At 46.8% G+C, this 68,304-nt stretch overlaps 3 protein-coding genes and 3 non-coding genes across 6 annotated transcripts in view; 5 read left to right on the top strand and 1 right to left on the bottom strand.

Moving 5' to 3' along the window:
• The window catches only part of LOC116989951, a 4,995-nt gene extending 4,983 nt beyond the window's left edge, over positions 1-12 (top strand). Inside the window, exon 3 of the mRNA XM_033047506.1 lies at positions 6-12. Within this exon, the coding sequence (XP_032903397.1) occupies positions 6-12 (7 nt within the window). The remainder of the gene's footprint in view (positions 1-5) is intronic.
• Positions 13-19,341: 19,329 nt separating this feature from the next.
• Positions 19,342-45,375, bottom strand: LOC116989859 (nuclear factor 7, ovary-like). The gene is made up of 6 exons (XM_033047429.1): positions 45,184-45,375; positions 40,637-40,732; positions 39,619-39,852; positions 37,208-37,230; positions 36,994-37,112; positions 19,342-19,684 (listed from the first exon to the last, which is right to left on the bottom strand). Exons 1-6 carry the CDS (start codon positions 45,199-45,201, stop codon positions 19,431-19,433), a joined length of 744 nt encoding a protein of 247 aa, XP_032903320.1. The 5' UTR covers positions 45,202-45,375; the 3' UTR covers positions 19,342-19,430.
• A 2,153-nt stretch (positions 45,376-47,528) lies between these two features.
• Positions 47,529-47,724, top strand: LOC116990265. Its single transcript, XR_004416506.1, has one exon. It is a non-coding gene; the product is annotated as a U2 spliceosomal RNA (small nuclear RNA).
• A 10,618-nt stretch (positions 47,725-58,342) lies between these two features.
• Positions 58,343-58,538, top strand: LOC116990266. Its single transcript, XR_004416507.1, has one exon. It is a non-coding gene; the product is annotated as a U2 spliceosomal RNA (small nuclear RNA).
• A 5,593-nt stretch (positions 58,539-64,131) lies between these two features.
• LOC116990244 lies at positions 64,132-64,295 on the top strand. Its single transcript, XR_004416492.1, has one exon. It is a non-coding gene; the product is annotated as a U1 spliceosomal RNA (small nuclear RNA).
• A 403-nt stretch (positions 64,296-64,698) lies between these two features.
• Positions 64,699-68,304, top strand: part of LOC116989950 (E3 ubiquitin-protein ligase TRIM39-like) — a 5,675-nt gene continuing 2,069 nt past the window's right edge. Inside the window, exons 1-5 of the mRNA XM_033047505.1 lie at positions 64,699-65,107; positions 65,202-65,297; positions 65,936-66,169; positions 67,050-67,072; positions 67,170-67,288. Of these exons, the coding sequence (XP_032903396.1) occupies positions 65,075-65,107; positions 65,202-65,297; positions 65,936-66,169; positions 67,050-67,072; positions 67,170-67,288 (505 nt within the window). The 5' untranslated portion in view covers positions 64,699-65,074. The remainder of the gene's footprint in view (positions 65,108-65,201; positions 65,298-65,935; positions 66,170-67,049; positions 67,073-67,169; positions 67,289-68,304) is intronic.

Raw genomic sequence — 68,304 nt, 5'->3', positions numbered from 1 at the left:
GGCAGGCGGTAGTGCAACTCGTGTGCGTTGGAAATGCCGCACCAGGCCATGATGCGAACAGTCAGGATCCATTCTACAGCGCTGATGTGGAGGTTTCTTCAAGTGTCAGGTTATATCCCGGAATATCCACAATGCGAAGACACAATCCGTATGGAACAAAGAACAGTACGCATAGGAGCAGCCCTTCGGCCCACAGTGTCTGTGCTGAATATGATGCCAAGACCAACTCTTACCTGCTTGAACATAATCTATATCCTTCAATTACCTGCATACTCACGTGCCTATCCAAACATCTCTTCACCGCCTGTCTCGTATCAGCCTCCATCACCATCCCTGGCAGCGCGTTCCAGAAACTCACCATCATTGGGGTAGAAAACCTGCCTCACACATCCCCTTTAAACTTTGCCCCTCTCATCCTATCGCTATGCTCTCTACTATTAAATATTCCCCTCTCAGTAAAAGGTTCTGATTGTGTAACCTGCCCACCCCTCTCATAATTCGATAGACTTCCATCAAGTCTCCCCTCAACCTCCGGCGGTCCGGAGAAAACTTTCCATAGTCGGTCTGACCTCTCCATTCTCGTAATGAAATCCTAATTCTGGTAAACCTCCTCTGCATCGTTGCCTAGTACTTCATATCCACTTTCACATCCAGTGACTCTATCACCATCGACATTCCGGGTGCTCCGATATAGGTGCGGGTGATGAGGGTGGGAGGGGGTGATGTGGGAGTGGGTGCAGGGTAAGAGTGAGAGGATAAGGAACAGGGGAATTAGGGCGGCGGTGGGCAGAATTGGTATTCAATGAGAGACGGCTGCGAGTTGAGACACACGGGACTGCAGATGCAAACTGCTGGACGAACGTAGCGGGTCAGGGGCCTATCTGTGGCACCAACAGGTGCGGTGGCGAGGCAGAGATGACGTTACTGAACGAGGAATCCAGAGGCATATCCAGAGACGCAAATTCAAGTGTCTCCACTGCACCTTAAATGAATGATTGAAATTAAATCCTTTCTATCATGGAAATGCCTTAATTAATAATTAATAAATGGTGGTAGTTGCAGCTTTTATAAAGACCAGCGGTATACTTGCTGCCTTACGGTGCTTATAGCGCCAGAGAGCCGGGTGCTGTCTGTACGGAGTTTGTACGTTTAGTTCAGTTTGGAGATACAGCCCGGAAACAGGCCCTTCGGCCCAGCAGGACCAGCGATCCCCGCATATTAACACTATCCTACACCCACTAGGGACAATTTTTGCATTTACCAAAACTAATTAACCTGTACGTCTTTGGAGTGTGGGAGGAAACCGAAGATCTCGGCGAAAACCCACGCACGTTACGGGGAGAGCGTGCAAACCCCGTACAGACAGCACCCAAGCTAGAATGTAGGTGGAGACAGTAAGTCTAGTGGGAGAATGGGATGGAGAGAGAAAGCAAGGGCTATCAGAAGTTAGAGAATACAATGTTCATACCGCTGGGGTATAAACTACCCAAGCGAAACCTTGCTTTCTCTCTCCATCCCCTTCCTCTTCCCAGTTCTCCCACCAGTCTTACTGTCTCCGACGACATTCTATCTTTGTCTCGCCCCCTCCTCTGACATCAGTCTGAAGAAGGGTCTCAACGCGAAACATCGCCCATTCCTTCTCTCCAGAGATGCTGCCTCACCCGCTGAGTTACTCCAGCATTTAGTATCAACCTTCGATTTAAACCAGCATCTGCAGTTCTTTCTTGCACATTTGTACTTTAGCCCTGCTCCCTCCGTCGACTATAGTCAAGGCTCATATTTTATCTTTCAGTATTGCTGCTACTCGAGGTCACCTTGCAACATTATGGTTTCGTTGGGCCAACATTCTACTTAATGAATGGGTGAAAAGACTTAAAGGGAAGAGAAGAATCGGAATTGGATTTAGCAAATGACCATATCGACAAATGGACAAGTGCGTTATCTTGTTCAGTAATATTTACGATTACACCAAAAACAAAACCCTTCTCCAAAAAAGGGCTTCCTTTCCCTGTAAAATTATCTTTATTTTTCAACAGGCAACGTCTTTCTTTATAAGACACAAAATACTGAATTAACTCAATGGGTTTGGCAACATCTCTGGAGAACATGGGCATTTCTGGAGATCCATGTTCTCCAGTGAAGCTGCCGGACCCGCTGAATTACTACAGTGGGTTTTATTCAATCCTTTTGTGTATTAACCAGAGTCTGCAGTTCTTTGCTTCGACATGATGCCCTCCTCAGCCTGCACCCGACCCATATCCCTCTATTCCATGCACTTCAATGTGCTTATCTGAAAGCCAATTAAACGCAACCATCGTATCAGCCGCCACCACACCCCCGGCAATGTGTTCCTGGCCCCCGCTACTATGTGTAAATAACTTGCCCCCCAACACCTCTATTGAACTGTGCTTCTATCACCCTACAGTTCTGCCCTCTAGACTTGGACGTTTCCATCCCGGGCAAAGGGTTCTGGCTCACTTCCATTTTAACCCACTCCATCTCCCAAGCCACAGCGGGAACTGTACATCTCCACTGTCACCTCATCCAACCTCAACATTCTGTCGCCCAAATTCTCCTTCAAGACCATGTGGCGATCATCGTGTCCCTCGTTCAATTTATTGAATTGTCTTCAACGCCCATGTGTGTTCTTTTTGGATTAGTTTAGAGAAACAACGCGGGAACAGGCCATTCGGCCCAGATCAACCAACTTGAAATGTCCGCACCCACCAACGATCCCCACACAAAAATGATTTTCTCATCTCGGTCCTAAAATACTTCCCTCTTATCCTTAAACTGTGACCCCTAGTTCTGGACTTCCCCAACATCGGGGACAATCTTCCTGCATCTAGCCTGTCCAACCCCTTAAGAATTTTGTAAGTTTCTATAAGATCCCCCCCTCAATCTTCTAAATTCTAGCGAGTACAAGCCGAGTCAATCCAGTCTTTCTTCATATAAAAGTCCTGACATCCCAGGAATCAGTCTGGTGAACCTTCTCTGTACTCCCTCTATGGTAAGAATGTCTTTCCTCAGATTAGGAGACCAAAACTGTACGCAATACTCCAGGTGTGGTCTCACCAAGACCCTGTATATGAGCCAGGATTGAGTAGCGGAGTAAACATGATGCGCTTTGTTGCCTAATTCTGCTCCTATAACTTATGCACTAATGAGCTTACTGTATGAACACAAACGGGGGCAACAACACGTTATCGAATATGTCTCTCATTCTCAGGTTCCGCCCTCTTCTAATAATGTCTGATTCCACTCATACTAATAACCCGCGTTCCTTTTACCCGCATTCTTAAATATCCGTTACACCATTCTCAATCTGATGGTGGCTATAGGACCCAGGAGAGCCCGGAGCTCAGGACCCGCCGCCCGCGGCTGCTGTTGAACCCGCGGGAAGGGAGATTGTTTCAATCTTTTTAATTTCACAAAAGTAATTTCTGTTCCGTTGCCGGACGCGGTTAACGCATTAAAATGAACGGATCGACAGACAGCTCTGATTTCAGTTACTGTTTATTTCATTCTTCCCACATTTACATTCCCCCTGGTTTCATACCTGGATTGACACCTGGAAGTATGATGTTGTGGCGATCAGTGAAACATGGTTGCAGGAGGGCTGTGATTGGAAACTAAATATTCCAGGATTTCGTTGCTTCAGGTGTGATAGAATTGGAGGGGCAAGAGGTGGAGGTGTTGCATTGTTAGTCAGGGAAGATATTACAGCAGTGCTTTGGCAGGATAGATTGGAGGGCTCATCTAGGGAGGCTATTTGGGTGGAACTGAGGTGGGAAAGTTGTAGCAACACTTATAGGGGTGTATTATAGACCGCCAAGTGGGGATCGAGAATTGGAAGAGCAAATATGTAAGGAGATAGCAGATATTAGTAGTAAGCACAAGGTAGTGATTGTGGGAGATTTCAATTTTCCACACATAGACTGGGAAACACATTCTGTAAATGGGCTGGATGGTTTGGAGTTTGTAAAATGTGTGCAGGATAGTTTTTTGCAGCAATACATAGAGGTACCTACTAGAGGAGGGGCAGTGCTGGACCTCCTGTTACGAAATGAGACGGGACAGGTGGCGGAGGTATGCGTTGGCGAGCACTTCGGGTCCAGTGATCACAATACCATTAGTTTAAATATAATTATGGAGAGGGTCAGAACTGGACCTAGGGTTGAGATTTTTGATTGGAGAAAGGCTAACTTTGATGAGATGCGAAATGATTTAAAAGGAGTAAATTGGGACATTTTGTTTTATGGGAAAGATGTAGAAGAGAAATGGAGGACATTTAAAGGGGAAATTTTAAGAGTACAGAATCTTTATGTCCCTGTTCGGTTGAAAGGAAACAGTAAAAATTGGAAAGAGCCCTGGTTTTCAAGGGAAATTGGACCTTGTTCGGAAAAAGAGGGAGATCTACAATAATTATAGGCAGCATGAAGTAAATGAAGTGCTTGAGGAGTATAAGGAATGTAAAAAGAATCTTAAGAATGAAATTAGAAAAGCTAAAAGAAGATATGAGGTTGCTTTGGCAAGTAAGGTGAAAGTAAATCCAAAGGGTTTCTACAGCTATATTAATAGCAAAAGGATAACGAGGGATATAATTGGTCCATTGGAGAGACAGAGCGGACAGCTATCTGCAGAGCCGAAAGAGATGGGGGAGATATTGAACAATTTCTTTTCTTCAGTATTTACCAAGGAGAAGGATATTGAATTATGTGAGGTAAGGGAAACTAGTAGAGTAGCTATGGATACTATGAGTTTCAAAGTAAAAGAAGTACTGACACTTTTGAAAAATATAAAAGTGGATAAGTCTCCAGGTCCCGACAGGATATTCCCTAGGACATTGAGGGAAGTTAGTGTAGAAATAGCCGGGGCTATGACAGAAATATTTCAAATGTCATTAGAAACGGGAATAGTCCCCGAGGATTGGCGTACTGCGCATGTTGTTCCATTGTTTAAAAAGGGTTCTAAGAGTAAACCTAGCAATTATAGACCTGTTAGTTTGACTTCAGTGGTGGGCAAATTAATGGAAAAGATACTTAGAGATAATATATATAAGCATCTGGATAAACAGGGTCTGCTTAGGAACAGTCAACATGGATTTGTGCCTGGAAGGTCATGTTTGACTAATCTTCTTGAATTTTTTGAAGAGGTTACTAGGGAAATTGACGAGGGTAAAGCAGTGGATGTTGTCTATATGGACTTTAGTAATGCATTTGACAAGGTTCCTCATGGAAGGTTGGTTAAGAAGGTTCAACTGTTGGGTATTAATGGTGGAGTAGCAAGATGGATTCAACAGTGGCTGAATGGGAGATGCCAGAGAGTAATGATGGATGGTTGTTTGTCAGGTTGGAGGCCAGTGACTAGTGGGGTGCCACAGGGATCTGTGTTGGGTCCACTGTTGTTTGTCATGTACATCAATGATCTGGATGATGGTGTGATAAATTGGATTAGTAAGTATGCAGATGATACTAAGATAGGTGGGGTTGTGGATAATGAAGTAGATTTTCAAAGTCTACAGAGAGATTTATGCCAGTTGGAAGAGTGGACTGAAAGATGGCAGATGGAGTTTAATGCTGATAAGTGTGAGGTGCTACATCTTGGCAGGACAAATCAAAATAGGACGTACATGGTAAATGGTAGGGAATTGAAGAATGCAGGTGAACAGAGGGATCTGGGAATAACTGTGCACAGTTCCCTGAAAGTGGAATCTCATGTAGATAGGGTGGTAAAGAAAGCTTTTGGTGTGCTGGCCTTTATAAATCAGAGCATTGAGTATAGAAGTTGGGATGTAATGTTAAAATTGTACAAGGCATTGGTGAGGCCAATTCTGGAGTATGGGGTACAATTTTGGTCGCCTAATTATAGGAAGGATGTCAACAAAATAGAGAGAGTACAGAGGAGATTTACTAGAATGTTGACTGGGTTTCAGCAACTAAGTTACAGAGAAAGGTTGAACAAGTTAGGGCTTTATTCTTTGGAGCGCAGATGGTTAAGGGGGGACTTGATAGAGGTCTTTAAAATGATAAGAGGGATAGACAGAGTTGACGTCGATAAGCTTTTCCCACTGAGAGTAGGGAAGATTCAAACAAGGGGACATGACTTGAGAATTAAGGGACAGACGTTTAGGGGTAACATGAGGGGGAACTTCTTTACTCAGAGAGTGGTGGCTGTGTGGAATGAGCTTCCAGTGAAGGTGGTGGAGGCAGGTTCGTTTTTATCATTTAAAAATAAATTGGATAGTTATATGGACGGGAAAGGAATGGAGGGTTATGGTCTGAGCGCAGGTATATGGGACTAGGGGAGATTATGTGTTCGGCGCGGACTAGAAGGGTCGAGATGGCCTGTTTCCGTGCTGTAATTGTTATATGGTTATATGGTTATATCCGCGCTCACTGGGGTTTTACGACGCAGAATTTGGGGATTAAATGGGAGCCGTTCGTTCAGCGCCGGCCTGTTGTCCACCGGAGGTAGACACTAATGCTGGAGTAACTCAGCGGGAGAGGCAGCATCTTTGGTGAAAAGTAATGGGCGACGTTTCTCGTCGAGACCCTTCTTCAGACTGATGTCAGGGGAGTGGGCGGAACAAAGATAGAATGTAGTCGGAGACAGTAAGACTGTGGGGGAACTGGGAAGGGGAAGGGGATGGAGAGAGAGATAGCAAAGGCTATCTGAAGGCCACCGGGTTTCTGACCCACAGCCCGAGCCCCGTTCCTGACGCCGGACCATTTTACACACCCGGAGCGGAACCGGAGCAGATTCTCAGCCACTGGATAAAGTTTCTCCGTTAATTTATTCCCAGTGAAGGTGTGGAGATGGGACTTGGTGTCCGTGTCGTAAAATGAAACTATCCCGGACTTCTAACTGAGATAAACACCCACCCTCCCGGGGATGGGACGGGTGGGCAGACGGGATGGCGGGGAGGCGGATGCATCAAACTTGTCATCCCACCGCTCGATGCTCCAGACGCCAGTCTTAGGGATCAGTGTGACCTCTTCTTTCCTCTCCACAGACTCTGCGGCGACTCCCAGACTCCATCCCCGACTCCCCGCCACCTCACCCTCCCAGTAATGTCTCCCCGCTGTGAATCCTTCCGATCCCAGCACACACGCCGGGCTGTAAACCTCTTCCCAGTGTCAGGGAGCCTGTTCCAGGTCCCGGTCCGTCTCACCCCCTTCCGATCGTCAGACACTTTGAGCCCCGGACCCGCTGTTTCCACGTCCAGGGTGACGGAGACTGAGGGGGAGAAGCAGATAATTAGGGAGTTCTCTGGGGGTCGGGGAGAGACTCGGGCAGCGCAGCCCCCGGACGGGGGGGGGGGGGGGGGGGGGGGCATCGGCCTCAGGCACAAGCGGGCGGACAACAAGCACATTTCCCGCAGTTTCACCCAACCAGATCAGATGGGGAAAGGGGGTGGGGAATGAAGGGGGAGGTTGGTAAAAGGTAATATTGTCTTTAGCATAGTGGCACAGGGGCTGGCAACTGATTTAGAAAGGAACATGTTAATAGATACCACAATGCATAAAGCAGGAATCACAGGTTTCACGGGTTGCTTAGAACACATTAGTGTAATATTGGACCTGATTCAACAGCTAAGCTCGAGAGGGGAGATTTGCATGTAGTGTTTTTGGACCTGGCAAACACGCTTGGATCTGTACCATATGGTCTTATTTGGAGTGCTTTGGATTTCTGTAGAGTTCCAGGATTAATAGTAAATTTAGTGAAAGCATAGGTAAGCATGGACAGTGGATAAACTGGGGGAAATGTAGAAAAGAGGAGGTTTAGCTGGAGGTTTCAGTGGTGCATGGAGGCGGGTCGTGTAAGTTTCCTTGTCAGGGCTATTTATGATGTGCTGCCATCACCGCAGAATATCAAGCAATGGGTGGGTGGGGACCCGACATGTCCCTTGTGTTCAAAGGTGACAACATTGAGGCATATATTATCAGTAGACAAAAATGCAGGAGAAAGTCAGCGGGTGAAGCAGCATCTGTGGAGCGAAGGAAATAGGCAACGTTTTTGGCGGAAACCCTACTTCAGACTGTTATCAGTATGTGGGGTTAGTCTTTCTCAGGGTCTATATACCTGGCGGCATAACCAAGGAGGAGAGTACAGGTGAATTCAGTAGGCAACAGGATGGGAGTGTAGCTATTCATTGTGTTCCTGGGGTAGAGAAAGATCGAGGAGGGAAGTTTACAGGCAGGTATGAGTTAGGCCAGTTACGGGGAGCCAATGATCGGGAGATGTGGGTAGATTTAGGAGGAAATTCCTCCTAAACTTCCTTGTTCCACAGAGAATAATTACTAGTAGTTTGAAGCCTGATATAATGTTATATCAGTTAGTCAGTGGAGAGTGTATTTTATAGAACTGACGGTGCCTTGGGAGAACTTGCTGGGTGAGGCTTATAAAAGCAAAAGGCTTAGATATGTAGAATTGGCAGCAGAAGTTGAGCAGCAAGGATGGAGAGCAAGAGGCATCCGGTAAAGATGGGCTGTAGAGGATTCATAGCGAGATCAACCACGTCGCTATTTGGAGAGCTATGAATTTGCGGACAGAGTCTACATCAGGCTGCAGAGCAACTATCAGAGGCAGCGGAGCAAGGCAGTAGGTGGGTTTGGTGGAGAAGAAATAGTGTCAGATGGAGGCAGAAAGGAAACATACGACATGTTATAAAAATATATTGTCAAGCATATTGGTTGAGAAAAGACATACAAGAATGTTGCCAGGACTAGAGGGTGTGAGCGTTGAGTAGGCTGGGTCTCTTGCTCAGTGTATAGGAATCAAGGACCAGCGAACATTGGTTCAAGGTGAAGAATTAATAGGAATCCAAGGTATAACCCTTTCACACAAAGGGTGGTGGGTGTATGGGAGGTACAGTAGTTGAGGCTGGGATTATCCCATCATTTACGAAATAGTTACAAAGATACATGGATAGGACAGGTTTGGAGGGATATGGACCAAGCGCAGGCAAGTGGGACTAGGGTAGCTGGGATATTGTTGGCCGGTGTGGGCAAGTTGGGCTGAAGGGCCCGTTTCCACAATATTAATCTATGACTATGACATGTGTATATTTTTTGTAATTGTAGTCTTTGCAAGGGATATATTTGTGATGTTTCAAGTTTAATGATGGACTTGGATTAGTGGAAGAGAGGATGCAAGGCGACCGGGCTTGTATTCACTGGAATTTAGAAGGATGAGAGGTTATCAGGCAAAAAAGTTGGGGGTGTCCAGAACCAGGGGTCACAATTTAAGAATACGAGGAAGGCCATTTAGGACTGAGATGCGGAAAAACTTTTGCACCCGGAGAGTTGTGAACTCGTGGTATTCTCTGCCACAGAAGGCAGTGGAGGCCAATTCACGGGATGTATTCAAGAGAGAGTTAGATATTGATCTTAGGGTTAATAGGCAATAGACAATAGGTGCAAGAGTCGGCCATTTGGCCCTTCGAGCAAGCACCTTCTCCCCAAGCACCTTCTGCCTTCTCCCCATATCACCTGACTCCGCTATCTTTAAGAGCCCTCTCCAGTTCTCTCTTGAAAGTATCCAGAGAACCGACCTCCACTGCCCTCTGAGGCAGAGAATTCCATAGTCTCACAACTCTCTGTGAGAAAAAGTATTTCCTTGTCTCCGTTCTAAATGGCTTACCCCTTATTCTTAAACTGTGGCCCCTGGTTCTGGACTCCTCCGCCATCGGAAACATGTTTCCTGCCTCTAGCGTGTCCAAACCCTTAATAATCTTATAAATTTCAATAAGATATCCCCTCATCCTTCTTAATTCCAGTGAGTACAAGCCCAGCTGCTCCATTCTCTCAGCATATGACAGTCCCGCCATCCCGGGAATTAACCTTGTAAACCTACACTGCACTTCCTTAATAGCAAGAATGTCCTTCCTCAAATTAGGGGACCAAAACTGCACCCAATACTCCAGGTGTGGTCTCACTAGTGCTCTGTACATCTGCAGAAGGACCTCTTTGCTTCTATACTCAACTCCTCTTGTTATAAAGGCCACGGTCTACACTGCCTGCTGTACCTGCATGCTTACTTTCATAGACTAATGAACAAGGACCCCCATGTCCCGTTGTACTTCCCCTTTTCCCAACTTGGCGCCTTATAGATAGTAATCTGCCTTCCTTTTTTTGATACCACACATTTATCCGCATTAAACTTCATCTGCCATGCATCTGCTCACTCCCCCAACCTGCCCAAGTCACTCTGCATTCTCATAGCATCCTTCTCACAGTTCACACTGCCACCTAGTTTTGTGTCATCTGCAAATTTGCTAATGTTACTTTGAATCCCTTCATCCAATTCATTGATGTATATTGTAAATAGCTGCGGTCCCAGCACCGAGCCTTGCGGTACCCCACTGGTCACTGCCTGCCATTCTGAAAGGGACCCGTTAATCCCTACTCTTTGTTTCCTGTCAGCCAACCAATTTTCTATCCATGTCAGCACACTACCCCCAATACCCTGTGCCCTAATTTTGCCCACTAATCTCCTATGTGGGACCTTATCAAATGCAAAAGTTTAATGGAATCTAGGGATATGGGGAGAAAGCTGGATGATCCTATTGAATGGCGGTGATCGCTCAAAGGGCCGAATGGCCTTCTCCTGCACCTATTTCCTATGTTAATACATTTCTGTAGTGGCATTGTGGAGAGTGAATATATTTATCTGGGATGGAACAACATTTTCATGAACTGGACCAATAGGCAGATTAAAAGCTGATTTATATAACATATAACATATAACAATTACAGCACGGAAACAGGCCATCTCGACCCCTCTAGTCCGTGCCGAACACATAGTCTCCCCTAGTCCCATATACCTGCGCTCAGACCATAACCCTCCATTCCTTTCCCATCCATATAACTATCCAATTTATTTTTAAATGATAAAAACGAACCTGCCTCCACCACCTTCACTGGAAGCTCATTCCACACAGCTACCACTCTCTGCGTAAAGAAGTTCCCCCTCATGTTACCCCTAAACTTCAGTCCCTTAATTCTCAAGTCATGTCCCCTTTTTGAACTTATTGAACAGATAAAAGTGATGCAAGTTGATAAAACAGGCCAGGGCAGATTTTTCACACTAAATGGTATCGCCCTGTGTTATTTTTAGCAGATGAGAGAGGCATTGGAATGCAGACACACAGCTCCATGAACAATTGCACCAGGGATGGGCAGGGATGGGCAGGGCGGTGACGAATGTGTTTGGCATATTTGCTCGGGTCCGTGAATGTATGAAATACAGGATTTGATACAACTGTACAAGACTGTAGATTCAGGGACGGTTTCTTCCCATCTGTTATCAGGCAACTGAGTTCTGAATCTGCGGAATTCTCTGCCACAGAAGGCCACAGTGGAGGCCAATTCACTGGATGGTTTCAAGAGAGTTAGATTTTGATCTTAGGGCTAAAGGAATCAAGGGATATAGGGAAAGAAGCTGGAACGGGGAACTGATTTTACATGATCAGCCATGGTCATATTCATTGGCGGTGTTGGTTCGAAGGGCCGAATGGCCTACTCGTACATCTTTTTCTATGCTTCTATCTCTTATGACTGTACTGACTAAGGATAAATTGGAGTGGTTCTAAGATTTATCAACCACCAGTCACCTTGGAGATCGATGTTATTCAGCCTCGAGATCTGTGCCTCAATATGTCTCTGAATATGTTTTCTTGTGTTATTTGGTGTGTGTGTGTGCCTGCGTGTGTGTTCCATTCTGTCCACGTTGCATGGAATAATATCACAAGTATAATATTATCGTTGGTACAGGTGCACAACCTTTTATCCCAAGTTCCAAATAACGAAAAGCTCCGAATAGCGGACATTTTTTCGGTCCTTGAAGAAAGGTCCTTGAAGACGTTCACCGAGGGCGGCCCGCAGAGGTGGCAGCGGAACCTCCGGTCGGTCCGCGAAGAAAGGGGAACTAAATTCCCATTCATAAAAGAGAAGGTGAGGGTATATTGCGCGGGAGGGTTAATAATTGACAATCTGCTGCTGCCTGCCCGCTGAGTTAAAAAGTTCCCACGGTAGACTCACGATACACAGTGTATCGTGAGTCTTGCGTGGAAACTTTTTAACTCAGCGGGCAGGCAGCAGCAGATTGTCGCTCCCTTCAGTTTCACCCCACCTACACTACTCTGCTTCCCGGCCATGTGTGTGACCCCTTCCCTCCCCTCTCCAGCTCCCCGCCCATTGCACCGGTGCGGGGGCTTTGCACTGTCTTAACGTCGGCGATGCCAGCAGGTCAGTGGCAGTCACCGGAGACGTCAGGACCAACGGGACACCGACCCCCAGGCCCACTGCAAGCACGGAGATCCCAGAGACCCACAGCCCAGCCCCGTTCCAACTCCAGAGGAACACGCTCCCCGTAGGGACAGAAGCTGATGGTGTGCAAGGTGCGTCTTGTTCTTGGGGTTGCGGATGAGGGGGCGCAGCTCGGGCTGTGCCGTCTCCGGCCACCCCCCTGTACAGGAGCTGAGACTGGGAACTGTGGGGTTGTTTGCAGTTGCAGAGGGAGGGGGCAAGGGCGGTACAGTTCCCAGTCTCAGCTCCAGTCCAGGGGGGTGGCCGGAGACGTCAGGACCAACGGGACACCGACTGCAAGCACGGAGATCCCAGAGACTCACAGCCAGCAGCAACTCTAGCCCAGCCCCGCTCCAACTCCAGAGGAACCCGGGTTGCGGATGACGGGGCGCAGCTCGGGCTGTGGGCGAACTGCCAGTTGTCGCTGTAACGACCCATCGGGGAGCGGGTTCCTGTTGGTCCTGACGTCTCCGGCCACCCCCCTGGACAGGAGCTGAGAGATGTCAGGACCACCAGAAGCCGCTCCCCGATGGGCCGCTACAGCGACAAGTGGCAGTTTGCCCACAGCCCGAGCTGCGCCCCCTCATCGGGACACCGACCCCCAGGCCCACTGCAAGCACGGAGATTCCAGATCAGCAACTCCAGCCCAGCCCCGCTCCAACTCCAGAGGAACACGCTCCCCGTAGGGGCAGAAGCTGATGGTGTGCAAGGTACGTCTTGTTCTTGGGGTGGCGCAGCTTGGGCTGTAGGCGAACTGCCACTTGTCGCCGTAGCAGCCCATCGGGGAGCGGATTCCTCTGGAGTTGGAGGGGGAGGGGGGTATTGTGCTGTTTGATCGCCCCCTGCTATCCCAGGGACAGGGAGACACAGCGGCTTTTGAGAATGGTGGGCAATCACTTCCAAAGTTTTGCCCAGTCAGTACCCCTCTCCTACATTTGTCTCCCGCACTAAGATCATCTCGCAGAGAATGATCCCAGCCTAACCCTCCCTATTCTCTCCTATTCTGCAAGAAAAAACTACATTGAAGACTCAAACTCGCGATCGAGTAACTGCCGGGATCGAGGCGCAAACTCGCGACCTTGCGGATATGAGCCGAGCACTCTACCACTGAGCCAGCCGTTAAAATCTACGCTAAAAATCTTCAATTCCGAAAGCCGAAAAATTCCGAATTACGAAAAGTGTCTGGTCCCAAGGCTTTCGGATAAAAGGTTGTGCACCTGTACATAGAGATGAGAGGGTGTTTGTTGTTGTATATCTGTGTCGGTGGCTGCATGTTTTAATTAAAATGTCCATTATACATATCACTCTTTGTATCTAACTAACACCTAGCGATCTCTAATGTATCAGAACAAATAAATGATATCAACATTACCTTGCGGAAAACCACACGACATTTCACACAACGCTCTGTTCAATAAAAAGGGGTGATCGAATTTTGCAACTTCCGGTGCCCCATCTGCTACTGACAACGTGTTACTCTCATCACTAATCCTGTTAATATAAGCAACAGGATTACAAAATGAACTACAGTGATCTTCTGAGTTATTTTATAAAATTATGCATGGTTTAGTTAAGAACATTTCCCTACCTCCTCTTGCGACTAATTTCCTCCTGAAATCAAACACGTTTTTTATTTACTTATACTGACCATACACAAAGATTATTATTATTATTATGGATGGGATTTATATAGCGCCTTTCTAATACTCAAGGCGCTTTACATCGCATTATTCATTCACTCCTCAGTCACACTCGGTGGTGGTAAGCTACTTCTGTAGCCACAGCTGCCCTGGGGCAGACTGACGGAAGCGTGGCAGCCAACTGCGCCTACGGCCCCTCCGACCACCACCAATCACTCACACACATTCACACACAGGCAAAGGTGGGTGAAGTATCTTGCCCAAGGACACAACGACAGTATGCACTCCAAGCGGGATTCGAACCGGCTACCTTCCGGTCGCCAGCCGAACACTTAGCCCATTGTGCCATCTGTCGTCCCGATGATGATGGATGAAAACAGTGCTTTAGTAAAGGTACAGTGAGCCAAGGGTACAGTGGGCTAAAGGTACAGTGCTTTAGTAAAGGTACAGTGAGCCAAGGGTACAGTGGGCAGAGTGCAGAGAAGGTTCACCAGACTGATTCCTGGGATGTCAGGACTGTCTTATGAAGAAAGACTGGATAGACTTGGTTTATACTCTCTAGAATTTAGGAGATTGAGAGGGGATCTTATAGAAACTTACAAAATTCTTAAGGGGTTGGACAGGCTAGATGCAGGAAGATTGCTCCAGATGTTGGGGAAGTCCAGGACAAGGGGTCACAGCTTAAGGATAAGGGGGAAATCCTTTAAAACCGAGATGAGAAGAACTTTTTTCACACAGAGAGTGGTGAATCTCTGGAACTCCCTGCCACAGAGGGTAGTCGAGGCCAGTTCATTGGCTATATTTAAGAGGGAGTTAGATGTGGCCCTTGTGGCTAAGGGGATCAGAGGGTATGGAGAGAAGGCAGGTACGGGATACTGAGTTGGATGATCAGCCATGATCATATTGAATGGCGGTGCAGGCTCGAAGGGCCGAATGGCCTACTCCTGCACCTAATTTCTATGTTTCTATGGTGTCGGATGGCCCTCCAGACGTCCACATCTGCACCAGGTGCAGCGAGATGGGGCTCCTAAGGAACCGTATTAGGATCCTGGAGCAGCAGCTCGATGACCTCGGTCTGGTCAGGGAGAGTGAGGAGGTCATAGAGAGGAGTTATAGGGAGGTGGTCGCTCCAAAACCACGGGAGAGAGACATGTGGGTCACGCTAAGGAAGGGCAAGGGGCAGAGGCAGGGACGAGTGAGTACTCCAATGTCGGTACACCTTGCAAATACGTACTCCTGTTTGAGTACGGATGGGGGTGACAGCCTGCCCGGGGGTAGCAACAGCGGACGGGCCTCCAGCACAGAGACCGGCCCTGTTGCTCCGAAAGGTAGGGACAAAAAGAAGAGGGCAATAGTAATTGGGGACTCTATTGTTAGGGGGTCGGATAGGCGTTTCTGTGGACGCAGTCGGGAGACCAGGATGGTGGTCTGCCTCCCTGGTGCCAAGGTCTCGGACGTGTCTCAACGCGTCCAAGATATCCTGAAATCAGAGGGAGAGGAGCCTGAGGTTGTGGTACATATAGGTACCAATGACATAGGTACAAAAAGGGAAGAGGTCCTGAAGGGAGGATTTAGGGAGTTGGGAGGAGAGTTAAGGAAAAGGACCAAAAAGGTAACAATCTCAGGATTACTGCCTGTGCACGCTACAGTGAGAGTAGGAATGGAGCGAGGTGGAGGATAAATGCGTGGCTGAAAGACTGGTGCAGAGGGCAGGGATTCAAGTTTCTGGATCATTGGGACTTCTTTTGGGGAAGGTGGGACCTGTACAGAAAGGATGGGTTGCACTTGAACCCGAGGGGGACCAATATCCTGGCGGGGAAATTTGCAAAGGCTACTGGGGAGACTTTAAACTAGAATGGTTGGGGCGAGGGACTCAAATAGAGAAAGCTAGTAGACAGAATGGGAGGCAGGAAGCAGAAAAGGGAAGCACTCGGACACAAGAGCAGAAAGAAAAAAAAGGAAATAAACAGAGAATAAGAGGCGGGGGGTTTCTTAAATGTGTATATTTTAATGCTAGGAGCATTGTAAGAAAGGTGGATGAGCTTAGAGTCTGATAGACACCTGGAAGTATGATGTTGTGGCGATCAGTTAAACATGGTTGCAGGAGGGCTGTGATTGGAAACTAAATATTCCAGGATTTCGTTGCTTCAGGTGTGATAGAATTGGAGGGGCAAGAGGTGGAGGTGTTGCATTGCTAGTCAGGGAAGATATTACAGCAGTGCTTTGGCACGATAGATTGGAGGGCTCATCTAGGGAGGCTATTTGGATGGAAATGAGAAGTGGGAAAGGTGTAGCAACACTTATAGGGGTGTATTATAGACCGCCAAATGGGGATCGAGAATTGGAAGAGCAAATATGTAAGGAGATAGCAGATATTAGTAGTAAACACAAGGTAGTGATTGTGGGAGATTTCAATTTTCCACACATAGACTGGGAAACACATTCTGTAAATGGGCTGGATGGTTTGGAGTTTGTAAAATGTGTGCAGGATAGTTTTTTGCAGCAATACATAGAGGTACCTACTAGAGGAGGGGCAGTGCTGGACCTCCTGTTAGGAAATGAGACGGGTCAGGTGGCGGAGGTATGCGTTGGCGAGCACTTCGAGTCCAGTGATCACAATACCATTAGTTTAAATATAATTATGGAGAGGGTCAGAACTGGACCTAGGGTTGAGATTTTTGATTGGAGAAAGGCTAACTTTGATGAGATGCGAAATGATTTAAAAGGAGTGAACTGGGACATTTTGTTTTATGGGAAAGATGTAGAAGAGAAATGGAGGACATTTAAAGGGGAAATTTTAAGAGTACAGAATCTTTATGTCCCTGTTCGTTTGAAAGGAAACAGTAAAAATTGGAAAGAGCCCTGGTTTTCAAGGGAAATTGGACATCTTGTTCGAAAAAAGAGGGAGATCTACAATAATTATAGGCAGCATGAAGTAAATGAGGTGCTTGAGGAGTATAAGGAATGTAAAAAGAATCTTAAGAATGAAATTAGAAAAGCTAAAAGAAGATATGAGGTTGCTTTGTCAAGTAAGGTGAAAATAAATCCAAAGTGTTTCTACAGCTATATTAATAGCAAAAGGATAACGAGGGATATAATTGGTCCATTGGAGAGACAGAGCGGACAGCTGTCTGCAGAGCCAAAAGAGATGGGGGAGATATTGAACAATTTATTTTCTTCAGTATTCACCAAGGAGAAGGATATTGAATTATGTGAGGTAAGGGAAACGAGTAGAGTAGTTATGGATACTATGAGTTTCAAAGTAAAAGAAGTACTGACACTTTTGAAAAATATAAAAGTGGATAAGTCTCCAGGTCCTGACAGGATATTCCCTAGGACATTGAGGGAAGTTAGTGTAGAAATAGCCGGGGCTATGACAGAAATATTTCAAATGTCATTAGAAACGGGAATAGTCCCCGAGGATTGGCGTACTGCGCATGTTGTTCCATTGTTTAAAAAGGGTTCTAAGAGTAAACCTAGCAATTATAGACCTGTTAGTTTGACTTCAGTGGTGGGCAAATTAATGGTAAAGATACTTAGAGATAATATATATAAGAATCTGGATAAACAGGGTCTGATTAGGAACAGTCAACATGGATTTGTGCCTGGAAGGACATGTTTGACTAATCTTCTTGAATTTTTTGAAGAGGTTACTAGGGAAATTGACGAGGGTAAAGCAGTGGATGTTGTCTATATGGACTTTAGTAAGGCCTTTGACAAGGTTCCTCATGGAAGGTTGGTTAAGAAGGTTCAACTGTTGGGTATTAATGGTGGAGTAGCAAGATGGATTCAACAGTGGCTGAATGGGAGATGCCAGAGAGTAATGGTGGATGGTTGTTTGTCAGGTTGGAGGCCAGTGACTAGTGGGGTGCCACAGGGATCTGTGTTGGGTCCACTGTTGTTTGTCATGTACATCAATGATCTGGATGATGGTGTGGTAAATTGGATTAGTAAGTATGCAGATGATACTAAGATAGGTGGGGTTGTGGATAATGAAGTAGATTTTCAAAGTCTACAGAGAGATTTATGCCAGTTGGAAGAGTGGACTGAAAGATGGCAGATGGAGTTTAATGCTGATAGGTGTGAGGTGCTACATCTTGGCAGGACAAATCAAAATAGGACGTACATGGTAAATGGTAGGGAATTGAAGAATGCAGGTGAACAGAGGGATCTGGGAATAACTGTGCACAGTTCCCTGAAAGTGGAATCTCATGTAGATAGGGTGGTAAAGAAAGCTTTTGGTGTGCTGGCCTTTATAAATCAGAGCATTGAGTATAGAAGTTGGGATGTAATGTTAAAATTGTACAAGGCATTGGTGAGGCCAATTCTGGAGTATGGGGTACAATTTTGGTCGCCTAATTATAGGAAGGATGTCAACAAAATAGAGAGAGTACAGAGGAGATTTACTAGAATGTTGCCTGGGTTTCAGCAACTAAGTTACAGAGAAAGGTTGAACAAGTTAGGGCTTTATTCTTTGGAGCGCAGAAGGTTAAGGAGGGACTTGATAGAGGTCTTTAAAATGATGAAAGGGATAGACAGAGTTGACGTCGATAAGCTTTTCCCACTGAGAGTAGGGAAGGTTCAAACAAGGGGACATGACTTGAGAATTAAGGGACAGAAGTTTAGGGGTAACATGAGGGGGAACTTCTTTACTCAGAGAGTGGTGGCTGTGTGGAATGAGCTTCCAGTGAAGGTGGTGGATGCAGGTTCGTTTTTATCATTTAAAAATAAATTGGATAGTTATATGGACGGGAAAGGAATGGAGGGTTATGGTCTGAGCGCAGGTATATGGGACATGGGCAGAATACGTGTTCGGCACGGACTAGAAGGGTCGAGATGGCCTGTTTCCGTGCTGTAATTGTTATATGGTTATATGGTTATATCCGCGCTCACTGGGGTTTTACGACGCAGAATTTGGGGATTAAATGGGAGCCGTTCGTTCAGCGCCGACCTGTTGTCCACCGGAGGTAGACACTAATGCTGGAGTAACTCAGCGGGAGAGGCAGCATCTTTGGTGAAAAGTAATGGGCGACGTTTCTCGTCGAGACCCTTCTTCAGACTGATGTCAGGGGAGTGGGCGGAACAAAGATAGAATGTAGTCGGAGACAGTAAGACTGTGGGGGAACTGGGAAGAGGAAGGGGATGGAGAGAGATATCAAAGGCTATCTGAAGGCCACCGGGTTTCTGACCCACAGCCCCTGAGCCCCATTCCTGACGCCGGACCATTTTACACACCCGGAGCGGAACCGGAGCAGATTCTCAGCCCCTGGATAAAGTTTCTCCGTTAATTTATTCCCAGTGAAGGTGTGGAGATGGGACTTGGTGTCCGTGTCGTAAAATGAAACTATCCCGGACTTCTAACTGAGATAAACACCCACCCTCCCGGGGATGGGACGGGTGGGCAGACGGGATGGCGGGGAGGCGGATGCATCAAACTTGTCATCCCACCGGTCGATGCTCCAGACGCCAGTCTTAGGGATCAGTGTGACCTCTTCTTTCCTCTCCACAGACTCTGCGGCGACTCCCAGACTCCATCCCCGACTCCCCGCCACCTCACCCTCCCAGTAATGTCTCCCCGCTGTGAATCCTTCCGATCCCAGCACAAACGCCGGGCTGTAAACCTCTTCCCAGTGTCAGGGAGCCTGTTCCAGGTCCCGGTCCGTCTCACCCCCTTCCGATCGTCAGACACTTTGAGCCCCGGACCCGCTGTTTCCACGTCCAGGGTGACGGAGACTGAGGGGGAGAAGCAGATAATCAGGGAGTTCCCTGGGGGTCGGGGAGAGACTCGGGCAGCGCAGCCCCCGGACGGGGGGGGGGGGGGGGGGGGGGGGGGGGGGAAACGGCCTCAGGCACAAGCGGGCGGACAACAAACACATTTCCCGCAGTTTCACCCAACCAGATCAGATGGGGAAAGGGGGTGGGGAATGAAGGGGGAGGTTGGTAAAAGGTAATATTGTCTTTAGCATAGTGGCACAGGGGCTGGCAACTGATTTAGAAGGAACAGGTTAATAGATACCACAATGCATAAAGCAGGAATCACAGGTTTCACGGGTTGCTTAGAACACATTAGTGTAATATTGGACCTGATTCAACAGCTAAGCTCGAGAGGGGAGATTTGCATGTAGTGTTTTTGGACCTGGCAAACACGTGTGGATCTGTACCATATGGTCTTATTTGGAGTGCTTTGGATTTCTGTAGAGTTCCAGGATTAATAGTAAATTTAGTGAAAGCATAGGTAAGCATGGACAGTGGATAAACTGGGGGAAATGTAGAAAAGAGGAGGTTTAGCTGGAGGTTTCAGTGGTGCATGGAGGCGGGTCGTGTAAGTTTCCTTGTCAGGGCTATTTATGATGTGCTGCCATCACCGCAGAATATCAAGCAATGGGTGGGTGGGGACCCGACATGTCCCTTGTGTTCAAAGGTGACAACATTGAGGCATATATTATCAGTAGACAAAAATGCAGGAGAAAGTCAGCGGGTGAAGCAGCATCTGTGGAGCGAAGGAAATAGGCAACGTTTCTGGCGGAAACCCTACTTCAGACTGTTATCAGTATGTGGGGTTAGTCTTTCTCAGGGTCCATATACCTGGCGGCATAACCAAGGAGGAGAGTACAGGTGAATTCAGTAGGCAACAGGATGGGAATGTAGCTATTCATTGTGTTCCTGGGGTAGAGAAAGATCGAGGAGGGAAGTTTACAGGCAGGTATGAGTTAGGCCAGTTACGGGGAGCCAATGATCGGGAGATGTGGGTAGATTTAGGAGGAAATTCCTCCTAAACTTCCTTGTTCCACAGAGAATAATTACTAGTAGTTTGAAGCCTGATATAGTGTTATATCAGTTAGTCAGCGGAGAGTGTATTTTATAGAACTGACGGTGCCTTGGGAGAACTTGCTGGGTGAGGCTTATAAAAGCAAAAGGCTTAGATATGTAGAATTGGCAGCAGAAGTTGAGCAGCAAGGATGGAGAGCAAGAGGCATCCGGTAAAGATGGGCTGTAGAGGATTCATAGCGAGATCAACCACGTCGCTATTTGGAGAGCTAGGAATTTGCGGACAGAGTCTACATCAGGCTGCAGAGCAAATATCAGAGGCAGCGGAGCAAGGCAGTAGGTGGGTTTGGTGGAGAAGAAATAGTGTCAGTTGGAGGCAGAAAGGAAACATACGACATGTTATAAAAATATATTGTCAAGCATATTGGTTGAGAAAAGACATACAAGAATGTTGCCAGGACTAGAGGGTGTGAGCGTTGAGTAGGCTGGGTCTCTTGCTCAGTGTATAGGAATCAAGGACCAGCGAACATTGGTTCAAGGTGAAGAATTAATAGGAATCCAAGGTATAACCCTTTCACACAAAGGGTGGTGGGTGTATGGGAGGTACAGTAGTTGAGGCTGGGATTATCCCATCATTTACGAAATAGTTACAAAGATACATGGATAGGACAGGTTTGGAGGGATATGGACCAAGCGCAGGCAAGTGGGACTAGGGTAGCTGGGATATTGTTGGCCGGTGTGGGCAAGTTGGGCTGAAGGGCCCGTTTCCACAATATTAATCTATGACTATGACATGTGTATATTTTTTGTAATTGTAGTCTTTGCAAGGGATATATTTGTGATGTTTCAAGTTTAATGATGGACTTGGATTAGTGGAAGAGAGGATGCAAGGCGACCGGGCTTGTGTTCACTGGAATTTAGAAGGATGAGAGGTTATCAGGCAAAAATGTTGGGGGTGTCCAGAACCAGGGGTCACAATTTAAGAATACGAGGAAGGCCATTTAGGACTGAGATGCGGAAAAACTTTTGCACCCGGAGAGTTGTGAACTTGTGGTATTCTCTGCCACAGAAGGCAGTGGAGGCCAATTCACGGGATGTATTCAAGAGAGAGTTAGATATTGATCTTAGGGTTAATAGACAATAGACAATAGGTGCAAGAGTCGGCCATTTGGCCCTTCGAGCAAGCACCTTCTGCCTTCTCCCCATATCACCTGACTCCGCTATCTTTAAGAGCCCTATCCAGTTCTCTCTTGAAAGTATCCAGAGAACCGACCTCCACTGCCCTCTGAGGCAGAGAATTCCATAGTCTCACAACTCTCTGTGAGAAAAAGAATTTCCTTGTCTCCGTTCTAAATGGCTTACCCCTTATTCTTAAACTGTGGCCCCTGGTTCTGGACTCCTCCGCCATCGGAAACTTGTTTCCTGCCTCTAGCGTGTCCAAACACTTAATAATCTTATAAGTTTCAATAAGATATCCTCTCATCCTTCTTAATTCCAGTGAGTACAAGCCCAGCTGCTCCATTCTCTCAGCATATGACAGTCCCGCCATCCCGGGAATTAACCTTGTAAACCTACGCTGAACTCCCTTAATAGCAAGAATGTCCTTCCTCAAATTAGGGGACCAAAACTGCACCCAATACTCCAGGTGTGGTCTCACTAGTGCTCTGTACATCTGCAGAAGGACCTCTTTGCTTCTATACTCAACTCCTCTTGTTATAAAGGAAACGGTCTACACTGCCTGCTGTACCTGCATGCTTACTTTCATAGACTAATGAACAAGGACCCCCATGTCCCGTTGTACTTCCCCTTTTCCCAACTTGGCGCCTTATAGATAGTAATCTGCCTTCCTTTTTTTGATACAACACATTTATCCGCATTAAACTTCATCTGCCATGCATCTGCTCACTCCCCCAACCTGTCCAAGTCACTCTGCATTCTCATAGCATCCTTCTCACAGTTCACACTGCCACCTAGTTTTGTGTCATCTGCAAATTTGCTAATGTTACTTTGAATCCCTTCATCCAATTCATTGATGTATATTGTAAATAGCTGCGGTCCCAGCACCGAGCCTTGCGGTACCCCACTGGTCACTGCCTGCCATTCTGAAAGGGACCCGTTAAGCCCTACTCTTTGTTTCCTGTCAGCCAACCAATTTTCTATCCATGTCAGCACACTACCCCCAATACCCTGTGCCCTAATTTTGCCCACTAATCTCCTATGTGGGACCTTATCAAATGCAAAAGTTTAATGGAATCTAGGGATATGGGGAGAAAGCTGGATGATCCTATTGAATGGCGGTGATCGCTCAAAGGGCCGAATGGCCTTCTCCTGCACCTATTTCCTATGTTAATACATTTCTGTAGTGGCATTGTGGAGAGTGAATATATTTATCTGGGATGGAACAACATTTTCATGAACTGGACCAATAGGCAGATTAAAAGGTGATTTATTGAACAGATAAAAGTGATGCAAGTTGATAAAACAGGCCAGGGCAGATTTTTCACACTAAATGGTATCGCCCTGTGTTATTTTTAGCAGATGAGAGAGGCATTGGAATGCAGACACACAGCTCCATGACACTTGCACCAGGGATGGGCAGGGATGGGCAGGGTGGTGACGAACGCGTTTGGCATATTTGCTCGGGTCCGTGAATGTATGAAATACAGGATTTGATACAACTGTACAAGACTGTAGATTCAGGGACGGTTTCTTCCCATCTGTTATCAGGCAACTGAGTTCTGAATCTGCGGAATTCTCTGCCACAGAAGGCCACAGTGGAGGCCAATTCACTGGATGGTTTCAAGAGAGTTAGATTTTGATCTTAGGGCTAAAGGAATCAAGGGATATAGGGAAAAAAGCTGGAACGGGGAACTGATTTTACATGATCAGCCATGGTCATATTCATTGGCGGTGTTGGTTCGAAGGGCCGAATGGCCTACTCGTACATCTTTTTCTATGCTTCTATCTCTTATGACTGTACTGACTAAGGATAAATTGGAGTGGTTCTAAGATTTATCAACCACCAGTCACCTTGGAGATCGATGTTATTCAGCCTCGAGATCTGTGCCTCAATATGTCTCTGAATATGTTTTCTTGTGTTATTTGGTGTATGTGTGTGCCTGCGTGTGTTTTCCATTCTGTCCACATTGCATGGAATAATGATCACAAGTATAATATTATCGTTGGTACATAGAGATGAGAGGGTGTTTGTTGTTGTATATCTGTGTCGGTGGCTGCATGTTTTAATTAAAATGTCCATTATACATATCACTCTTTGTATCTAACTAACACCTAGCGATCTCTAATGTATCAGAACAAATAAATGATATCAACATTACCTTGCGGAAAACCACACGACATTTCACACAACGCTCTGTTCAATAAAAAGGGGTGATCGAATTTTGCAACTTCCGGTGCCCCATCTGCTACTGACAACGTGTTACTCTCATCACTAATCCTGTTAATATAAGCAACAGGGTTACAAAATGAACTACAGTGATCTTCTGAGTTATTTTATAAAAATTATGCATGGTTTAGTTAAGAACATTTCCTACCTCCTCTTGCGACTAATTTCCTCCTGAAATCAAACACGTTTTTTATTTACATTATTTACTTATACTGACCATACACAACCGAACAATAATATGTTCTCCTCATTGTTGCAAGTTGCTGGGAATTCTCCACTAACCCAGCTTCTGACACACGGGTAGCACAAGAGTGTCTCAGTAAGGATAAGGAACCACATCTGGGCACCATATCTGAGGAAGGATGTGCTGGCTCTGGAGAGGGTTCAGAGGAGGTACACAAAACATACCCAGGAATGAGTAGGGGAACATATATTGAGTGATTGTCGGCACTGGGACTATACTCGCTGTAGTTTAGAAGATGAGGGGGAGACCTCATTGAAACATACTCAACAGTGAAAAACTCGGATAGAGTGGATATTGAGAGAATGTTGCCACGAGTGCGAGAGTCTAGGACTAGAGGTCATAGCCTCAGAATTAAAGGACGTTCTTTTAGGAAGCAGATGATGAGAATTTTCTTCAGTCCGAAAGTGGTAAATCTGTGAAATTATTTGCCACAGAAGGCTGTAGAGTCCATCAGTGGATATTATTAAGGCAAAGATAGATAGATTATTGATTAGTACGTGTGTTATGGGGAGAAGGCAGGAGAATGGTGATAGGAGGGGGAGATAGGCCATCCATGATTAAATGGTGGCGTCGACTTGATTGGCCTAATTCTATTCCTATCTTTTTTGTCCTTATGATAAATACAAAGATGATGAAAACAGTGCTTTAGTAAAGGTACAGTGAGCCAAGGGTACAGTGGGCTAAAGGTACAGTGCTTTAGTAAAGGTACAGTGAGCCAAGGGTACAGTGGGCTAAAGGTACAGTGCTTTAGTAAAGGTACAGTGGGCTAAAGGTACAGTGGGCTAAAGGTACAGTGCTTTAGTAAAGGTACAGTGAGCTAAGGGCACAGTGGGCTAAAGGTACAGTGCTTTAGTAAAGGTACAGTGAGCTAAGGGTACTGTGGGCTAAAGGTACAGTGCTTTAGTAAAGGTACAGTGCTTTTTGTTTATATAATAAAGGTGCAGCTGTTGTGAGTCAGATACCTGCTGATTTCTCCCAGCAGTTTCTATTGTATTGTACTTGTATCGGATCCAGGGTAGCAACAGCGGACGGGCCTCCAGCACAGAGACCGGCCCTGTTGCTCCGAAAGGTAGGGACAAAAAGAAGAGGGCAATAGTAATTGGGGACTCTATTGTCAGGGGGTCGGATAGGCGATTCTGTGCACGCAGTCGGGAGACCAGGATGGTGGTCTGCCTCCCTGGTGCCAAGGTCTCGGACGTGTCTCAACGCGTCCAAGATATCCTGAAATCAGAGGGAGAGGAGCCTGAGGTTGTGGTACATATAGGTACCAATGACATAGGTAAAAAAAGGGAAGAGGTCCTGAAGGGAGCATTTAGGGAGTTGGGAGGAGAGTTAAGGAAAAGGACCAAAAAGGTAACAATCTCAGGATTACTGCCTGTGCACGCGACAGTGAGAGTAGGAATGGAGCGAGGTGGAGGATAAATGCGTGGCTGAAAGACTGGTGCAGAGGGCAGGGATTCAAGTTTCTGGATCATTGGGACTTCTTTTGGGGAAGGTGGGACCTGTACAGAAAGGATGGGTTGCACTTGAACCCGAGGGGGACCAATATCCTGGCGGGGAAATTTGCAAAGGCTACTGCGGAGACTTTAAACTAGAATGGTTGGGGCGAGGGACTCAAATAGAGAAAGCTAGTAGACAGAATGGGAGGCAGGAAGCAGAAAAGGGAAGCACTCGGACACAAGAGCAGAAAGAAAAAAAAGGAAATAAACAGAGAATAAGAGGCGGGGGGTTTCTTAAATGTGCATATTTTAATGCTAGGAGCATTGTAAGAAAGGTGGATGAGCTTAGAGTCTGGATAGACACCTGGAAGTATGATGTTGTGGCGATCAGTTAAACATGGTTGCAGGAGGGCTGTGATTGGAAACTAAATATTCCAGGATTTCGTTGCTTCAGGTGTGATAGAATTGGAGGGGCAAGAGGTGGAGGTGTTGCATTGCTAGTCAGGGAAGATATTACAGCAGTGCTTTGGCAGGATAGATTGGAGGGCTCATCTAGGGAGGCTATTTGGATGGAAATGAGAAGTGGGAAAGGGGTAGCAACACTTATAGGGGTGTATTATAGACCGCCAAATGGGGATCGATAATTGGAAGAGCAAATATGTAAGGAGATAGCAGATATTAGTAGTAAACACAAGGTAGTGATTGTGGGAGATTTCAATTTTCCACACATAGACTGGGAAACACATTCTGTAAATGGGCTGGATGGTTTGGAGTTTGTAAAATGTGTGCAGGATAGTTTTTTGCAGCAATACATAGAGGTACCTACTAGAGGAGGGGCAGTGCTGGACCTCCTGTTAGGAAATGAGACGGGACAGGTGGCGGAGGTATGCGTTGGCGAGCACTTCGGGTCCAGTGATCACAATACCATTAGTTTAAATATAATTATGGAGAGGGTCAGAACTGGACCTAGGGTTGAGATTTTTGATTGGAGAATGGCTAACTTTGATGAGATGCGAAATGTTTTAAAAGGAGTGAACTGGGACATTTTGTTTTATGGGAAAGATGTAGAAGAGAAATGGAGGACATTTAAAGGGGAAATTTTAAGAGTACAGAATCTTTATGTCCCTGTTCGTTTGAAAGGAAACAGTAAAAATTGGAAAGAGCCCTGGTTTTCAAGGGAAATTGGACATCTTGTTCGAAAAAAGAGGGAGATCTACAATAATTATAGGCAGCATGAAGTAAATGAGGTGCTTGAGGAGTATAAGGAATGTAAAAAGAATCTTAAGAATGAAATTAGAAAAGCTAAAAGAAGATATGAGGTTGCTTTGGCAAGTAAGGTGAAAATAAATCCAAAGTGTTTCTACAGCTATATTAATAGCAAAAGGATAACGAGGGATATAATTGGTCCATTGGAGAGACAGAGCGGACAGCTATCTGCAGAGCCGAAAGAGATGGGGGAGATATTGAACAATTTATTTTCTTCAGTATTCACCAAGGAGAAGGATATTGAATTATGTGAGGTAAGGGAAACGAGTAGAGTAGTTATGGATACTATGAGTTTCAAAGTAAAAGAAGTACTGACACTTTTGAAAAATATAAAAGTGGATAAGTCTCCAGGTCCTGACAGGATATTCCCTAGGACATTGAGGGAAGTTAGTGTAGAAATAGCCGGGGCTATGACAGAAATATTTCAAATGTCATTAGAAACGGGAATAGTCCCCGAGGATTGGCGTACTGCGCATGTTGTTCCATTGTTTAAAAAGGGTTCTAAGAGTAAACCTAGCAATTATAGACCAGTTAGTTTGACTTCAGTGGTGGGCAAATTAATGGAAAAGATACTTAGAGATAATATATATAAGCATCTGGATAAACAGGGTCTGCTTAGGAACAGTCAACATGGATTTGTGCCTGGAAGGTCATGTTTGACTAATCTTCTTTAATTTTTTGAAGAGGTTACTAGGGAAATTGACGAGGGTAAAGCAGTGGATGTTGTCTATATGGACTTTAGTAAGGCCTTTGACAAGGTTCCTCATGGAAGGTTGGTTAAGAAGGTTCAACTGTTGGGTATAAATGCAGGAGTAGCAAGATGGATTGAATGGGAGAAGCCAGAGGGTAATGGTGGATGGCTGTTTGTCGGGTTGGAGGCAGGTGACTAATGGGGTGCCTCAGGGATCTGTGTTGGGTCCTTTGTTGTTTGTCATGTACATCAATGAACTGGATGAAGGCGTGGTAAATTGGATTAGTAAGTATGCAGATGATACCAAGATAGGGGGTGTTGTGGATAATGAAGAGGATTTCCAAAGTCTACAGAGTGATTTAGGCCATTTGGAAGAATGGGCTGAAAGATGGCAGATGGAGTTTAATGCTGATAAATGTGAGGTGCTACACCTTGGCAGGACAAATCAAAATAGAACGTACATGGTAAATGGTAGGTAATTGAAGAATACAGTTGAACAGAGGGATCTGGGAATAACCGTGCATAATTCCTTCAAGGTGGAATCTCATATAGATAGGGTGGTAAAGAAAGCTTTTGGTATGCTAGCCTTTATAAATCAGAGCATTGAGTATAGAAGCTGGGATGTAATGTTAAAATTGTACAAGGCATTGGTGAGACCAAATCTGGAGTATGGTGTACAATTTTGGTCGCCCAATTATAAGAAGGATGTCAACAAAATAGAGAGAGTACAGAGGAGATTTACTAGAATGTTGCCTGGGTTTCAACAACTAAGTTACAGAGAAAGGTTGAACAAGTTAGGGCTTTATTCTCTGTAGCGCAGAAGGTTAAGGGGGGACGATAGAGGTCTTTAAAATGATGGGAGGGATAGACAGAGTTGATGTGGACAAGCTTTTCCCTTTGAGAATAGGGAAGATTCAAACAAGAGGACATGACTTCAGAATTAATGGACAGAAGTTTTGGGGTAACATGAGGGGGAACTTCTTTACTCAGAGAGTGGTAGCGGTGTGCAATGGGCTTCCAGTGGAAGTGGTGGAGGCAGGTTCGTTGGTATCATTTAAAAATAAATTGGATAGGCATATGGATGAGAAGGGAATGGAGGGTTATGGTATGAGTGCAGGCAGGTGGGACTAAGGGAAAAAAGTTGTTCGGCACGGACTTGTAGGGCCGAGATGGCCTGTTTCCGTGCTGTCATTGTTATATGGTTATATGGATTAAATGGACAGGAAAGCTGTACAACACGGGACATATTTATTTGCAAATCTAAAAGGAACGTTTTGATAATAGATTTTACAATATCAAAGGATTTCATACAAAACACCACAAAGTTATGAAACACTGATTATACAAACAGGATTTAGATTATATATATATATATCTGGCATAAATGTCAAGTTCTGTAACTGAATGTCAGTTCCCATTAATTCATGCACTGCCTCTCACACCCGCTACACCAGACACATTCACAACATGCAAGTGTACCTGAATTTTAGTGTCAGTTTAAATGTAATATGTAGCTTGGGAAACAGAGGAACAATCAAACATTTAGTGTCAAGGTCTCCACTTATTCCCAAGAAGTTGTGCATTTGCTGTGGGCACTTGGTTTGGCCAAAAATGAAAATAAATTCTCACCATTAGAAATATCACACTGTGTTTTTGATCCATCCGTCCCTGTAGCTTTGTGAGTTTCTCCTGAATGGAATTTAATTTCCCTTGAATTGCTTGTAGATTTTTCTCCATTATATCTAGACTCTTCGCCTCTGCTTCCCTGAGATCTTTGAGTAAACGCTGTTCTTCCTCAGCGAGAATCTGTCGCTTTTTAATGAAGTGAGATGTGATGTGGGACTGCAGACTGCGGGACTGTTCCTGTGAAGAGAAATGTGGATATTGTTATGTTGCCACAAGGGGATTAAATCTACACGGGATCACACAGTGAAGGACGAGACCTCACCCTAACTCCAGAAATCTTTGTTTTCTGCAATTGTTCCATTTCCTGTATCTCTGAATTTTTTTTCGTGAGGGATTCTATGGAAGATTTCATCTGAGCCTGAAAATGGGTTTGTAAAAACAAAAAGTGAAATGAAAGTGTTGTACATGAGAAAAAACGCTGTAGAATTCATGTGATTAAAATATGTTTGTTTTTACCTTGTAGTTTTCAACAGCTTCTTCTATCGGTATAAAGCGGTGATCTCTGTGTTCCCGCGCGTCTCGACAGATCACACAGATTAGTTTCTTGTCAGTTTCACAAAACAGCTTCAGTTCTTCCTGATGTTTCTCGCACTGAAGTTTACTTTCCTTCACTTTCTGATTCAGGTTTAATGTTTGAGTTTTCTCAGCCAGACTTGACAAGGCCCAATTCACAATGAGGGTGCCGTCTGCAAACTCCTCTCTACATTCTGGGCAGGAGTTTCTCCCGTCTTTTTCCCAGCACTGTGTGATACAGGAGCTGCAGAAGTTGTGCCCGCACTGCAGGGACACCGGATCGGTGAAGATATCCAGGCAGACGGGACAAATTAGTTCTTCGCGTAAACTCTCAACCTGCGGTTCGGCAGCCATTCTCGCCACTTCTAGGTGGGGATGGGAGGGGGGTGCGGTGGTGGGGGGTGACGTGACTCCGAAGTAAAACATAAACTGATACAGGTCACATGTTACAGGCCTTAACGTGGACTGGTGGTTATGGGAAGGGACCGGGACACATGCAATTTTACTTCGGAGTCACATGAGTCATATGCGCGTCATATCGTCAGTCGCATTGCGCTGTGAGCACCAAAGATCTTAGAACAGAGCTGCTCTAAAATCGTTGGCGAGCACGATGGACATCTAAGCGATTAGTGAAGGAAAACCTGAATAAGTATTTTCTACTTTGATCTTAAGGCTGCTTTTCTTCTGAGACTGCGTGCAGAGACACAGGCAAGTCTTATGTATGGAGAAATGTGGGAGGAAGAATAGTAAGCGCACCGCAGTAAGTACTCAATAACACAAAGTGTCTGAGAGTAGCGGGCGCCCGACTAAAAAGTCGATTGTAAAGAAATAACTATTTTACACGGGAGGGGAAATGTCCCGTTGAAACTCCCATAGGGAGCAAGGCCATAAAGAAATAACAGGCCTGGAAGGCTCTGAGGAGTCTGAACTATAGAATTTATAAGCTGGAATTCCTCATGGGTAAAACAAACTCCAGAAGGAGTATAAAAGACGTGGGCTTAAAGAGCAACCGCATGGAACACCCACAAGAGGTTCTGGGAAACGTTGGCCCAGATTTGAGCCAGCGACCGAAATGCCTGATGATAAAGATGAATATATGGGCTGACCTGACAGGGAGGCAGCACCAGAAATGTCTGAAAGACAACACAGGTGTTGGTCTACAGGAGACACAGAATATGGAGCAGCACCCAAAAGTGGGCTGCCAATATACAGCTCAAATAAAGAACTTGATGTAACCCAAAGAGGGACAAAAAAGCGTTGGCCTATAATAGAGCCATCGCATGAAATACCTGATGATGAATATCCAGGTGAAACCCATTATGAGGAGGAATATCCAGAATACTCTGATAATGAACCAGTTGAGGGCCAGAACCCAATGCAAAAAATAAAATGCCAGGGCTGGCCCAAAAGTTCTATAGTCCCAGACACAAGGGAAAACATCTTCCAGAGGAAATAGCAGAGAGTATAAATTACCTGCTTTCCCATCAATCAGAAGATGCAACAATGGATGAAGTTATGAACAAATATGAAATCCCGCAGAACTGTGCTCTGCTAGGAGTGCCAGCATTGCAGTAAGAGCTCAAGAAATGAGATTACAGCGGGTATTAAGATTGATTGGGTCAAGTATTACGGCATTTGCCAAAGATCTGGAAGAAGGAAATGTGACAATGGCACAACAGGATGTAATGGGAATGATGTGTAATTAAAGATTCAAGATTCAAGATTATTTAATGACCACACAGTCAAGCTGGTGGAATTCATGTTCAGTACAGGATTTTACACAATAAGCTGATTCCAGTCATGCAGACATACAGTTTGTGGTACAGAAAAACACAGTAAGCAGAACATAACATAACATAAAACACAGACAACATACAGTATACAGTACATGCACGGGGGGTGGCTTTGTGATATTATCATAGACTGTTCAGAGTTCGAATTGCATATGGGTAGAAACTGTTTTTGAATCGTGATGATTTGGCAGGCAGTGAGCTGTAGTGCCTCCCTGAGGGCAGCAGGTGGAAGATGTGGTGAGCTGGGTGGGAGGGATCAGAAATGATTTTCTTCACCCTTGACACGGACCGTTTGAGATTGAGTGATTCTATTGATGGGAGGGGGGTGCTGATGATTTTGGATGCTTTGTTGACAATGCGCTGTAGTTTATTACGGGAGTGAGTGTCCAAACTGCTGTACCAGACTGTTATTGATGAAGTGAGCATGCTTTGGATGATGGCTGTGTAAAATCGGATTAGGAGATGTTTCCTCACACTGAACTTCTTGAGCTGGCGGAGAAGTTGGCTTTTTTATAAATGTGGTCTGAGTTGGTTTACCATTTGAGGTTATTGCTTATGTGAGTGCCAAGAAATTTGAATGAGTCAGTGGTGGATATGGGTTCGCCGGAGATGAGTAGGGGGGTCTTGGGTTGTGCCTTACGTCTGAGGTCGATGATAAGTTCATGGGTTTTTGATGTGTTGAGTAGGAGGTTATTGTCTGTGCACCAAGTGACTGCTTTGTGTGTTTGAGTGCGGTATTCTGTTTCGTTGTTGTTAGAGATGAGACCTATGATGGTTGTGTCATCTGCGTATTTGTATATTTTGACTGAACTATACTGGGATGTGAGTTGATTTGTATAGAGTGAGAATAATCAGGGTGACAAGACACAGCCCTGAGGGGCTCCTGTACTGAGGTGCAGAGGGTGAGATGTGGTGTTGTGTATCTTCACCCTTTGTTGTCTGTTTCAAAGGAAGCTATAGATCCAGTGACAGATGCAGGGGTCAATGTTCATGTCCGTTAATTTATGGAAGAGTTTGACCGGGTTGATGGAGTTGAATGCAGAACTGAAGTCCATGAACAGGTTGCGGGCGTAAGTGTTGGCGGTTTCCAGGTGTTGCAGAGTGTGATGGATGGCCAAGTTGACTGTGTCTTCTACTGACCTGTTGGCTCTATATGCGAATTGATATGGGTCCATGATGGAGGAAGTGCTGGTTTTGAGGTGAGTGAGAATGATGCGCTCAAATGACTTCATGGCCACGGATGTGAGGGCAATCGGTATGTAGTCATTGAGGCAGGATGTTGTGTTAGACTTGGGCACAGGAATGATGGTGGATTGTTTGAAGCACTGGGGCACTGAACATTGGCAGAGGGAGGTGTTGAAGATGTTGGTGAAGACAGGGGCCAGTTCTGCAGCACAATGATGGAGCACTGCACATTTTGAAATAAACTGTATTTGTAAAACTGTGATAAGACCTAACATACATCTTAAGTTTGCAGGGCTCTGTAAACCATCTAATATACAATTGCCAAATTTACTCTTTGGAGAAGAGCTTGCCAAAAAACTAAAGGTTCTCAACGAAGAATCAAAAACCATCGCGATGATGAAACCACCGATGTTTGGCAGCACAGCTAGAAGGCAATATCCATACCGAAGGGGAACTGGTGAAGGAACAAGTCGCCCGTAGTCACATACAAGATATGGACATACAACCCCAGGACATGGAGGTCATGGTATTTCCACAAGGGGCAAGGTACAAAAAGTGACACCAGTAAACTCTGAGGTAGGTGGCTCTGGTTCTGAAAGAAACATATCAGATGTATCCTACTTGCATGTTGGGGGTAGGTTACAATTCTTTTTTAAAGAATGGAAACTAATAACATCTGATGCATATATACTCTGCAGTATTATGGGGTTTAGAATTGAATTTTACCAGAATGAAGATCCCCCTACACAACATACTCCAAAACGAATATATTCCTTCTCTAAAGAAGAGATGAGAAGAATTCAAATATAAATTGAGATTTTGAGTAAAAAAGGGGTAATAGAGAAAACAACTTATCAAAACCATCAGTTTGTATCTAGTATTTTCTCTAGAACAAAAAAGGATGGGGGTACTAGAATCATTTTAGACCTCACATGTCTTAACTCTTTTGTGCAGTATAAACATTTCAAAATGGAGACTTTTACTAATGCTTTGCAATTAATTTCAACAGAATGCTATATGGCAAGCATAGATCTCCAAGATGCACATTATTCTGTTGCGGTGCATGTGCAACATCCAGACAAATTTCAAATATCTGCGATGCCTCAAATGTTGCAATTTAAAGCATCACCAAATGGATTGACGTCCGGCCCCAGATTGTTTACAAAACTGTTGAAGTCAATTTTAGCATTGTTAAGAACTCAAGGCCATTTGATAATGACTTATTTGGATGACATTTTAATTGTGGGAGATACTGAAGCCATGGCAACAGCTTCAGTTTTAAAAAGTAAACCTCACATTTCAAAGAATGGGATTTGTCATTCATTCAGAGATATCCAGACTGATACCTAACAAATTAATTGATTACTTGGGGTTCACTATTAATTCACACCATATGACAGTGAGCTTACCCAAGGAAAAGAAGCTGCAATTGATTGAGGGTTGTAAGGAACTAATTGCAGGCAAACACCATCAATCAGGCAAGTGACTAGTCTGCTGGGTGAGTTAATTGCTTCGTTTCCAGCTGTCCAGCTGTCCAGCAATGTCTCAGCCAGTGTCGAAAGCCAGAGAATAAAAATGAGTTTTTAGGGAGGATTTGAAGATGGACAGTGAGGGGGCCTGTCTGATGTGCAACGGCAGAGTGTTCCAGAGTGCCGGAGCAGCAACAGAAAAGGCTCTATCCCCTCTGAGCCGCTGCACTATCAGCAATTGCAGAGAGCTAAAATTGCAGCATTAAAAAGACATGCTGGACATTTTGATAGACCAATGCAATTACCGAGCACAGCAATTGAGGATATAGAATGGTGGATTAAAAATGTGGATTGTTCCTACTGGAAAATAATGATTGAATCACCAGCTACCATTTTACAAACAGATGCAAGTGCACTGGAATGGGGAGCTGCGGATGCCATCTCAAGCTGTGGAGATAGATGGAATGCAGAGGAAGAACCTTTGCTCGAGACACATGGCATAAATTATCTTTAATTACTAAGTGTATTGCATGGGTTGAAAGCCCTTTGCCGAAAGGTACAACATTTGCATGTACAGGTTCAGATTGACAACACTAGGGCAGTGGCAAATGTCAATCACATGGGTGGAATCAAGTCAGAAGCATGTGACAGATTGGCAAACATGATTTGGCACTGGCTCATTGAGAAAAATATTGGCTTTCTGCAAGTTACCTACAAGGTAAATTCAACATAATTGCAGATACTAGGTCAAGAAATTTCAATGACAACACAGAATGGGTGTTAAATCGTGATATTTTCCACAAAATTGTGAAAAAATTTGGGAAACAACCAAATTAGTTTACGTTAAATTGGGGTGGAATGTTTTGGATGCATTTCCTCCCTTTTGTCTCATCAATAGGTGTCTACAGAAGATCAAACAAGATTATGCTTCAGGATTGTTGGCGGTTCCAGATTGGCCCACACAAACATGGTATCCATTGGGGTTAAAAATGGTGACTGAACCCATTATGGATGTCTTTAGACAAGAAAACCTACTTGTGCACCCTGTAACTGGTGAATTTCATCCTTTACATGATCGTGTTGATTTATTGATTTGCAGATTCTAACAAGTACCAAGAAGCAGTACATTTTCTTACATTAAGAAATGGGAACAGTTTCTTCAACACAACATTTTCTTACCACACTGCAGACGCTTCAGATGTTGTAGAAATTTGTCAAAATTAAATTTTGATGATAATTGAAGCTATAGTGTGATCAACACAGCAAGGAATGCTTTGTCGGCATACTTATCGAGACCATCGGAACATCAAGTTCTAGGATCACATCCTTTGACTTGTAGATACATGAAGGGCATCTTTAATGCTACTTAGGGATTGGGATCCCATCTCAAATTTGTCATTAGACAAAATTACGATAAAAGCAGTCATGTTAATGGCTTTAGTATCAGCTCAAAGAGTACAAACATTACACAAGTTAAGGATAGACAGAATGGGAATGAAAACAGAGGAAATTACATTCTATGTCTATGACCTCCTAAAACAGAGCAGACCAGGAGTCTCGGGGTGTAAATTGATTTTCAGCTTATCCTGCAGATCAAAGACTTTGTGTAGTTACATATTTAAAATACTACATTGAGACTACCAAACATCTTACAGGTGTAGAAACTGGATTATTCATCAGCCATAAAGCCACACAAAAAAGTGACAACACAAACAATTTCAAGATGGCTGAAGAAGGTGCTATTGGATGCAGGAATTGATACTGACAAATTTAAACCTCATTCCACCAGGGCGGCGGCAACATTGGCGGCCAAGGATTTGGACATTCCAATAGACCATATCCTTGCGGCCGCAAGTTGGGAAAATGAAAGGATGTTGCACAAGTATTATCACAAAGAAATTGCAGACCCTGGTGTATTTGGTGGTACTATTTTGAATTCAGTATTAAATGTCTCTAGAGATTAAAATGGGACAATGTTTTACCATAAACTAAACCATTAATTAATTAAACAAGTATGATGGTTTGCATGTTATTGACTGTTTTTCACTCATAGAGTCAAGCAAAATGCAGTGATACGCCGGAACCCAATCTACGGCCTGAAGTCACAGAAACTCCAGCAGGGGGCAGACCTGAATTAACCAAAGTCAGTAGTCACTGACAGGACAAGCAGGACCAGTGGCACATATATCCTTCTCTGATGGAACCCGCGGTTTTTATGACAATCTTGGTCATCGAATTCCTACAAGTTTTCAAAATCTCTAAATTAATGAAGTCACGTTTACTTTGCTGGCTACCTGGTAGAATTCAAACTCGTATCGTGGCGTGTTTCTGCGGATGGGGTTAAGATGTTTTAGTTCATCTAGCAGTCTGTGTCTTGGTTGTATTGTGCTCCCTGTGTTGGATGTGTTCAGGGTTCTGACATCTCCAGCTGACCACTTGACTGTGAAGCTTCCCAACAGGTGAGATTGGTGCTGGTATAAAACTTTAGTTCCCCTTCAGTTCATCATTACGGTCAATCTTTGCATCTATTTACAACTTAAATATGTCACCCACATAAGAAGTAAGGAATCCATATGTTTTACCTTGGTGAATCGCAACAATGGGTTCTCTCAACACTGCCTTCAACCAGAAGAGATGTTTGAATTTTTCATCCAGTATGGCACCATCTCTCAGTGACAATGTCTGGAATTCATCACTAATTCTGCAAATATTAAATAACCAGTTATAACCTGCGCGTCAACATGTTTACGTGACTTTACAGATCCGTGCAGAGTTTAACTGTAGAACATGTCCTACCTCCTCTTGCGAACAGCTTCCTCCTGAAACAAATAAAGCAGAAATTGTCTGAGGGAACAGCAATTTCACGCAAGTTATTTCACATAGTTGAAAATTACAATTTCTTGACGCGCTCACATTGTCACACAGAGGACATTACACTGATGGAACCAAGGCAGGAGGTATGATGAATCTTTGTGACAATTATGCTATAACTCAGAGGACGAAATGTGTAGGAAAGTCTGGACGTGTTTTGAACTTTCTGCTGAATAATATCATGAGGTCATAAGTGATAGGAACAGTATTATATCATTCGGCCCATCTCTCTCTCTCTCTCCTCCTATCCCCCATTCTCCTGCCGTGTCCCCATAACCTCTGACACGCGTAGTATTCAAGAATCGAAATATATCTGCCTTAAAAATATCCACTGACTTGGCCTCCATAGCCATATGTTGCAAAGAATTCCACAGATTCACCACCCTCTGACTAAAATTCCTCCTTATCTTCTTCAAGGAATGTCCTTTAATTCTGAGGCAATGACCTCTTGTCCTAGACTCTCCAACTAGTGGAAACATCCTCTCCACATCCACTCTATCCAAGCCTTTCATTCTTCGGTCAGTTTCAATGATGTCTCCGCTCATTTCTCTAAACTCCAGCGAGTACAGGCCCAGTGTCGAAAAATGCTTATCATATGTTACCCAACAATAAGCTGTTAATCATGATTGGTTGGAGGGATTTAAGATTAACGAGGATTAGATTGTGTGTGGATGGAGAATGTATCACCGGTTCTGCAGATACCAAAACACAAATGTAAAAGTCAAAGTGGCCTGGAGCAAATCCTGTCAGAAATTCAGTGATCAGAATGTGGAATTTGCGGTCACAGGTCTGGTCGATGCAGATGGTAATGTAACATAAGATCACGTATCAGGATGAGGGAACCACAAAGGGTGTGAGGCACAGGTCGGGTACAGGTTGCTGTCATCAAGCAATTTGTTTTGCAGTATAAAATCTTGCAGGAGTAAATTAAAAGAAAATCAGCAGAACAAAACAGAGTCACGTGTCACGAAAAACAAGAGAATCCCCAGAGATACAACAAGTATATTAATAGCTAAAGAATAACCCGGGAGAGAATGGTTCCCTCTGAGGTCAAAGGGACAACTAGAGAGAGAATATGTGTGGAGGAAAGAACTGCAGATGCTGGTTTAAATCAAAGGTAGACACAAAATGCTGGAGTAAATCAGTGGGTTAGGCAGCATCTCTGGAGAGAAGGAACGAGTAACCGTTGCTCTATTTTAGTGAGAATCTGGTGCAGTTCAGCAAACTGGGTTGTGATCTGTGACTGAAAGTTGTTGTGTGACTGATCCTGTCAGATGAAAGGTGAAGATCAATATATTATGTCATTCTCCTGCATATCTTCACGAAATGGAAGGTCGCATAGGCAACCCAATCTCGAGACATGGAGTCTAGACAAAGGCCCTTTGGCCCACAATGCCCATACTTGCCACTGTACCTACCTACACCGCTCCCATTTGCTTGCATTTAATCCGTAGCTTTCATTATCCTGGCAATTCAGGGCTTGTCTGAAAGCTACTGGAATGTTGTGAAAGTAATCTGCATTACCCTCCTTTCTATTCCCACAATCCAATTCCTTGTACCCTATTCTATTTCACATGCCCATTAATTCCCACTCATTCGCCCTCCACTCACATTCACTGTCCATGTCAGTACACTACTCCCAATATCATGTGCTCTAATTTTGCCCACTAATCTCCCATGTGGGACCTTAAAGGCTTTCTGAAAGTGCAGGTACACTACATCCACTGGTTCTCCCATCTCCATTTTCCTAGTTACATCCTCAAAAAATTCCAGAAGTTTGCCAGGCATGATTTCCCCTTCGTAAATATCCACGCTGACTCGGACAGATCCTGTTACTGCTATCCAAATGTGCCGCTATTTCATCTTTTATAATTGACTCCAGCATATTTCCCACAACTGATGTCAGGCTAACTGGTCTATAATTCCGTTTTCTCTCTCCCTCCTTTCTTAAAAAGTGGGGTAACATGAGCTACCCTCCTATTTACAACAACTGATCCTGAAACCATAGAACATTGGAAAATTATCACCAAATGCGACCACGATTTCTAGAGCCACGTCCTTAAGTACCCTGGGATGTAGACCATCAGGCCCTGGGGAGAAGGCAGGAGAATGGAGTTGAAAATGTTAGCAAGATCAGCCATGATTGAATGGCGGAGTAGACTTGATGGGCTGAATGGTCTAATTCGTCTACTATGAATTATGAGATAGCAGAGTGTGTTTGTATGGGGGACGTTGGATAAATATATTAATTGATAAACATTGCATTTTCACAAATATATCTCTCCCAATGTTGTGACTGCAGTTTCATTGAACGAGATTGAAACATAACCCCTGACCTTCAGAAATGACACGATGTCTGTTTGTTCCATTCGCCCCAGCAGCGTTGAGAGTTCCTCCTCAATAGTGTTTAAATTCTCTTGAATGTCTTGAAGATTTTTCTCCATTGGACTTAGAATCTTCTCCTCATCCTCCTTGATCTCTCCAAGAATGCGCTGCTCTTTCTCCACGAGAATCTGGTGCAGTTCAGCAAACTGAGATGTGACGTGAGACTTGAGGCTTTGTGACTGCTCCTGTCAAATGAAAGGTGAAGATTGATCGAATATATTTCTCTATTCTATTTCGTTGTTCAGTAGAAGGTGACCATTTGGCACATCAATATCTATGCTGTTCCATAGAATAATCCCATTAATCTAATTTCCTCCCGTTTCCCTGAAACACGATGGCCCTCACGTCCACATTAACTCCCACCGACTCCCAGATCACCCGCCTTCAGCAGCTTCATTACACCAACCAATTAAACCAACATGTCTGGGAGATGTGGGTGGAACCCACCCTGGTCACGGGGAGAATATAGAAACATAGACAATAGGTGCAGGAGTAGGCCATTCAACCCTTCGAGCCAGCACCAGCATTCAATATGATCATGACTGATCATCCAGAATCAGTACCCCGTTCCTGCTTCCTCCCCATATCCCGTGATCAGGCATGAGACAAGGAAAAAATCTGAAAAAAGAGGAAGAGAGATGGAGCTCCATGAAATGAAATCATTTCCTGCCTTGTTTACCTTTAAATTATACTGTGAGATGGATGGTGGTGGGAAGAGTTGTACTAATGGAGAGAGTTGTACTAATGGAGGGAGTTGGGCGGGGGGGGGGTTGTATTGGGGGAGGGGTAGAGAGCGGGGATAAGGGGACATGGAAGCGTCACGTAGACAATACCAGAAGTCAGGTTCGAACCGAATTCACCGGAGCAGTGAAACAGCGCAACTAACTGCTGCCACGCAACGCTGTAGTGCATTAACCAAAATACAAAACTACACAACACGATCAGAAATGCCACACAGCAAGGCCTCACCCGGACTTGGGAAATCTTCTGCTTCTGTTGCTCTTCCATTTCCTGGATGGCTGATTTATTTGTTGTCAGAGATTGTATGGATGATTTAACCTGATCCTGGGAATCAGAGAGAAAGGGGGTTAGACAATAAACATTCAACTATACATTCAAGCAAGTGATCGTAGTCGGTTTGCTTTTACCTTGTAGGTTTCAACAGCTTCTTTAATCGGTATGAAGATGTGAGTCTTGTGTTCCCGCGCATCTCGACAAACCAGGCAGATCAGTTTCTTGTCAGTTTCACAAAACAGCTTCAGTTCTTCCTGATGTTCCTCGCAGTGAAGTTTACTTTCCTTCTCTTCCGTATTCAGGCTCAGTGTTCGAGCTTTCTCAGCCAGTCTAACCAAGGCCCGATTAACTTTGAGGGTGCGGTCTGTAAACTCCTCTCTACATTCCGGGCAGGAGTTTTTCTCCTCCCTGTCCCAACTCTGTGTGACACAGGAGCGACACAGTGTCTGTGTCAACTCTGTGTGACACAGACACAAGTGTGACACACTTATTATTATTTATTTAAATCATTTGCTATGTCGCTCTTCCAGGGAGATGCTAAATGCATTTCGTTGTCTCTGTACTGTACACTGACAATGACAATTAAAATTGAATCTGAATCTGAATCTGAATCTGAGCGGCAGAAGTTGTGCCCACACTCCAGGATAACAGGATCGGTGAAGAAATCCAGGCAGATGGGACAAATTGTCTCCTCGGTTAAATTCACGACCTGCTCTTTAGAAGCCATTTTAACTCCTCCCACTTCCTGGTTTGAAACTGCTTTCACTGATTGGGAGCTGCTGATCCCTTGTGATCCCTCTGTACCGCGCACGTTGCCGTCTCCAGCAAAGATCATAGAGGAGCAAGATAGCGGAGTCAGGGGATATGGGGAGAAGGCAGGAACGGGGTACTGATTGGGGAGGATCAGCCATGATCACAGTGAATGGCGGTGCTGGCTCGAAGGGCCGAATGGCCTCCTCCTGCACCTATTGTCTATTGTCCATTTACTGTTTTGAACTCCCTATCTGATTATAAAATGAACTAAGATTTATAAATCAAAACACAAAGTGATGGAGTAAGACAGCGGGCCAGGCAACAGGTTGAGGTAAGAGAGAAGGGCAGATGCTGGTTTATACAAGAAATAGACAATAAAGTGCTGGAGTTACTCAGCGGGTCAGGCAGCATTTCTGGAGAATATGCACAGATCATGTTTCGGGTCGAGAGCCGACTTCTACATTTTGACAGTGACATAGTTCAAGTTCAAGTTCAAGTGAGTTTATTGTCATGTGTCCCTGTATAGGACAATGACATTCTTGCTTTGCTTAAGCACACAGAAAATAGTAGGCATTTACTACAAAACAGATAAATGTGTCCATATACCATGATATAAATATATACACACATGAATAAATAAACTGGTAAAATGCAAATAACAGAAAGTGGTTATTAATAATCAGAGTTTTGTCCAAGCCAGGTTTAATAGCCTGATGGCTGTGGGGAAGTAGCTATTCCTGAACCTGGTTGTTGCAGTCTTCAGGCTCCTGTGCCTTCTACCTGAAGGTAGCAGGGAGATGAGTGTGTGGCCAGGATGGTGTGGGTCTTTGATGATACTGCCAGCCTTTTTGAGGCAGCGACTGCGATAAATCCCCTTGATGGAAGGAAGGTCAGAACCGATGATGGACTGGGCAGTGTTTACTACTTTTTGTAGTCTTTTCCTCTCCAGGGCGCTCAAATTGCCGAACCAAGCCACGATGCAACCGGTCAGCATGCTCTCGACTGTGCACCTGTAGAAGTTAGAGAGAGTCTTCCTTGACAATCCGACTATCTGTAATCTTCTCAGGAAGTAGAGGCGCTGATTAGCTTTTTTGATAATTGCGTTGGTGTTCTCGGACCAGGAAAGATCTTCAGAATTGCTGATACGAAGGAGCGACTCTATTTACTTGGTCTTGCAGAGAGAGGGATAGGGAGAAGTTCTGGTTGTGTATCTGGCAAGTGGGTTGCGGGGGGCGGGGCTGTAAGCAGAGCTGCATTTCCCCCCAGGTCCGCATTCAGACTCTGTCTCCATGTAAGTAGTCGTCATGTCACCCCCAGGTCCGCATTCAGGGCCACCACTCGCAAGGAATTGAAGGCAGCGATTATATTTGTCCACCCCCTTTCGAGTATTGTACAAACCATCCCCCTCTGGAAATTCATTATTTTCGCTTTAAAGTAGAGATCCCGTTGACTTCTGAACGACATTGTGACCTCTGCTTGCACCGGCATTTTTGTTTCTCCAAAGCAGAAACAATTGCTGTGTGAAAGGAAATCAAAAGCCCTTTCTGGCATTCCTCGTTTTTTGTTTGTCAATTCCTTTCTTTCCAGCAATGTCTTCTTTGGGTGGGGTGGTGGTTGTGGGGTGAGGGGGGACGGTGAAGAGCTGGCAGTGAGAAAAGACCAGGAGACCACACCTGGAGTATTGCGTACAGTTTTGGTCTCCAAATCTGAGGAAGGACATTATTGCCAGAGAGGGAGTACAGAGAAGGTTCACCAGACTGATTCCTGGGATGTCAGGACTTTCATATGAAGAAAGACTGGATAGACTTGGTTTATACTCTCTAGAATTCAGGAGATTGAGAGGGGATCTTATAGAAACTTACAAAATTCTTAAGGGGTTGGACAGGCTAGATGCAGGAAGATTGATCCCGATGTTGGGGAAGTCCAGGACAAGGGGTCACAGCTTAAGGATAAGGGGGAAATCCTTTAAAACCGAGATGAGAAAAACTTTTTTCACACAGAGAGTGGTGAATCTCTGGAACTCTCTGCCACAGAGGGTAGTTGAGGCCAGTTCATTGGCAATATTTAAGAGGGAGTTAGATATGGCCCTTGTGGCTAAAGGGATCAGGGGGTATGGAGAGAAGGCAGGTACGGGATACTGAGTTGGATAATCAACCATGATCATATTGAATGGCGGTGCAGGCTCGAAGGGCCGAATGGCCTACTCCTGCACCTAATTTCTATGTTACTAATTAAATGACCTGTCTGGCAGGTCCCATTGTTGAATGTGGGAAGGTGTGATCTCAAGAGACAAACAATGTGGAGAACTGTGAAACTGGTTACACGAGAAAGAAGGAGGAGGGAGTGAAATTTGTGTAAACAGTATTGAATGTACGTATAGCCACCGAGAATGTCGGACGAATTTCTTGCACGGTTTCGGTATTGTACATTTTTTTTTCCTTGAATAAAGTTTAATTTGGGTTTTCTTTAAACATTGAATTCTCTAACTTTAAATAATTTCTCCTTACACTTCCCCCTCTCCCTCCCCCCCTCCTTGTCATTTTACTAGTTCCTCAGCTCTCCACATTATTTATGGGGCGAAGGAAATAGGCAACGTTACGGCCGAAACCCTTCTTCAGCCACTCTGTTGACTTGGTCTCGCAGAGAGAGGGACAAGGGAGAAGTTATGGTGAATGATCTTTGGTTGTGGTTTTGTATCTGGCAAGTGGGTAGTGGGAGGGAGGGGGGCGTTGGAGCCGGGGCTGTAAGCAGAGCTGCATTTTCCCCCAGGTCCTCATTCAGACTGTCTGTCTCCATGTAAGTAGACGTCATGTCACCCCCAGGTCCGCATTCAGGGCCACCACTCGCAAGGCATTGAAGGCAGCGATTATATTTTGTCCACCCCCTTTCGAGTACCGTACAAACCACCCCCCTCTGGAAATTCATTATTTTCGCTTTAAAGTAGAGATCCCGTTGACTTCTGAACGACATTGTGACCTCTGCGTGCACCGGCATTTTTGTTTCTCCAAAGCACAACAATTATATCTTTCTTTATCTTTATCTTTATTTCGAACGATTAAAAAAAATTTAAAAAAGTAGAAAAGAAAAGATGAAAATGAATAAATAAAAGGAAAATTATATAAATACATATAAATACATATGTATTTATGTATATATATACATATATATATATACATAAATACATACACACATACATACATATACATGTACATATATACATACATACATACATACATATACACATACACACACATACACATATAAATAACATATATGTACATACATAAATTAAAAAATCAAAAGCCAATTTCAACATAATAAACATTAGACTCGTTCGAAAAGGGATAGGAAGAAGCCTATGCTTGTCAAGTCCTACCCCCATTCTTCACCATTAACAAATGCAAAATTCAATAAAATAAACTAAACAGACAATTCAAATAAAACTACTCCAATCAAGCTATTAAGAAAAAAAAACAAAAAAAGAAAAGTACAAAAAGAACAAGCACCATTAACATCTGTGAGATTTACATCCTCCTTCCTCATTACTGTACTTTTCAAATATATATCTTTTGTACATTTTTTTAAATTGCATTACATTCATACTTTGTTTAATCGTTTCAAGACCATTCCACAAAACCACCCCACAAATGGAAATACACATACTTTTTAAATTGGTCCGAGCATAATGCTGTTTCAAGTTTATATCTGGGAGTGAGAAAAGACCAGGACACCAGGATCAATTAAATGACCTGCCTGGCAGGTCCCATTGTTGCCACCAATCCTAAAGAAATGAAAGCAGCGATTCTACTTGCGTCCCCCGCGTTCCAGATAGACGGTGACTCTTCACGTCTGCAACTTCTTCCCTTTCTCCCTTCTCCTCTATGTCTACAAAACCCTCAATCGGCTTGCCCCCACCTACATTAAACGTCTGCTCACCCACCACACCACCTCCAGGTCCCTCAGATCGGCCGACTTCAGGTTACTGAACATCCCGCGGTCCAGGCATAAGCTCAGGGGCGACCGCGCCTTTGCGGTTGCAGCTCCTAGACTGTGGAACAGCATCCCTCTTCCCATCAGAACTGCCCCCTCCATCGACTCCTTTAAGTCCAGACTAAAAACTTATCTGTACTCCCGAGCCTTTCGTGACGTCCTCTGAGCGAGGACTACATGTATGTATTTATGTAGTTTGTTTGTTCATACTATTCTTATAACGAATGTAAAGCACTTTGGCCAACGAGAGTTGTTTTTTAAATGTGCTATATAAATAAATGTGACTTGACTTGACTTTCGAGTGACCTCCTCTAAACCCTCGAGTTTTGTATCTGGCAAGTGGGTTGTGGGGGGCAGTAAGCAAGAGCTGCATTTTCCACCCAGATCCGCCTTCAGACTGTCTGTCTCCATGCAAGTGGAGGTCATGTCACCCTCAGGTCCGCATTCAGTGCCACCACTCGCAAGGAATTGAAGGCAGCGATTATATTTGTCCACCCCCTTTCGAGTACCGCACAAACCTAAGATGATAGAGCACCCCCTCTCCCCCCGTCTCCACCCTAACCCTCTTACTAATTCCACCATTTGTATTTCTTGGATATCACCGCGTCCCCAGTCCACTATGGGCTCCACCTATCCTGAACATCGACGCAGGCTCTGCTTGTTATGCACCTTCCCATACCTCTAGTTTCCCCTTCCCCGACTCTCAGCCGGATGAAGTGTCTCGACCTGAAATGTCACCTATTCCATTTCACCAGAGACGCTGCCTGAACCGCTGAGTTACTCCAGCATTTTGTGTCTATCTTCGGTGTAAACCAACATCTGCAGTTCCTTCTTACACATTTTATTTGCAGTTCTTAGTTTCTACTAATAATATGCACAGGCAGTTCGATTTGTTGCAAATACCTATGAGAGAGAAGCGAGTGTTACCAAACTTATGAATTCACTGGTCGGGGTGGAACCCTCTCGAAGACAAAAGTAACGCTCACCGTTTGACCCGTTTTAACAAAATGTTAAATGGTCAGCTCGATATACCAAACCTACACCAGATCTATTAGGAGCAGACGAGGGCATTCGATCCAATTTGAGATACCAGCTACTAATACAGATGTGTACAGCAATTCATCCCCCCCCCCAACACCCTAGTTACCTAACCCGACTCAACAAAATTTAAGGTAGCTCTTCTTTTCCAAGAATATTTATTTGCTTAAAGGGCCTGTCCCACTTTGCGATTTATTTCGGCGACTGCGAACGTCAACGACTGACGCCCGTAGTCGCCGTGAAGTCCACCTTCCGCCACCTCCAGTTTAACTTCCATTTGGAATATTTTGGAGGACCAAGAACCAAGAACCAAGTTCCTTGTTTTAACAGGATGAGACCTGTCGCACAGTCTGTGACCTCGCGTTACTGGTGGCGTTAAGGGCCTTGGTTCTGTGGGTCCTGTTGGGGTGCCGAGGCACGGAGCGGGCAGGAGCGATGGATTGGATTCGCCGCCCCATCCTCCTCTCTCCAATGAGAGTTCTGCAACACCCTCTCTCGCTGCGCCCCCTCTGTGATCCCTCCCGCTTTTGTGAATCTTTCATTCATTTGCTCTACGTACCGCCTATATCTCCATAAAAACAACAGAACCATCATCCTCGACCTCGAGGGATAGCCACGACGAGGATATCTCTCGTTTCCCGTTCCACTGACTCTCAGTATTCCTTCTCTCCAGAGATGTTGCCTGAGTTAACCAGCTGAGTTACTCCAGCATTTTGTATCCAGCTTCGGTGAATGAAACGTCGGTGGTGGAGCAGCGCCACACAGAGGCGATGCTCAGTAACTGCAAGTCGGCAGCAATTCGGCAAAGTGGCTGCTTCCTTTTAAGGAAGAAATGCAAATGAGGCGAGCAGCGAGGAAAAGCGGTCAAATCTGATAAAGATCAGGTGTGAAACGAGAAATGAAAGGCGACAATATGTCGGTTTTCCTGTTCTCGGCAAAAAAATGCAGTATAAGCTGTTGCAATTTTGGCTCGTACTGACTTGGCAGAGTACTGGTTGAGGTTGTCTGTGAGAGAGCGACGATATTCTAGCATACTTACCTGGCAGGGGAGACACCATGATCACTTCTCGCTTCTCGGCCTTTTGGCTAAGATCAAGTGTAGTATCTGTTCTTATCAGTCAGTAAAAGAGCTATATAAAGAGCATCTGTTCTTGTTAGAACAGGGAAAGAGATCTGTTCTTATTAGAACAGTCCTGGCGGTCCTTTAAGGACAGGAGCTGCAGATTACGATTTAAAAAATCGTAGCAATGGCAGCTGCAATGGGAACCAGAGGACAGGGTATCCGCAATACCCTCAGGATTAGTGTCAAGGATCTCAGTGAGGGGATGCCCTTCAGTCGAGACACCTTTGTAAAGAAGGTATTGCTGGAGACCTGCAAGTTCGAGCCCAGGGATATCTACTGCCTCCAGGACTTCCCGGGTAACGGTTATTTTGACGTTACATTTGTGCTTCCGACAGGATGGCAAAAACTGCTAAAGGATTTCAAGGAGAAGGGGAATGAAGCTCCGCTGTCGTTGCTGAAGGTGCAGCCACTCTTCACCCTCCCAAACCAAAAGGAAAGGACGATCACGGTCCATATGTTTAACCCACATGTGCCCGTAGTGGATGTCCTCACCTTCCTTGCTCGCTACGTCGACGGAGCAGTGAACAGCGTGGACGTGAAGGATCTGCATGGGATTTGGACGAGCAAGCGGCAGGTCAAGGTAAAACTGAGGGTGGACAAGGAAGGAACTCTCCTCCACCCTCCATCAGTTTTCGCAATTGGAGGAAACCGAGGATATTTAATTTACGTGGGGCAGCCCAGAGTTTGCAGAAAGTGTAATAAGCCTGGACATGTGATGGCCCAATGCAATGCAGTGGTCTGCAAAAACTGCAAAATGGAGGGCCACGAGACAAAGGACTGTCAAGCCAGCAAGAACTGTAACCTGTGTGGGGAGGGAGGCCACCTTTACAGGGCCTGCCCAAAAAGAGCATGCACATATGCACAGGCAACAAGAGGGGCGGCTTCCAGCACCCCCAGGGTAGGTGAGACACCCACTACCACTGCCAAGTCCCCAGCAGAAAGGGGAAACAGGGATGAGGACAGCCCAACCACCTCAGCCACCTCAACCACCTCGAGCCCCCAAGTGCCAGGAGAACTCCAGCACCAAGCCCAGGAGGGAGAGTCGATGGAGGAGGGGGGAGAGCAAATTTGGACTACTGTAAAATCCAAAAAACACCAGAAGGGTCAGCACACGGAGCAGAGGCCAGAAAGGGATGGCAAGCCCAAAAAAACCACCAAAAAACGGTCTCTCTCCCTGACAGAAGGGAGAAACCTCTCCTCGTCGGAGGATGAGGCGAACGGGAAACCCCACAAGAAGAAAATCGGGGCGGAAAGGAGAAGGTGCAGGACGATTGTACACCTGCACCAGGAGACCGAGAGCAGTGCAGCGGTCGAGGGGCTCCAGCCCCAGGACATCGGGAGCAGTGCAGCGATCGAGGGGCTCCGGCCCCAGGACAACGGGAGCAGTGCAGCGGTCGAGGGGCTCCGGCGCCAGGACAACGGGAGCAGTGCAGCGATCGAGGAGCTCCAGCCCCAGGGCATCGGGAGCAGTGCAGCGGTCGAGGGGCTCCAGCCCCAGGGCATCGGGAGCAGTGCAGCGGTCGAGGGGCTCCAGCCCCAGGGCATCGGGAGCAGTGCAGTGGCCATTGGGCCCCAGCTCCGGGCAACCGGGAGCTTTGTAGCGGCCGATGGGCCCCAGCTCCGGGCAACCGGGAGTATCGTAGAGGCCGATGGGCCCCAGCTCCGGGCAACCGGGAGCAGTGCAGCGGCCATTGGGCCTCAGCTCCGAGTTTCCGGGAGCAGTAAGCCTGTCACTGAGCCCCAGCCACGAGAGACGGGGGAAGCGGCGCACCCAGAAGGGGGTAAAACGAGCAGCCCCCCCCCAACGACACCTCGGGTTACCACAGGGGAAACCCAACCCGTTGAGGAGGCCGGGTATCTGAGCCCAGGAAAGGTGAGGCAATTCACCGAAGCGGTGGGCATGAGGGAGCAGGAAAACGGACTCTAAAGGACAATGGAGCTCAAACTGGCATCCTTAAACGTGCGCAGTGTGAAGAGCACTGCGCGATGTGTTAATGCCTTGCAGTACCTGGCCAAGGTCAAGGCAGATGTGACTTTTCTACAGGAGTGCGGGTTGCCACACCTCCGCTGTTATCGGAGGTGGTCGCGATGGTGGCCCCACGGACTGTCTGTGTGGTCGGGGGGCAATGATTGTCGTGCTTCTGGCCTGGGGATCTTGCTGCGGGGAGGGAACTTCGCCATCACTGAGGTCAGGGAGGTGGTTGCGGGGCGTCTCCTCGTGGTGGATGTAATGTACCGTGGTTCTCCGCTCCGGCTGATTAATGTGTATGCCCCACCCGTGCGGAGCGAGCGGCAGGCCGTTCTCCAGCAGCTCCCAGTGCTGTTGGCCACGTCCCGGCAGCTCGTTCTGGCCGGTGACTTCAACTGCATCATTGATGCGGCTGGACGATCCGGCAGTGCCGACAACAGACTGGACAGCACGTCCAAGTTCCTGATGGAAACGGTAAAAGACGCAAAGCTGCACGACGCCTTCAGCGACCCTGCAGGCGGGTCCCAGCCGCAGTTCACCTGGTCGAGATCGGACGGTTTGGCCCGATCCCGGATAGACTTCGTCTTCACCACGAAGGCCGTCACGGTGAGACACACCGACCTCACGCCGGTGTTCTTCTCTGACCACTGCCTCCTTCAGGCTTCCTGTCACCTACAGGAGGACCGGAAGGCAGGCAGAGGGACGTGGAAGTTAAATGTGAAGTTGTTGACCCCAGAGAACGTGGAGGAGCTAAAGAGGGACTACGCACGTTGGAGAACGGTGAGGCCCCTCTTTGACTCCCCGACACTCTGGTGGGAAGAAACCAAGGAGAACATTAAGAGGTTCTTCATAGCCAAAGGGGTTCAGAGAGCAAGACAGAGTCAGAAGGAATTGTGCCAACTCCAGACAGAATTGCAACAACTGCTCCTTCTGCAGTCGAGGGGGGTGGATGTGAGGGAGGAACTTAGAGAGGTGAAGGACCGGCAAGCTCGGCTCTTTACCTCTGAATCCTCCAAGATCATCTTCCGATCCAGGGTCCGCCATGTGGAGCAGGATGAGACGTGCTCACGTTTCTTCCATAAGGTTCACAGGGGGAGCTCTGTGATCAACAGCCTTAGGGAGGAGGACGGCTCGGTAGCATCCTCGCAGGCAGACATGATGAGGGTCTGCAAATCCTTTTACTCGGAATTGTATGACCAAAAGGCCACAGACAGCACCGCCTCCCAGAACTTCCTGTCCTCTATCACGGAGGTCTTGGAGGACAGCAAGCAGGAGAGTCTGGACCAACCACTGACCCTAGAGGAGCTGACTGGCTCCATCCGCTCCTTTGACTCGAGTAAAACTCCCGGAAGCGATGGCTTACCGGTCGAGTTGTATTCGGCTCTGTGGGACTGGGTGGGCCCGGACCTGCTGGAAGTGTACAACGACATGCTTCTAGCCGGCAGCATGTCAGACTCCATGAGGAAGGGCAGCATCACCCTAATCTACAAGCAGAAGGGGGAGATGAAAGATATAAAGAATTGGAGACCCATAACATTGTTGAATGTAGACTACAAGATCCTGTCTAAGGCCATCGCCAACCGGGTCAAGTCTGCTCTGGGACGGGTGATCCACCCGGACCAAACCTGTGCTGTACCTGGCAGGAAAATCTCAGACAGCCTAGCGCTGCTGAGAGATACCATCGCCTACGTGCAGGACAGACGGGTGGATGCCTGCCTAGTCAGCTTGGACCAGGAGAAGGCCTTCGACAGGATATCGCACACGTACATGAGGGACGTGCTCTCCAAAATGGGTTTTGGGGAGGGAATCCGAAATTGGATCAAACTGCTCTACACCGACATCCGTAGTGCAGTCCAAATCAATGGGTGGGAATCAGACAGTTTCCCTGTAAGGTCTGGAGTCAGGCAGGGTTGCCCTCTCTCTCCTGTCTTGTTTGTCTGCTGTATTGAACCTTTTGCCGAGTCCATCAGGAAGGATGCGAGCATAAGAGGAGTGACATTGCCAGGCAGTGGGGGCATTCAGGTCAAGACCTCCCTGTACATGGACGATGTCGCCGTCTTCTGCTCGGATCCAAGGTCGGTCCGCAGATTGATCAGCATCTGTGACCAGTTTGAGTCGGCCACGGGAGCCAGGGTGAACCGCAGGAAGAGCGAGGCCATGCTCTTTGGCAACTGGCCCGACCGATCTTCCATCCCCTTCACCATCAAGCCTGACTTCTTGAAGGTGCTGGGAATCTGGTTCGGGGGGGCTGAGTCGAGTAACAAGAATTGGCTGGAGCGGATAGCCAGGGTGGGGAGGAAGCTGGAGCTGTGGAAGCAACGCTCCCTCTCCATAACCGGGAAAAATTTGGTCATCAGGTGTGAGGTGCTCTCGGGTCTGCTGTACTTGGCACAGGTGTGGCCTGTCCCTCCCTCCTACGCCACGGGGATCACCCGGGCCGTCTTCCAGTTCATCTGGGGGTCGAGGATGGACCGGGTACGACGGGTCACCATGTACAAGTCGGCAGACAACGGGGGCAAAAGCGTGCCCAACGTCGCCCTCATCCTGATGGCCACCTTTGTGTGTGGCTGCATCAGGCGGAGTGTAGAGCCAAGGCACGTGGGCACTAAGTGCCACTACCTGCTGAGGTTCTACCTGTCCCCGGTGTTGCGAAGGATGGGCCTGGCGCAGATGCCACGCAATGTACCAGTCAGCTGGACATTGCCGCCCCATCTGACGTCTGTTGACAGGTTCTTCCGGACCAACACCTTTGACCACAAGTCCATCGGGCAGTGGTCAGCACGTAATGTCCTGCAGGCACTGCAGGGAAAGGACTCGATGGATCCGGTGGCGTGGTTCCCAGAGCAGACTGCCCAGCTTGTCTGGCAAAATGCCTCATCGCCAGAACTGACCAACAAGCACCAAGACCTGGCTTGGCTGGCGGTGAGGGGAGCCCTCTCAGTTAGATCCTTCCTGCACCGTCGGAACCTCACTACCAGCGCACGCTGCCCCCGGGACGGTTGCTATGGAGAGGAGACGGTTGCCCACCTCTTTGCAGAGTGTGGATTTGCAAAACGAGTCTGGAGAGGTATGAAAGGGTCCCTGGAACGATTTATCCCGAACAGCTCCGTCACAGAGGACTCTGTGATTTACGGACTGTTCCCAGGGACACATTCAGAGACTGACATCGAGTGCTGCTGGAGGGTCATCAACTCGGTGAAAGACGCTCTTTGGTCTGCCCGAGCGTTGCTCACCACCCAGCAGAGCGAGATGTCCGTCAGGGAATGTTGCCGACTGGCCCACTGCAGACTGCAGGAGTACGTGCTAAGGGACTCGCTGAAGCTTGGTGCAGCCAACGCCAAGGCTCGGTGGGGGAGGGCCACAGTCTAGGGTCCTTCCGCTGCTGGACATGGGGGGCACAGTATGGTGGAGACGCCCCTCAAATTAAATTAAATTAAGGGAAGGTATCCCACACCAGAGGGCCACATGAGTGGCACGGGTGGGGGACATTTTTTGTGGAACTTGAAATGTCAGATGGAAATTTTCGCACTTTGTACACATTGTATATATTTATTACTTGAACAGGGGCCACAGAGTGGCACTGGTGGGGGACTGTTTGGTGAAATTTGACAAATGTAAAAAAAAATTGTACTGGAAAAAGTTTGTATAGTCTCCGAAAATGTCGGATGAAATTTGTTTTGAATGGTTCAGAAATTGTATATATTTACCAATTGAATAAAGTATATTTTGAAATAAAAAAAAATAAAAAAACCAAGGTGGTTTTCTCACAAGAGATGTCCCCCACCTGTGCCACTCATGTGGCCCCCTGGTGTGGGATACCTTCCCTTAATTTAATTTGAGGGGCGTCTCCACCATACTGTGCCCCCCATGTCCAGCAGCGGAAGGACCCTAGACTGTGGCCCTCCCCCACCGAGCCTTGGCGTTGGCTGCACCAAGCTTCAGCGAGTCCCTTAGCACGTACTCCTGCAGTCTGCAGTGGGCCAGTCGGCAACATTCCCTGACGGACATCTCGCTCTGCTGGGTGGTGAGCAACTCAATGGGTTTAGCAACATCTCTGGAGAACATGTTTAAGAAGGAACTGCAGATGCTGGAAAATCGAAGGTAGACAAAAATACTGGAGAAACTCAGCGGGTGAGGCAGCATCTATGGAGCGAAGGAACAGGTGACGTTTCGGGTCGAGACCCTTCTTCAGGCTGATGTGAGGGTGGGGGGTGCGGGAAGAAGAAAGGAAGAGGCGGAGACAGTGGGCTGAGGGAGAGGTGAGAAGGGGAGGAGAAAGCAAGGACTACCTGAAATTGGAGAAGTCAATGTTCATACCGCTGGGGTGTAAACTACCCAATCGAAATATGAGGTGCTGCTCCTCTAATTTATGGTGGGCTTCACTCTGACCATGGAGGAGGCCCAGGACAGAAAGGTCGGATTGGGAATGGGAGGGGGGGTTGAAGTCCTGAGCCACCGGGAGATCAGGTTGATTATTGCGAACCGAGCGGAGGTGTTGGGCGAAGCGATCGCCGAGCCTGCGCTTGGTCTCACCGATGTAGAGCAGCTGACACCTAGTGCAGGGGATGCAATAGATGAGGTTGGAGGAGGTGCAGGTAAACATCTGCCGCACCTGGAACGACTGCTTGGGTCCTTGGATGAAGTCAAAGGGGGAGGTAAAGCGACAAGTGTAGCATTTCCTGCCATTGGTAAAGCGACAAATGCTACAACTGTCGCTTTACCTCCCCCCTCGAGTCCATTCAAGGACCCAAGCAGTATTTTCAGGTGGGGCAGAGGTTCACCTGCACCTCCTCCAACCTCCATGGTCAGAGCCCACCGTAAATTGGAGGATCAGCACCTCATGTTCCGCTTGGGCAGTTTGCACCCCAGCGGTATAAACATTGACCTCCAATTTTAGGTAGTCCCTGCTTTCTCCTCCCCATCCCAGCTCTCCCTCTGCCCACTGTCTCCGCCTCCTCCTTTCTTCTTGCCGCACCCCCTTTGTATCTGGCAAGTGGGTAGTGGGAGGGAGGGGGACGTTGGAGCCGGGGCTGTAAGCAGAGCTGCATTTCCCCCCAGGTCCGCATTCAGTCTGTCTGTCTCCATGTAAGTAGACGTCATGTCACCCCCAGGTCCACATTCAGGGCCACCACTCGCAAGGAATTGAAGGCAGCGATGATATTTGTCCACCCCCTTTCGAGTACCGTACAAACCATCCCGCTCTGGAAATTCATTATTTTCGCTTTAAAGTAGAGATCCCGAAAAGGAAAATTATATATATACATATATACATACATAAATACATACACACATACATACATATACATGTACATATATACATACATACATACATATACACATATACAGTAAGTAAGTAAGTAAGTTTTATTTATATAGCACGTTTTAAGTCAACTCGCATTGACACCAAAGTGCTTTACATAAATTAAATAATAAGTTTCCATACAAACCATAGAAAAAGTTTTTTTTAAATGAATAAAATGGACACATTATAGAGTTCAACACAAACGTCCCCCCACAGCAGAATCAAAACTTTCCACTGTGGGGAACGCATACACATATACATAACATATATATACATACATAAATTAAAAAATCAAAAGCTAATTTCAACATAATACACATTAGACTCGTTGGAAAAGGGATAGGAAGCAGCCTATGCTTGTCAAGTCCTACCCCATTCTTCACCATTAACAAATGCAAAATTCAATAAAATAAACTAAACAGACAATTCAAATAAAACTACTCCAATCAAGCTATTAAGAAAAAAAGAACAAAAAAAAGAACAAAAAGAACAAGCTCCATTAACATCTGTGAGATTTACATTCTCCTTCCTCATTACTGTACTTTTCAAAGATATATCTTTTGTACATTTTTTTAAATTGCATTATATTCATACTTTGTTTAATCGTTTCGTCAAGACCATTCCACAAAACCACCCCACAAATGGAAGTACACATACTTTTTAAATTGTTCCGAGCATAATGCTGTTTCAAGTTTAGTTTCCCTCTAAAGTTATAACCCCCCTCTCTGTCTTTGAACAGTTTTTGTATGTTTACAGGTAGCAGTTTATTTTTTGCTTTATAAATTATTTGTGCAGTCTAAAATTCTACCAGATCCTTAATCTTTAAGGTGTGTAATTTTAAATACAGTATATTGGTGTGTTCATGATATCCTACATTGTTTACTATACGAATAGCTCTTTTTTGTAGTGTGCTTAGTGTTCACAATCGCTGTGTGAAAGGAAATCAAAAGCACTTTATGGCTTTCTTCGTTTTTTGTTTGTCAATTCCTTTCATTCCAGCAATGCCTTCTTTGGGTGGGGTGGTGGTGATGGGGGGGGGGAGGGGGGGGGTGAAGAGCTGGGGGTGAGAAAAGACCAGGAGACCAGGATCAATTAAATGACCTGTCTGGAAGGTCCCATTGTTGCCACCAATCCTAAAGAAATGAAAGCAGCGATTCTTCTTGCGTCCCCCACGTTCCAGATAGACGGTGACTCTTCACGTCTGCAACTTCTTCCCTTTCGCCCTTCTCCTCTATGTCTACAAAACCCTCAATCGGCTTGCCCCCACCTACATTAAACGTCTGCTCACCCACCACACCACCTCCAGGTCCCTCAGATCGGCCGACTTCAGGTTACTGAACATCCCGCGGTCCAGGCATAAGCTCAGGGGCGACCGCGCCTTTGCGGTTGCAGCTCCTAGACTGTGGAACAGCATCCCTCTTCCCATCAGAACTGCCCCCTCCATCGACTCCTTTAAGTCCAGACTAAAAACCTATCTGTACTCCCGAGCCTTTCGTGACGTCCTCTGAGCGAGGACTACATGTATGTATTTATGTAGTTTGTTTGTTTATACTATTCTTATAACGAATGTAAAGCACTTTGGCCAACGAGAGTTGTTTTTTAAATGTGCTTATATAAATAAATGTGACTTGACTTGACTTGACTTTCGAGTGACCTCCTCTAAACCCTCGAGTTTTGTATCTGGCAAGTGGGTTGTGGGGGGCAATAAGCAAGAGCTGCATTTTCCACCCAGAACCGCCTTCAGACTGTCTGTCTCCATGCAAGTGGAGGCCATGTCACCCCCAGGTCCGCATACAGTGCCACCACTCGCAAGGAATTGAAGGCAGCGATTATATTTGTCCACCCCCTTTCGAGTACCGTACAAACCAAAGATGATAGAGCATCCCCTCTCTCCCCGTCTCCACCCTAACCCTCTTGCTAATTCCACCATTTGTATTTCTTGGATATCACCGCGTCCCCAGTCCACTATGGGCTCCACCTATCCTGAATCATCGACGCATGCTCTGCTTGTTCTGCACCTTCCCATACCTCTAGTTTCACCTTCCCCGACTCTCAGCCGGATGAAGTGTCCCGACCTGAAATGGCACCTATTCCATTTCACCAGAGACGCTGCCTGAACCGCTGAGTTACTCCAGCATTTTGTGTCTATCTTCGGTGTAAACCAACATCTGCAGTTCCTTCTTACACATTTTATTTGCAGTTCTTAGTTTCTATTAATAATATGCACAGGCAGTTCGATTTGTTGCAAATACCTATGAGAGAGAAGCGAGTGTTACCAAACTTATGAATTCACTGGTCGGGGTGGAACCCTCTCGAAGACAAAAGTAAAGCTCACCGTTTGACCCGTTTTTACAAAATGTTAAATGGTCAGCTCGATATACCAAACCTACACCAGACCTATTAGGAGCAGACGAGGGCATTCGATCCAATTTGAGATACCAGCTACTAATACAGATGTGTACAGCAATTCATTCTCCCCCCCCCCCCCCCCCCCCCCCCCCCACCCCCAACACCCTAGTTACCTAACCCGACTCAACAAAATTTAAGGTAGCTCTTCTTTTCCAAGAACTTTATTTGCTTAAAGGGCCTGTCCCACTTTGCGATTTATTTCGGCGACTGCGAACGTCAACGACTGACTCCCGTAGTCGCCGTGAAGTCCACCTTCCGCCACCTCCAGTTTAACTTCCATTTGGAATATTTTGGAGGACCAAGAACCAAGAACCAAGTTCCTTGTTTTAACAGGATGAGACCTGTTGCACAGTCTGTGACCTCGCGTTACTGGTGGCGTTAAGGGCCTTGGTTCTGTGGGTCCTGTTGGGGTGCCGAGGCACGAAGCGGGCAGGAGCGATGGATTGGATTCGCCGCGACATCCTCCTCTCTCCAATGAGAGTTCTGCAACACCCTCTCTCGCTGCGCCCCCTCTGTGATCCCTCCCGCTTTTGCGAATCTTTCATTCATTTGCTCTATGTACCGCCTATATCTCCATAAAAACAACAGAACCATCATCCTCGACCTCGAGGGATAGCCACGCCGAGGATATCTCTCGTTTCCCGTTCCACTGACTCTCAGTACAGGTATTCCTTCTCTCCAGAGATGTTGCCTGAGTTAACCAGCTGAGTTACTCCAGCATTTTGTATCCAACTTCGGTGAATGAAACGTCGGCGGTCGAGCAGCGCCACACAGAGGCGATGCTCAGTAACTGCAAGTCGGCAGCAATTCGGCAAAGTGGCTGCTTCCTTTTAAGGAAGAAATGCAAATTAAGCGAGCAGCGAGGAAAAGCGGTCAAATCTGATAAAGATCAGGTGTGAAACGAGAAATGAAAGGCGACAATATGTCGTTTTTCTTGTTCTTGGCAATCAAATGCAGTATAAGATGTTGCAATTTTGGCTCGTACTGCCTACAAAGAGTACTGGTAGAGGTTGGCTGGGAGAGAGCGACAATATTTAAGCATAGTTACGTGGCAGGGGAGACACCATGATCACCAAGGTCGCTTCTCGGCCTTTTGGCTAAGATCAAGTGTAGTATCTGTTCTTATCAGTCAGTAAAAGAGCTAAATAAAGAGCGTCTGTTCTTGTTAGAACAGGGAAAGAGATCTGTTCTTATTAGAACAGTCCTGGCGGTCCTTTAAGGACAGGAGCTGCAGATTACGATTTTAAAAATCGTAGCAATGGCAGCTGCAATGGGAGCTAGAGGACAGGGTATCCGCAATACCCTCAGGATTAGTGTCAAGGATCTCAGTGAGGGGATGCCCTTCAGTCGAGATACCTTTGTAAAGAAGGTCTTACTGGAAACCTGCAAGTTCGAGCCCAGGGATATCTACTGCCTCCAGGACTTCCCGGGTAACGGTTATTTCGACGTTAACTTTGTGCTTCCGACAGGATGGCAAAAACTGTTAAAGGATTTCCAGGAGAAGGGGAATGAAGCTCCGCTGTCGTTGCTGAAGGTGCAGCCACTCTTCACCCTCCCAAATCAAAAAGAAAGGACGATCACGGTCCATATGTTTAACCCACATGTGCCCGTAGTGGATGTCCTCACCTTCCTTGCTCGCTACGTCGACGGAGCAGGGAACAGCGTGGACGTGAAGGATCTGCATGGGATTTGGACGAGCAAGCGGCAGGTCAAGGTAAAACTGAGGGTGGACAAGGAAGGAACTCTCCTCCACCCTCCATCGGTGTTCGCAATTGGAGGAAACCGAGGATATTTAATTTACGTGGGGCAGCCCAGAGTTTGCAGAAAATGTAATAAGCCTGGACATGTGATGGCCCAATGCAATGCAGTGGTCTGCAAAAACTGCAAAACGGAGGGCCACGAGACAAAGGACTGTCAAGCCAGCAAGAACTGTAACCTGTGTGGGGAGGGAGGCCACCTTTACAGGGCCTGCCCAAAAAGAGCATGCACATATGCACAGGCAACAAGAGGGGCGGCTTCCAGCACCCCCAGGGTAGGTGAGACACCCACTATCACTGCCAAGTCCCCAGCGGAAAGGGGAAACAGGGATGAGGACAGCCCAACCACCTCAGCCACCTCAACCACCTCGAGCCCCCAAGTGCCAGGAGAACTCCAGCACCAAGCCCAGGAGGGAGAGTCGATGGAGGAGGGGGGAGAGCAAATTTGGACTACTGTAAAGTACAAAAAACACCAGAAGGGTCAGCACACGGAGCAGAGGCCAGAAGGGGATGGCAAGCCCCAAAAAACCCCCAAAAAACGGTCTCTCTCCCTGACAGAAGGGAGCAACCTCTCCTCCTCGTCGGAGGATGAGGCGAACGGGAAACCCCACAAGAAGAAAACCGGGGCGGAAAGGAGAAAGTGCAGGACGATTGTACACCTGCACCAGGAGACCGAGAGCAGTGCAGCGGTCGAGGGGCTCCAGCCCCAGGACATCGGGAGCAGTGCAGCGATCGAGGGGCTCCGGCCCCAGGACAACGGGAGCAGTGCAGCGGTCGAGGGCTTCCGGCCCCAGGACAACGGGAGCAGTGCAACGATCGAGGAGCTCCAGCCCCAGGGCATCGGGAGCAGTGCAGCGGTCGAGGGGCTCCAGCCCCAGGGCATCGGGAGCAGTGCAGTGGCCGTTGGGCCCCAGCTCCGGGCAACCGAGAGCATTGTAGCGGCCGATGGGCCCCAGCTCCGGGCAACCGGGAGCATTGTAGCGGCCGATGGGCCCCAGCTCCGGGCAACCGGGAGCATTGTAGCGGCCGATGGGCACCAGCTCCGGGCAACCGGGAGCAGTGCAGCGGCCAATGGGCCTCAGCTCCGAGTTTCCGGGAGCAGTAAGCCTGTCACTGAGCCCCAGCCACGAGAGACGGGGGAAGCGGCGCACCCAGAAGGGGGTAAAACGAGCAGCCCCCCCCCCCCCCAACTACACCTCGGGTTACGACAGGGGAAACCCAACCCGTTGAGGAGGCCGGGTATCTGAGCCCAGGAAAGGTGAGGCAATTCACCGAAGCGGTGGGCACGAGGGAGCAGGAAAATGGCCAGTGACTCTAAAGGACAATGGAGCTAAAACTGGCATCCTTAAACGTGCGCAGTGTGAAGAGCACTGCGCGATGTGTTAATGCCTTACAGTATCTGGCCAAGGTCAAGGCAGATGTGACTTTTCTACAGGAGTGCGGGTTGCCACACCTCCGCTGTTATCGGAGGTGGTCGCGATGGTGGCCCCACGGACTGTCGGTGTGGTCGGGGGGCAATGATTGTCATGCTTCCGGCCTGTGGAGCTTGCTGCGGGGAGGGAACTTCGCCATCGCTGATGTCAGGGAGGTGGTTGCGGGGCGTCTCCTCGTGGTGGATGTAATGTACCGTCGTTCTCCGCTCCGGCTGATTAATGTGTATGCCCCACCCGTGCGGAGCGAGCGGCAGGCCGTTCTCCAGCAGCTCCCAGTGCTGTTGGCCACGTCCCGGCAGCTCGTTCTGGCCGGAGACTTCAACTGCATCATTGATGCGGCTGGACGATCCGGCAGTGCCGACAACAGACTGGACAGCACGTCCAAGTTCCTGATGGAAACGGTAAAAGACGCAAAGCTGCACGACGCCTTCAGCGACCCTGCAGGCGGGTCCCAGCCGCGGTTCACCTGGTCGAGATCGGACGGTTTGGCCCGATCCCGGATAGACTTCGTCTTCACCACGAAGGCCGTCACGGTGAGACACACCGACCTCACGCCGGTGTTCTTCTCTGACCACTGCCTCCTTCAGGCTTCCTGTCACCTACAGGAGGACCGGAAGGCAGGCAGAGGGACGTGGAAGTTAAACGTGAAGCTGTTGACCCCAGAGAACGTGGAGGAGCTAAAGAGGGACTACGCACGTTGGAGAACGGTGAGACCCCTCTTTGACTCCCCGACACTCTGGTGGGAAGCAACCAAGGAGAACATTAAGAGGTTCTTCATAGCCAAAGGGGTTCAGAGAGCAAGACAGAGTCAGAGGGAATTGTGCCAACTCCAGACAGATTTGCAACAACTGCTCCTTCTGCAGTCGAGGGGGGTGGATGTGAGGGAGGAACTTAGAGAGGTGAAGGACCGGCAAGCTGGGCTCTTTACCTCTGAATCCTCCAAGATCATCTTCCGATCCAGGGTCCGCCATGTGGAGCAGGATGAGACGTGCTCACGTTTCTTCTTCCATAAGGTTCACAGGGGGAGCTCTGTGATCAACAGCCTTAGGGAGGAGGACGGCTCGGTAGCATCCTCGCAGACAGACATGATGAGGGTCTGCAAATCCTTTTACTCGGAATTGTATGACCAAAAGGCCACAGACAGCACCGCCTCCCAGAACTTCCTGTCCTCTATCACGGAGGTCTTGGAGGACAGCAAGCAGGAGAGTCTGGACCAACCACTGGCCCTAGAGGAGCTGACTGGCTCCATCCGCTCCTTTGACTCGAGTAAAACTCCCGGAAGCGATGGCTTACCGGCCGAGTTGTATTCGGCTCTGTGGGACTGGGTGGGCCCGGACCTGCTGGAAGTGTACAACGACATGCTTCTAGCCGGCAGCATGTAAGACTCCATGAGGAAGGGCAGCATCACCCTAATCTACAAGCAGAAGGGGGAGAGGAAGGATATAAAGAATTGGAGACCCATAACATTGTTGAATGTAGATTACAAGATCCTGTCTAAGGCCATCGCCAACCGGGTCAAGTCTGCTCTGGGACGGGTGATCCACCCGGACCAAACCTGTGCTGTACCTGGCAGGAAAATCTCAGACAGCCTAGCGCTGCTGAGAGATACCATCGCCTACGTGCAGGACAGACGGGTGGATGCCTGCCTAGTCAGCTTGGACCAGGAGAAGGCCTTCGACAGGATATCGCACACGTACATGAGGGACGTGCTCTCCAAAATGGGTTTTGGGGAGGGAATCCGAAATTGGATCAAACTGCTCTACACCAATATCCGTAGTGCAGTCCAAATCAATGGGTGGGAATCAGACAGTTTCCCTGTAAGGTATGGAGTCAGGCAGGGTTGCCCTCTCTCTCCTGTCTTGTTTGTCTGCTGTATTGAACCTTTTGCCGAGTCCATCAGGAAGGATGCGAGCATAAGAGGAGTGACATTGCCAGGCAGTGGGGGCATTCAGATCAAGACCTCCCTGTACATGGACGATGTCGCCGTCTTCTGCTCGGATCCAAGGTCGGTCCGCAGATTGATTAGCATCTGTGACCAGTTTGAGTCGGCCACGGGAGCCAGGGTGAACCGCAGGAAGAGCGAGGCCATGCTCTTTGGCAACTGGCCCGACCGATCTTCCATCCCCTTCACCATCAAGCCTGACTTCTTGAAGGTGCTGGGGATCTGGTTCGGGGGGGCTGAGGCGAGTAACAAGAATTGGCTGGAGCGGATAGCCAAGGTGGGGAGGAAGCTGGAGCTGTGGAGGCAACGCTCCCTCTCCATAACCGGGAAAAATTTGGTCATCAGGTGTGAGGTGCTCTCGGGGCTGCTGTACTTGGCACAAGTGTGGCCTGTCCCTCCCTCCTACGCCACGGGGATCACCCGGGCCGTCTTCCAGTTCATCTGGGGGTCGAGGATGGACCGGGTGCGACGGGTCACAATGTACAAGTCGGCAGACAACGGGGGTAAAAGCGTGCCCAACGTCGCCCTCACCCTGATGGCCACCTTTGTGTGTGGCTGCATCAGGCGGAGTGTAGTGCCAAGGCACGTGGGCACTAAGTGTCACTACCTGCTGAGGTTCTACCTGTCCCCGGTGTTGCGAAGAATGGGCCTGGTGCAGATGCCACGCAATGTACCAGTCAGCTGGACATTGCCGCCCCATCTGTCGTCTGTGGAAAGGTTCTTCCGCACCAACATCTTTGACCACAAGTCCATCGGGCAGTGGTCAGCACGGAATGTCCTGCAGGCACTGCAGGGAAAGGACTCGATGGGTCCGGTGGCGTGGTTCCCAGAGCAGACTGCCCAGCTTGTCTGGCAAAATGCCTCATCGCCAGAACTGACCAACAAGCACCAAGACCTGGCTTGGCTGGCGGTGAGGGGAGCCCTCTCAGTTAGATCCTTCCTGCACCGTGGAACCTCACTACCAGCGCACGCTGCCCCCGGGACGGTTGCTATGGAGAGGAGACGGTTGCCCACCTCTTTGCAGAGTGTGGGTTTGCAAAAAGAGTCTGGAGAGGTATGAAAGGGTCCCTGGAACGATTTATCCCGAACAGCTCCGTCACAGAGGACTCTGTGATTTACGGACTGTTCCCAGGGACACATTCAGAGACTGACATCGAGTGCTGCTGGAGGGTCATCAACTCGGTGAAAGAAGCTCTTTGGTTTGCCCGAGGATTGCTCACCACCCAGCAGAGCGAGATGTCCATCAGGGAATGTTGCCGACTGGCCCACTGCAGACTGCAGGAGTACGTGCTAAGGGACTCGCTGAAGCTTGGTGCTGCCAGCGCCAAGGCTCGGTGGGGGAGGGCCACAGTCTAGGGTCCTTCCGCTGCAGGACATGGGGGGGGGGGGGGGGCCCGGTATGGTGGAGACGCCCCTCAAATTAAATTAAGGGAAGGTATCCCACACCAGGGGGCCACATGAGTGGCACGGGTGGGGGACATTTTTGTGGAACTTAAAAGACACAAACGGTATTGAATTGAACAATCTCTATAGCCGACGAAAATGTCAGATGGAATTTCCGCACTGTGTACACATTGTATATATTTATTACTTGGACAGGGTCCACAGAGTGGCATTGGTGGGGGACTGTTTGGTGAAATTTGACAAATGTAAAAATATTGTACTGGAAAATTTTGTATAGTCTCCGAAAATGTCGGATGTATTTTGTTTGTTTGAATGGTTCAGGAATTGTATATATTTATCAATTGAATAAAGTCTATTTTGAATTAAAAAGGTTCTCCCAGGACGAGGCTATCCCATTGCACTTCGGGTGTGCTGACGCCTGCGATGTCCCCAAATGCGGGATACTCGACGGCAAAATTTGTGGTAGTGGGGGACTGCGTTCGCGCTCTCCCCTGATTTACAAATTAAAAACAGAATTCACATAGAAAATAGGTGCAGGAGGAGGCCATTCGGCCCTTCGAGCCTGCACCGCCATTCAATATGATTATGACTGATCATCCAACTCAGTATCCCATCTCTCCATACCCCCTGGTCCATTTAGCCACAAGGGCCACATCTAACTCCCTCTTAAATATAGCCAATGAACTGGCCTCAACTACCTTCTGTGGCAGGGAATTCCACAGATTCACCACTCTCTGTGTAAAAAATAATTTTCTCATCTCGGTCCTAAAAGACTTCCCTCTTATCCTTAAACTGTGACCCCCTAGTTCTGGACTTCCCCAACATCGGGAATAATCTTCCTGCGATACTGCAGGAGTTCAGCAGCAATGCGGAAGTGAAACTGCCACGAAACAACATGGCTTCAAAACAACAGCTTGAGAGTTTAAGGGAAGATCTAATTTGTCCCATCTGTTTAGACTTATTCACCGATCCGGTGTCACCAGACTGCGGCCACAACTTCTGCCGCTCCTGTATCACACAGTTATGGGAACATGAAGATAGAAACTCCTGCCCATAATGTAGAGAGGTGTTTACAGACCGCACCCTCAGGGTTAGTCGGGCCTTGGCGAGTCTGGCTGAGAAAGCTCGAACACTGAACCCGAATCTCAAAGGGAAGGAAAGTAAATTTAACTGCAAGAAACATCAGGAGGAACTGAAACTGTTTTGTGAAACGGACAAGAAACTGATCTGTGTGATTTGTGCAGCTGGGCGGGAACACAAGACTCACAGCTTCATGCCGGTAGATGAAGCTGTTGAAAACTACAAGGTAAAATAAATTGAATTGTGATCACTTCCATGTTTCATGACTTTGTTTGTATCTGATTCTATGATTCTGTTTTTTTTCACAACTCCAATCTAAGGCTGAGATCAAATCTTCCTTGGAATCTCTCACTCAAAATAAATTGGCGTTGGAGCGAATGGAACAGCAACAGAAGCAGAAGATTTGTGGAGTTCTGGTAAGGTATAGGAGCTAAGAGGTACTTCTGCAATTGTACAGGGCCCTAGTGGGACCACACCTGGAGTATTGTGTTCAGTTTCGGTCCCCTAATTTGAGGAAGGACATTCTTGCTATTGAGGGAGTGCAGCGTAGGTTCACGAGGTTAATTCCCGGGATGGCGGGACTGTCATATGCTGAGAGAATGGAGCGGCTGGGCTTGTATACTCGAGTTTAGAAGAGTGAGAGGGAATCATATTGAAACACATAAGGTTGTTAGGGGTTTGGACACGCCAGAGGAAGGAAACATGTTTCCGATGTTGGGGGAGCCCAGAAGCAGGTGCCACAGTTTAAGAATAAGGGGTAAGTCATTTAGAATGGAGATGAGGAAACACCTTTTCACACAAAGAGTTGTGAATCTGTGGAATTTTCTGCCTCAGATACTTTCAAGAGAGAGCTAGATAGGGCTCATAAAGAGTCAGAGGATATGGGAAGGCCGGGATGGGGTACTGATTGTGGATGATCAGCCATGATCACATTTGATGGTGGTGCAGGATCGAAGGGCCGAATGGCCTACTGTCTCCTCCTTCCAAAGCTGAAATCTTGAGCAGACCTATTATCCATATTGCATTGTAATAATACCTGTCTTTCGCTTGCCAGGATCAGTCACAGTTTCTGCAGTCCCACATCAGGTCCCTGTTTGCTGAACTGCACCAGATTCTCTTCCATAAAGAACAACGCCTACTTAAATATCTCGGCGATGAGAAGGAGATGATTCTAAATACAATGGAGAAAAATCTTCAAGAGATTCAAGTGCGTTTGAATCTTCTGCAGCAGGAACTCCCAATTTTACAGAAACAACTGGGTCAAGTGAATGGTGTGACATTACTCCAGGTGAGAGGTCGCATATCACTTTAGTTCAATGATAAAGCACAGTCACAGCCCGTTTACTAAAACGTTCCATGTCCTCTCCACTGAAGGTCCTCTAAGATTTATTAAGGACCATTGCATATTTGTGGCTGTGAGTTTTGGTCTTGTCACAAACAGATATGATTTTCAGATATGCTTCTTAAGACATGTCTTGCCAATGTAAGATCCACCATCAAATCATGCATTTCATTTAATACGGTAAATGAGTTCAGTATTTGCAGTATTCCCCTTTACTTGCATCCTTTCAGATATACCACAGTGTTCTTCTACGTTGCTCTTTCTCCCGTGGTTCTACATCTTCACTGAACTTTCTTCTTGCTATCAGTGTGTCCACCGCCCTAATAGTTGGGGATTTTCGGCAGACTGTCAAACGATTTGGAGAGGGCGATCACGGTGGCGCAGCGGTAGAGTTGCTGCCTTTACAGCGAATGCAGCGCCGGAAACCCGGGTTCGATCCCGACTACGTTTGCTGCCTTGTACGGAGTTTGTACGTTCTCCCCGTGACCTGCGTGGGTTTTCTCCGAGATCTTCGGTTTCCTCCCACACTCCAAAGACGTACAGGTTTGTAGGTTAATTAGCTTGGTAAATATGAAAATCGTCCTTAGTCGGTGTAGGATAGTGTGAGCGTGTGTGGTGCTCGCTGGTCGGCGCGGACCAGGTGGGCCGAAGGGCCTGTTTCCGCGCTGTATCTCTAAACGAAACTAATCTAAAAGGTGGGAGGAGGGGGGTTGAGGGGTGGGGAGGGGGAGAGGGAGGTTGAGGGGTGGGGAGGGGGAGGGGGGGGGGGGCGGGGATGTGGAAGGTTGTCTCAATCAATTGAGATTTTGTGTTGTATTTATTTCAGGAAGAAGCTGGTCGGAAGCGAAGGTAGGATGTATTCTTTATTGAACCCCTGCACGATTTTGTGGAATAATTCACAAAGGTGTTGACGTTAATATTAAAACTAACTATCTAATATTCGCAGGGTTGGATGTGGGGAGCATTCATTGTCGGTAGCAGAAGGAGCTCTGCAGGTTGAAAAATTCGATCACCCGTTTTTGTTGAACGTACCTTTGAGAAAAATGTTTGGCATCATTAAGCGAGGTAACATTGGCACAAATTCATCCATTGCGGTTTATGTATTAGATATCTGTGTGAATTGCAAAAAAGGCAAAAATAATGGAGATAAGTGGAATTAGTTTAGATCAGTTTTTTATTTTCTCGTGCGCAGTGAAAAGCTTTTTTTATTTGTTCGATTAAATTAAATATTTATCCTAGTCCCAAACAAACCTGCATGGAAAGATCACTGTCAAACCGTCAGCGGGCGACGTCAGGTCCATGAACACAGGCAGTACAAGAACACAACACAACCTAAACTCACTTCATGAGGGAACCACACATCCTGCACACATTCACATAGAAACAGAGAAACATAGAAAATAGGTGCAGGAGTAGGCCATTACGCCCTTCGAGCCTGCACCGCCATTCAATATGATCATGGCTGATCATCCAACTCAGTATCCTGTACCTGCCTTCTCTCCATACCCCCTGATCCCTTTAGCCACAAGGGCCACATCTAACTCCCTCTTAAATATAGCCAATGAACTGGCCTCAACTACCTTCTGTGGCAGAGAATTCCAGAGATTCACCACTCTCTGTGAGAAAAATGTTTTCCTCATCTCGGTCCTAAAATATTTCCCCCTTATCCTTAAACTGTGACCCCTTGTTCTGGACTTCCCCAACATCGGGAACAATCTTCCTGCATCTAGCCTGTCCAACCCCTTAAGAATTTTGTAAGTTTCGTTAAGATCCCCCCTCAATCTTCTCAATTCTAGTGAGTACAAACCGAGTCTATCCAGTTTTTCTTCATATGGAACACTTCATAAACGTTCATAAACATTCGGACACATGAATTCAAATCCCAGGGAAGCAGTGAAGCAACTTCAACACAATCAATTAATTCACTGGGTATCAAAAGTTCATAAGGTCGTAGGGGATAGGAGAAGAATTAGGCCATTCGGCCCATCAGGTCTACTCCACCATGGCTGATCTATCTCTCCCTCATTCTTCTGCCTTTCCCCCATAACCCCTGACATCCGTCCTAATCAAGGATCTCTATC

The sequence above is a fragment of the Amblyraja radiata genome, chromosome 30 (genome assembly GCF_010909765.2).
Source record: "Amblyraja radiata isolate CabotCenter1 chromosome 30, sAmbRad1.1.pri, whole genome shotgun sequence".
Taxonomy (NCBI): domain Eukaryota; kingdom Metazoa; phylum Chordata; class Chondrichthyes; order Rajiformes; family Rajidae; genus Amblyraja; species Amblyraja radiata.
The sequence above is the reverse complement of the archived record's forward strand: the minus strand, read 5'-3'. Positions and strand labels throughout refer to the sequence as shown.

What these genes read in the sequence shown, in the direction of transcription:
- LOC116989859 (XM_033047429.1), bottom strand. An exon ending in AGAAGATTTCCCAAGTCCGG is followed by an intron (nt 39,853 to 40,636) that starts GTGAGGCCTTGC and finishes TTCATTTGACAG; the next exon opens with GAGCAGTCACAAAGCCTCAA. An exon ending in CATTGTTGCGATTCACCAAG is followed by an intron (nt 19,685 to 36,993) that starts GTAAAACATATG and finishes TCTCCCCCTCAG; the next exon opens with TCTCCGTCACCCTGGACGTG.